We start from the raw sequence: 72,089 nt of genomic DNA on the forward strand, positions 1-72,089 counted from the left end.
TCTTACACCATTTTGAATGCTCCTCTTCTATCTAGCAAGGTCAATGGCCAGAGATTCACAGAAATTGGTAGGGATATTGAACTTCAAAGAAGTTTTCAGCACATCCCCTAATCTTCTTTCACCCAGTAATCACCAATGAAAGCTAGGAATAGAGTGTTGGGAATCTAGTTAGAAAACTTTGTGTCCAACCTAATGTAGTTAACACAGAAACTAGAGCACTGATGCTGAGCACGATAGCAATGCAATGTTGCAACACGCCTTTAAAATAAAATCCACTGGGAGTGGAGATAATATTCAGGACTAAAGGAGAACCATTCAACAGTGACCACTCTCCAGAAGCAAAGTCACCCTTACGTCTGGTCAAACTGCATGATGCAAACAACTTTGTTTGACAAGGTCAAAAGATTCATGAAATTGGTTTGGTGGAAGGAGTCAGCAGGTTGCAGTGGAGGGCTGTTTGAGATTGGAGGCCTGCAACCAGTGGTATGCCACAAAGATCAGCGCTCATTCCACTGTTTTTTGTCATCTATAATAAGCAATCTGAACACCTATGTTTAAATTGCCAGTGAATTCGTACATGACACAAAGATTGGTGATGTAGTTGAAATTGTAGTTACAGTTGTAGTTGAAAGTAGGTTCCTTAAGGTTGTTATAGCCAGGGGTGGTAATGGGGATCAGTTCCCACTACCTATTAAATACTCCCACTGCCGTGCATCTCAAATAGCCTCTAACAAGCAAGTTCAACTTCTGGCTTTCATCTGTGGCTTAGCTGGTAAGCCTCACAGAACAGTTTCTACTGACAGGAGAAGGAGCAAAGGCAGGTTACTGGCACCTTAAAACCAGTCACTTCAGACAAATGGGACTGATCAGCCATGATTGGCAGCTCATCTAGAGGGAGAGTTCTTCTTGAAGCTCCGCTACCTTGCCTCTATACCCACTCAAAGTGAAGACTTTGGGAGTAAACCCAGAGGGAAAATCCGCAGCTGGAGTGCCTAAGGCGTTGAGTTCCATGCTGGCTGGCAACTCCTGTCATGCTGCTGTTGACCAACTGTACGGGTCTCTGCCGTTCCTTTAGATTCATCAGCTGTGTGGAGAGGGGGAGCCTGCTACATGGGCAACAGCTTGCTCTCCATGTCGTACTGTCTGGACTTGTGTACCACATAGACAGATGGGACGCAACATCCATGGTTGACCCTGAACAACGGAGGGCCTCAGTCAAAAGTGAAAAGTTTATCCATGATTACAACGTGATCTAGGTGAACTGGGCAAGTCGACCAAATGATGACAAATGTAATTTAACACTGACAAATACATGGTGTTGCATTTTGGTCAATTAAAATAGGGCAAGCATGGTGGGGCCCTGGAGTGTTACAGAACAACGAGAGCTAGGGGCAAGGTAGACATGGCAGTAAAGGAGGCATTTGACAAGTTTGCCTTCATCAGTTGGGGCGTTGAGCACAGAGTTGGGATGTTAAAAGGCAACTGTATAAGTTGTTAAGAGAGACCAGTGCTGGAAAGAAAATGCAGGAGAGATTCACAAGAATGTTACTGGGACAGGAAAGCTTAAGTTAGAAGGATAGGCTGGGGATATTTTCCCCTCCGGAGAATAGAAGGCTGAGGGTGACTTTAGACGTTATGAAGGGCATAGTCAAGGTGGATGGCCATTCTTACCCAGGGTAGGGAAGTCTAGAAGTAGGGGACTTTGATCTAAGTTGAGGACTTTGATTTAAAAAAATGGGGAGGATAGTGTACATATAGGTTGAACTGCCAGAGGAAGCTGCAGAGACAGGCACAATTATCAGTACTAAATGATATTTGAACAGATATATGGAGATGGTAAAAGATTAGAGCAGGGGTTCCAAACCTGGGATCCAGAGACTCTTTGATTAATGGTAGGGGCAATGGTGTAAAAATGGTTGGGAATCCCTGGGTTAGAGAAATTTGGACTAAATGCAAGCAAGTGAAGCTACCTTAGCTAGAAAAACTTGATCAGCATATAGGAGGTGGACTAAGTCTGTTTGTGCTGAATATTTTTATGCCTCTAACATGTCTGCGCACTTTCAGATTCAGGGCTCCAAGAAATCACTAAAACATACAAGTTCTTATTGTACTCAACCATGCAAATGCATATTACCAGTTTTATCTCTTATCTTGTCTTGATGGTTTTTAAGTTAAGAAATTTTGCCAGTGTTCAGTACATTCTGGCTCTTTAGAGAAGGGAAACAACCATAAAAGTCAGAAGTTAATTTTTGAAGGATTTTACCCTGAAACAAATCCAATTTGAATGCTTCAAACATAACTGCCCCAGTGGCTGGCAATGTCCACGAAGCAGCAGGATTCTTTCCCATTATTCTCTAACTCACTCGGTCCAAGCCAATATCTTAACTTAAAACAAAATCCAGCAAAGAAAATCTCTAAGACCACATGCTGCTGAAATTTCATTTATATTCTAAAGGCAAGAGCTTACTGTATTAAATAACTTTCAGTGTGTCTATTGCATACTGGATGTATTTTTGCATGCAGTTTTTTTGTTGATTCTATTGTGTTTCATTTACATTTACTGTGAACGCCCACAAAAAAATAAATCTCAGGGGTAGTATATGGTGACAAATATGTACTTTAATAAATTTACTTTGAAATGGCCAGTCATGAAATAAAATACACTAATTTATCATTATACCTTAACATCCAGTATTAATAATTATATATTCAGAATTATCCAGTCAAGATAGCACCAGCGTACAATGCTCCCTTGATCAGCACCTTCCAGATAGCAAACAAAATTATCTTTTTTACTTCTCTTGTCTGTTTTTCACCTTAACTGTGCACCTGGGACTGTTAGAGCCTGCAATTTACAGTTTGGAGATTGTTTGAGTGATCCAGCGCTTTGCTGTCTCTGAGAAGATTCCGGGAAGCGAGCGCGCACTTGGTCGGCCTCAATGCGTAGAAACTTCGAGATGGGGCACGAGCTGAGGTTCAACTCCATTTTGCCGTTTGAAACATTCATTAATCACCGATTAAAGCCTCGAGGAAGATTGAGACATTGAGGTGAATGCAAAAGGCGGGTGAGAGTTCAGCACCAACCACCCTCCTTTTGATCGCTGCTGGAGAAGAAATCTGTGAGCAGCCTATCACTGTGTGGCTTGCTGTCTCAGGCAGCTAGGCCTCTACACTCCTGTGGTGTCCCTCTTTCACTGAACGTTGGTGATATCGTAGGATGATATCGTGGTTCTGTGTTTATGGATTGCACTAGTGCATTTATGGACTGTGGAGTTATTCAGACATATGGCTTTTTTTTATTGGCCACTCCTTTTCCAATTTTTGTGTGAGGAGAGAGTGTTGGAGAGTTCTTGTTCAATTACTCTTTTGCATGAGGGGAGGTGTTGCTTTTTGGGGTCAATGTTCCTGTTCCATCGTGTGGGGGAAGGGGAGTGTTGATGATCGGGATGACCTTTTTTTGTACGGGGGCGGTGGGTTTGATATTTTCCTCTAAACAACTTTCATGTTCTTTCCTTGTTTCATGGGTACCTGGAGAATACAAATTTCAGAGTTGTATATGAATACATGCTTTGACAATAAATGAAGCTTTGAACAAGTATAGAAACTAGCACATTGTTTCAAGTCATATTTCCATTCTTTGCACTTTGATTGCGATACAGATGTGTTTGTATTAACTCCATAAACTCATAGAAGTCTTCATTTTGTTTACTAATGTAATAGATTTTTCAAATACTCTGTCACTTATTTTATATCTATTAAGTAGACAAACTATTTATGCTTTAGAGAAAAAAAATTACTCCAGGAAATAAGTAAATTGAGTTATATACTTAAACATATGTGGGCAAAAAAAGTAGAAAAGTTATTTGAGTTATCTGTGACAAAACTCAAATAAGGAGGAAAACCTGTATTAGAAGCAACTTCCTAGGTGTATTCTGCAATAGCCAAAATGTAAAGTTTCTTCTGCAAATCTATTGCTTTAACACATTAGGTTTAGGGTTAGGGTTGTCCCCATGTTATGAACACCCCTGCACAAGCTCCTGTATCAAATTCAAGGGTGGTGCGCATACATTCATTCCTACAAATAAAATAACTAAAAAGTGGAAATTTTTCTATCAGTCATGTGCTTTTCTTCAAAATACAATGGAAGCACGAGTTGAGTGATTTGTGCATTTTCTGACTTACTATTGACTTATGAACATTCATCCGTCTCTCTCTCTCTCAGAATAAACAGTCAACAATTTAGCCAAACCCTTCATCAGGGTTGGAGAGCACAGGGGCAGAAGCTAGAAGTAGTACAGCTGGCAGACAATAGGGGATATGAGTTTTTTTTGGGGGGGAGGGGAAGAAGGGGAGATGAAAAAAGCTGGGAGATGATAGGTGGAGGAATTAAAGTGCTGAAGGAATCTAATAGGAGAGGACAGTGGACTATGGAAGAAAGGGGAATGGAAAAAGTGTGAAAGGGAAAAAATATACCAGAAGTTAGATTGACCTGACATGCCTGACTTTGAGTTCTTCCAACATCTTGCGTTATACAAAAAATGCCCCATGGACATGACTTTAAGGTAAGGGGTGGGAAGTTCAAGGGGGATATTAGAGGAAGGCTTTTTTTACTCAGAGAGTGGTTGGTGCGTGGAATGCACTGCCTGAGTCAGTGGTGGAGGCGGATACACTAGTAAAGTTTAACAGACTACTAGACAGGTATATGGAGGAATTTAAGATGGGGGGGTTATATGGGAGGCAGGGTTTGAGGGTCAGCACAACATTGTGGGCCGAAGGGCCTGTACTGTGCTGTACTGTTCTATGTCATTACAAAGCTGCTTAAACAGCTTTCTCATATTCCCATTGCAATGTGATAGTGGCAGAATTCTACTTGCAAAGCAACAATCACAAATAGGAAAACAGGAACTTTAAATACTGGGGTGAAAAAATACAGGTATATAGTTTTCCTGTCAAATTTGAAGATAGATAATTAATGGCAGATTAAATTTGAATCATCTTGCTCCACTAGTTTACCAAAATGGCATTTAGTTATTTGAATAAAATCCATAATTGTCACATTGCACTCATGCACGTTATATGCCACATGAAAAGTACACTTTTCCTGATTTTTTCCCTCTCATCTCTTCAATGGGTCATCAAACAGGTATCCATTCCTTTACTCATTACACCCATATGTACAAAGGAAAGGTGACAATCATGAGACATCAAGTCTGAGCCCAATCCAGTCCTTTAGCATTCATGCAGGTTTATTCCCAACAGTCCTTGTCTATTTTCCCCATCTCCATTTGATTCCCTTTGTCCAATAGGCTGGTCCTGGACTTATTTCCTGGCATAATTTACATATTACTTTTTAATTATTTATGGTTTTATTACTATTTAATTATTTATGGTACAACTGTAAAGAAAATCAATTTCCCCCAGGATCAATAAAGTATGACTATGACTACTATGACTATTAGTTCCAGCCGACCACGACCAATTTGGAAATCAATCTCAGACCCTGCTGCATTTAAAGAATGTTTACATAGATAATAACCAATGCAAGTCTAATTAGGCAGTAGAGTATAGAATACACTCAAAGGCAAATAAATATTTGGAGCACAACAAAAGGAAATAAAATAACCAATCTTAAAATTCTCTGGCTACCCACTCATCTTTGATCCACCACCAATCCTAGCTCATCCAAGAATCTGTTGGAACCCCTCAACTCCAGCCAGGACTTATTCATCATTTCTTGTTGACAATGAATTTCCAGTCCTGCAATACAATATTGTAAAATCCTACCCTCATTTCCAGACCCTTCTGTGGTCTTGTCCTTTCTTTTCCCAGCATTTCTTTAGTTCTACCACCCTCACATTTACTGGAGCAACCTTGGACTCAATCACTCCAGCACTAGAGGCCATGCTTCAAGCTCTATGGCCACTGAATTTATAATTCTCAAGACTTGAAATTTGTGGCAAAATACTTGTAGTCTCTCTACATGGACCACCTTGGGCTTTATGTTGCATGCAGTTTTTAACTTCACTTCTCCATTACTGTGGAAGGGGTCAAACGAACTGGAAGAACAACAACATCCCATTTTCCATCTGGGAATCTTATAACTCAAATATGCATTTTCTAATTTCAGCTAGAACACACCTCAAATGCTCTCCTCCTACACAGGTCCACCTAGTTCACTTCTGTTCTTTCCCCAGTACTGATGGAGGATCTCAGCTAATAGCAGCTTTTGATTCCACAGATGCTGCTTGACCCAAGGTTTTTCAGTATTTTTGTTTTAGAGTTCCCTTTCTACTACTGATTTAAAACCCTCATAATTGCTACTTTTAAAAGCACAGTGGTTAACCTAACACTTTACAGCACCAGCAATCCAGGTTCAACTCCGATCACTGTCTGTAAGGAGTTTGTACATTCGCCCCACAATCACACGAGTTTTCTGCAGTTCCTCCGGTTTCCAAAGACATACAGTCAGGATTAGCAAGCTGTGGGTGTGCAATGCTGGTACCAGAAATATAGCGACACTTGGAGCTGCCCACACCACATCCTCAGGCTGTATCAGTAATTGACACACACAATACATTTCACCGTTTTAATGAACATTTGGAAAAATAGAGCAAAAAAATAACCCCACCTAATCTTTAGAACCTATAATTTTAAACAAGGTGTCCAAATGTTAATGCGATGGCAAATCTCAAGATATAAAGGTGGTCCTGACAAAGGGTCTCAGCCTGAAACATCGACTGCACCTCTACTTAGAGATGCTGCCTGGCCTGCTGCATTCACCAGCAACTTTGATGTGTGTTGCTTGAATTTCCAGCATCTGCAGAATTCCTGTTGTTTGCCTGAAAAGAAAACAAGACTGTTCTTGTTTAAAGTCTATCTCCCTCCCCCACCCCCAAGGTAGGCTCAAACAGAAATCCTGCAAAATTTTCACAATTAGTCACTTCATTTTATCAGTATTTTTACTTCAGTTTTTTTTAAAAAGTGCGTCCACTATATTGAGTTATCCACATTTCTTTCAAAAAGGCTGTCCACCACAATGGCCTTTTATGCCACTTCTTAAGAATTGATGGCTGCTGTTTAAAATTAACCTGCCTTACTGTCCATCAGCATTATTACTCGGAGACTCAATCTTCCTTCTTGTTATTTAAACTGACAAACCAAGCAGCAAAGTGTGAAGTATTCAAAAGTTGCTCTGGAGCTCGGTGGGTCACCCCTGCTGCATGAAAGATTGCCGCACTCCGCCCGGAGGCAATCAGCAAACACGCCACTCCTGCGGCAGCCAGCAGCTGTTAACAGCTCGCACTGAGATCCATCAGTGGCACAGCTGGGCCGGAGGGAGCTGGCTCCGTGCCTGAGGGGCCTCAATTGGACCCCTGTCTACTTCAATCCTTTCCTGTAGGAACTGCAGCTTTACAGACTTCTGACAGACAGTCATCGATGTCTCATTCGCGGATACAGACCGCTACAAACACAAATTTGTCGGTGATTCACGCAATTCCCGCGTGGTGCCTGCAGCTTTTAAGGTCGGCGCTAGCTTTCTTAATTTGCCATCACTCGTGATGCAGACCACAAGCTTCTAAGGAATTTGCGCAACCGCGATGGAATGTTCGGTGCTTGTTTCTATATATATATATATGACTAACATCTCTTAAAACAATTAGAGCTACTCAATTTCAACCACTACCTGGAAAGTTAATACCTTCTCTCGATGCAACATTAAAACTGTACTGTTTTGTGTCTATACATTTGGTTTGCACTAATCTTTATATTTTACCTTTGCTTGCTGGTTTAAAGTGCACTTACTTTTATAGAAAATACTCGGGTCTCGACAGGATCGTTAAAAGGTGAAAAGTCTCTATTTTTGATCAGTCCCCATCATAATTAACATCCTGTGAAGCTGACAGGAATCTGGCTGCAAACTTAAAAAAAAATACTAGAGAGCAGAACATCTGTTTGTCTTCATTACTCATCCTTAATCAGACTGGTTGTCTTTTTCCTGTTTTCAGGAACTCCCACTTTTAAATAGCTTATCATTTCGCAGTGAAATCGTGACACGTTTGAGATCTTGAATCCCAGATGAATATACCAGTGCTAATAAAAGTGGTAAATCCAAAGTTAGAATGGATTCTTTGGGTGGAACAGAACCAGACAAAATCGGTTGGATGTATTAAAATGCTTAACAGGCATTAAATGGATGACTTCCACTATTTTTAATACCAAAACGAAAAAAATGGCATTTAATGCACTGTGCCAGGCAATCATTAGACGTTGATACTTTTTTGATGAGTGGAAATGGTGTAGCCTCAATTGCTTCACATTCAATACCTCACAAAATTAGATTTAATTGTTACTATCTCCAGTTCAGTCATGAATTCAGGAAGTTAGTTATTATTAGCAAGACTGCACACATTATGAAAAGAGACCTAACTAAGCCTGCCTAAATTACACAAGGATGAGTGGTGCTGGTCTCTTGTTGGTAAATTCCAGTCTCTCCCATTCCATCAAAATTCAACAATTCTATCTTTACATCATTGTGGAATCACATTTGCCAAAGGGAAGGCAATAGGTTAAGGAGACAGATTACCCATCAATATTTCAAGCGATACAAAAAGCATCAGCCTGTCTGTCACACCCACAGCAACATTAGAATTCAATGCAAATGTTTAAAAGTGGCAGAGCATTTTAAGTATTTTGCTTTACTTTTCATGGTATGTTTCATATATTCTTACATTAAAAACCTGCAGGAGGTGTTTAAGGCAAGGATTCTTTAATGTACTGTTACATGTGCAGCATTATTCAGAAACCCATTACTGGAATAGTTCAGGTCATCAAATTAATTCCTCACATCTGAACCAGGTGAATTCAGACTGTGAAGTGTGTACAGGAGCAGATTGCTGAAAACAGCCCTATGGCAGTAAGATTTGCTCCAATTAACTGCACCAGAAACAGTGAATGAAACACACAGATCACTACACCGTAAATGAGATTAATACAAGAGACTGTATTACAAAATACTAAATATGGTTCTTACTGATCACCTCTGCCCAAGCCAAACAGTGCACATTAGGACCAGCAAGTAATAAGTCCAAGGATGTAGTTCTGACCTTGGATGGTAATATAACATCAGCAATATTTATTCAGCTACTCCTACTACAGCTTTCTGATTTTCTTTTCTTTTGAGTTCAATGAATCCCAATGCTCTCTCATAAGATTGTTCGGTAGCTTCACCTACATACTTGCCTAATATTGGATATTTCATTGACTTATTGAACATTTCCCCCCCCCCCATATGTGTGCTGCATTTGTGTGTTTTTCCATAGATTTTAGGTCATGTAATTATTCTGTGATTTAATCAATTTACTTAATCTATGACTAGAAGCAGAATTCTAAGGAATTTAGGGATTAATCAAATTTTGTCATTTGTAACTACAAAGGATTGTAAACAGAATAACATGGACTGGCAAAATACACCTAAGCTTGAATTAAACTATTTTATGGATTGTAAACTTTTGCATTATCAGGGCTATAAATATTGGGGCAACGTCCTTGTCCCTGGCAAAATCAATTTGAACTAATATTCAAATATTAAATTCACTATGTGAACTCAATTTTGTACTTTTTACTGACTGTAGATGACGATTTGCTTAAGACCAGAAGGCCATCAGACATTGGTGAAGAATTTAAAACTCAAAGTAAGTTTATTATCAAAGTACCCCATATATAGCACTAAGATTCACTTTGGAAGATGTTGGAGTTGATTATTAAGAATAAAATCTCAGGGTACTTGGAGGCACATAATAAAATAGGCCTAGTCATCATGATTTCCTCAAGGAAAAATCTTACCTGACAATCAGTTGGAATTTTTTCAAGAAATAACAAGCTGGATAGGCAAAGGAGAATCAGTTGAGTTGATATTGTGTAGTTGGATTTTCCGAAGGCCTTTAATTTTTCACAGCTCAAGCTGTAAAAACCTGAGGTATACGCATAACCGAGCACACTTATTTTTAATTGCTAGGAACCTTCAGATTATTCTAGTGGTGTTTAGTATTGTGTCTTTCTGGACATTTGCATAAATATTTCTGTGTAGGCCTAATTGTTTAAAGCTATTGCTTAGTGACTTTGGGATGATACCAGTTGTAGATGACAATGTATACCCTGTTTATGTTCCATAGTCTTTCAATTTCCTCTTTTAATTCAGCACTGAAAAGGCTGGGAATATCAATAACTGTGGTGCTTCTCTTCCTGACGAACTTAACGTATTCTACGCAAGATTCAAACAAAAGAGGAGCGTCCCGCTCCCTCCGGATGAACTGGACCTGGTGGCATCGAGATTCATCGTCACCGAGGAGGACATTAGATGGGCCTTCCTGAAGATAAATCCAAGGAAGGTGACGGACCCAGATGGCGTCCCAGGACGGGTTCTCCAGGCCTGTGCAAGCGAGCTAGCTGGAATGTTTGCTGACATCTTCAACTGCTCCTTGCTTCAGTCTAAGATACCATCGTGTTTTAAGAAGGCAACAATAATTCCAGTGCCGAAGAAGAGCAAGGTGGCTTGCCTGAATGACTATCGACCTGTGGCTCCGACATCAATTGCTATGAAGTGCTTCGAGCGATTGGTTATGGCACACATCAACCACAGCCTACCGGTCAAACTCGACGCTTTGCAATTCGCCTACCGGAGCAACAGGTCAAAGGTAGATGCCATCTCTCTGGCCCTACATTCCTCCTTAGAACACCTGGAGAATAAAAACACATACGTAAAGCTCCTTTTCATTGACTACATCTCTGCCTTTAATATCATCATTCCAAATAAACTGATCCCTAAGCTCCGGAACCTGGGCCTTAGCACTCAGATCTGCAGTTGGATCTTCAGCTTCCTCACAGACAGAACCCAGGCTGTAAAAATAAGGGAAAAGCTCTCCTCTACAATCACTCTGAGCACCAGTGCCCAACAAGGCTGTGTACTCAGCCCCCTGCTGTACTCACTGTACACCCATGATTGTGTAGCCAAGTTTCCATCGAACTCAATATTTAAGTTTGCTGATGACACAACAATTGTAGGCCGTATCTCGGGTAATGATGAGTTTGAGTACAGAGAGGAAATTAACAACCTGGTGGCATAGTGCGAAGACAATAACCTTTCCCTCAACATCAGCAAGACGAAGGAATTGGTTGTTGACTTCAGAAGGAGTAGCGGACCGCACGACCCAATTTACATCGGTGCTGCGCAAGAGGAACAGGTCAAAAGCTTTAAGTTCCTCGGGGTCAATATCACAAATGACCTGACTTGGTCCAACTAAGCAAAGTCCACTGCCAAGAAGGCCCACCAGCGCCTTTACTTCCTGAGAAAACTAAAGAAATTTGACCTGTCCCCTAAAACCCTCACTAATTTTATAGATGCACCATAGAAAACATTCTTCGAGGGTGCATCACAACCTGGTATGGAAGTTGTCCAAGACTGGAAGAAGCTGCAGAAGATCGTGAACACAGCGCAGCACATCACACAAACCAATCTTCCATCCTTGGACTCAGTTTACACCACACGCTGTTGGAGCAGTGCTGCCAGGATAATCAAGGACACGACCCACCCAGCCAACACACTTTTCGTCCCTCTTCCCTCCGGGAGAAGGCTCAGGAGCTTGAAGACTCATATGGCCAGATTTGGAAACGGCTTCTTTCCAACTGTGATAAGACTGCTGAACAGATCCTGACCCGGATCTGGGCCGTACCCTCCAAATATCTGGACCTGCCTCTCGGTCTTTTTGCACTACCTTACTTTCCATTTTTCTATTTTCTATTTATGATTTATAATTTAAATTTTTAATATTTACTAATTTTAACTATTCTTAATATCTTGAATATTTAATATTTGTAATCCAGGGAGTGTGAAGCGTAGAATCAAATATCGCTGTCATGATTGTACGTTCTAGTATCAATTGTTTGGCGTCAATAAAGTATAAAGTATCTATTAAGTAAGTTGTTCTTGCTTGTTTATCCTGCAATATTATGTCCAGATGGTTATTATGAATTGTCCTGTCTGTAGTAATGGATCAATTATTATATCGTTTGTAGGACTCTGCCTCTAAAACTGGATCAGGCTTGTATCTACAGTAATGTATGGTATCTTTTATGAGTTTGTATTTTAAAGCAAGATTTTGGTGAACGATGTTTGCCACTTGATTGTGCCTGTGTAAGTAATCAGATTGAGTTAAACTGCTGCAGGATCCTGTAATGTGTTGGATTATTTTGGGTTTCTCTTGGCACTTTCTGCATTTATTGGTCTCTTATTATGTATTTTTTATATGTTTTTTGTTAACCATCTAGTTCTGTATTTTCACAAGGAACCCTTCTGATTCTGGAATAGGTCTCCAACTCTGAGCCAGGTGTTCAGTGCTTCATTGTTGACGTCAGGTCTGCTCAAGTCATGGGGATGTCTTCCATTTGTTAACTTTTACTTCTGTGGTAATAATTTCTTTAGTTTTCTGTGTTGTCCTTTCATTTAAGTTCCGTGGTGTCTACTTCTTATCAGAATTGCAAATGCTCCTGTGGAGTGCTGAATCCTGTTTTCCTTGATGTAAATATATTCTTAGAAGTTTTATCTGACTGTTGTGTAATTTTTTAATGTTTTTTATTCCTCTTCCTCCTTTTGTCCTAGGTAGCACTAATCTTACTGCGTTGGAGTATAAACCATAGAAACATAGAAAACCTACAGCACAATACAGGCCCTTTGGCCCACAAAGCTGTGCCGAATATGTCCTTAACTGAAAAATTACCCAGGGTTACCCATGGCCCTCTATTTTTCTGAGCTTCATATACCTGTCCAAGTGTCTCTTAAAAGACCTTATCGTATCCGCCTCCACCACCGTCGCTGGCAGCCCATTCCACACACTCACCACTCTCTGCGTAAAAAAAACCTTACCCCTGATATCTCCTCTGTACCTACTTCCAAGCACCTTAAAACTATGCCCTCTTATGCCAGCCATTTCAGCCCTAGGGAAAATGCCTCTGACTATCCACACGTTCAATGCCTCTCATCATCTTATACACCTCTATCAGGTCACCGCTCATCCTCCGTCGGTCCAAGGAGAAAAGGCCGAGATCACTCAACCTATTCTCATAAGGTATGCTCCCCAATCCAGGCAACATCCTTGTAAATCTCCTCTGCACCCTTTCTATGGTTTCCACATCCTTCCTATAGTGAGGGGACCAGAACTGAGCACGGTACTCCAAGTGGGGTCTGACCAGGGTCCTATATAGCTGCAACATTACCTCTCAGCTCCTAAACTCAATCTCACGATTGATGAAGGCCAATGCACCGTATGCTTTCTTAACCACAGAGTCAACCTGCGCAGCAGCCTTGAGTGTCCTATGGACTCGGACCCCAAGATCCCTCTGATCCTCTATATTGCCAAGGGTCTTACCATTAATACTATATTCTGTCATCATATTTGCCAGACCAAAGTGAACCACTTCACACTTATCTGGGTTGAACTCCATCTGCCACTTCTCAGCCCATTTCTTCATCCTATCAATGTCCCGTTGTAACCTCTGACAGCCCTCGACACTACCCATAACACCTCCAACCTTTGTGTCATCAGCAAATTTATTAACCCATCCTTCCACTTCCTCATCCAGGTCATTTATAAAAATCACAAAGAGTAGGGGTCCAAGAACAGATTCCTAAGGTACACCACTGGTGACCAACCTCCATGCAGAATATGACCCGTCTACAACCACTCTTTGCCTTCTGTGGGCAAGCTAGTTCTGGATCCACAAAGCAATTTCCCCTTGGATCCCATGCCTCCTTACTTTCTCAATAAGCCTTACATGGGGTACCTTGTCAAATGCCTTGCTGAAATCCATGTACACTACATCTACAGCTCTACCATCATCAATGTGTTTAGTCACATCCTCAAAAACTTCAATCAGACTCGTAAGGCATGACCTGCCTTTCACAAAGCCATGCTGACTATTCCCAATCATATTATGCCTCTCCACATGTTCATTAATCCTGCCTCTCAGGATCTTCGCCATCCACTTACCAACCACTGAAGTAAGACTCACTGGTCTATAATTTCTTGGGCTTTCTCTACTCCCTTTCTTGAATAATGGAACAACATCCACAACCCTTCTTTCCTCCAGAACCTCTTCCGTCCCCACTGATGATGCAAAGATCATCGCCAGAGGCTCAGCAATCTCCTCCCTCACCTCTCACAGTAGCCTGGGGTATATCTCGTCCAGTCCTGGTGACTTATCTAACTTGATGCTTTGCAAAAGCTCTTGCACATCCTCTTTCTTAATATCTACATTCTCAAGCTTTTCAGTCCACTGTCGTTCATCCCTACAATCACCAAGATCCTTTTCTGTAGTGAATACTGAAGCAAAGTACTCATTAAGTACCTCTGCTGTCTCCTTCAGTTCCATATACACTTTTTCACTGTCACACCTGAACGGTCATAGTGTTTTATTATTTTTATCGTTTTTTTTTCTTAGCTCAAACTGTAAAACCTGAGATACAGGAGTAGCCAAACACACTCATTTTTCAATTGCTAGGAATTTTTGGACTATTCTAGTGGTGTTTATGAGGCTTTTTGAAGATCTACATTGATATCGCTGTGTAGCCCTACTTGTTTAATTCTATTGCGTAGTGCCTTTGGGATGATACCAGTTGTAGGTATGAGTATTGGGAGAATATGTACCCTGTTCATGTTCCATAGTCTTTCAATTTCCTCTTTTAATTAGCATATTCAATTCAGCATATTTCTGGTGTTTTTCATTTATTGATGATTATTATTCACTTATAATGATTTCTTTGTACAGTTTGTTGTAATTTGCACATTGATTATTTGTCCTGTTGGGTGTGGTCTTTCATACATTCTACTATTTCTTGTATCTTCTGTGAATGCCAGTGTAGCCCCCCCCCCCGCCCCTGGCCACCCTCAGGGTCGCTCGGCTCGCTGTCGTCTAGGGAAACAGCCTTGGCCCTGCCAAACTGGATAATAGTTTGTTTGGATGCTGTGTGAGGTACCCCACCCCGCCCAAATAACAGACAATGCACCAGATGCAATTAAATGATATACAGTTTATAGATATTACTGGAACTTTATGATTAAGAGAGAATAAAATATGAAAGGAAAATAAAAGGCGCCACACTTATCAAAGTTCAATCTCTTCGTGCACAAAACAGTTGGAGCTCAAGGACCTTCTTCTTCACCCTGCGACCCCTCGGACCACCTTGACCGGCCGCCTGGGACCAACAACGGTGCTCGACCAGCGCTCCACACGAGTTCGTCTCCGTCTCCTCACTGAACGCCCTCCTCGGGGTCCGACCCCGTTAGCGGACATCACAGCACCTCGTCCATTCTCTGTCTCGCTCTCCCGCCTTCTGCCCCAAAACCCCGCGCATACAGTATCTTCAAATACACCAAAAACATAACAACTATCCCAATTGGTTAATAGTGCCCTCTTATCACCCTCTAAATCAAAACAAGCTGCTAGCGCAAACTTTCTCAGCGTTTAACACAACAAAGCCGCATTCCCCACATTAACATAACAAAGACGCCATTTTAATTAGTCTCCGCAGTAACATAAAAGTCGAAACCCCCTTACACCAGTAAGAAAATGAATATCAGGATTGTATATGGTGACATATATGTACTTTAATAATACATTTACTGTGAACTTTGATTTTTGAACTATACATCTTTCTTAGTGCTGAGACACCACCTATCCAGAATACAAAACACAAAGCAATTATTTGAATATACCAATGGTATTCAAAGAGAACTTTATATTATGGTATGTTAAACAATATCTTGACATATGGCTTGAGGTGGTATAATATCATTGATACATTTCAGAATGAAAGTCAGCACCAATAACTATTTTTTAGATTAGATTAGATTAGGAGGACACTCAGTCCTCGTTTATTGTCATTTAGTAATGCATGCATTAGGAAATGATACAATGTTCCCCCCGTATGATATCACAGAAGCACAAGACAGACCAGGACTAAAACTGACAAAAACCAAATAATTATAACATATAGTTACAATAGTGCAAAGTAATACCGTAATTTGGTATCTGTCCCCCACTTTTCCTTCGCTACATCAACGACTGCATTGGCACTGCTTCCTGCACGCATGCTGAACTCGTTGACTTCATTAACTTTGCCTCCAACTTTCACCCTGCCCTCAAGTTTACCTGGTCCATTTCCGACACCTCCTTCCCCTTTCTAGATCTTTCTGTCTCTATCTCTGGAGACAGCTTATCTACCGATGTCTACTATAAGCCTACTGACTCTCACAGCTATCTGGACTATTCTTCTTCTCACCCTGTCTCTTGCAAAAATGCCATCCCTTTCTCGCAATTCCTCCATCTCCGCTGCATCTGCTCCCAGAATGAGGCTTTTCATTTCAGGACGAGGGAGATGTCCTCCTTTTTTAAAGAAAGGGGCTTCCCTTCCTCCACCATCAACTCTGCTCTCAAACGCATCTCCCCAATTTCACGCACATCTGCTCTCACTCCATCCTCCTGCCACCCCACTAGGAATAGGGTTCCCCTTGTCCTCCCCATCACCCCATCAGCCTCTGAGTCCAACATACTATTCTCCGTAACTTCCGCCACCTCCAACGGGATCCCACCACTAAGCACATCTTTCCCTCCCACCCTCTGCTTTCCGCAGGGATTGCTCCCTATGCGACTCCCTTGTCCATTCGTACCGCCCATCCCTCCCCACTGATCTCCCTCCTGGCACTTATCCTTGTAAGCGGAACAAGTGCGACACATGCCCTTACACTTCCTCCCTTACCACCATTCAGGGCCCCAGACAGTCCTTCCAGGTGAGGGGACACTTCACCTGTGAGTCGGCTGGGGTGATATACTGTGTCCGGTGCTCCCGATGTGGCCTTCTATATATTGGCGAGACCCGACGCAGACTGGGAGATAGTTTTGCTGAACACCTACGCTCTGTCCGCCAGAGAAAGCAGGATCTCTCAGTGGCCACACATTTTAATTCCACGTCCCATTCCCATTATGATATGTCTATCCACGGCCTCCTCTACTGTAAAGATGAAGCCACACTCAGGTTGGAGGAACAACACCTTATATTCCGTCTGGATAGCCTCCAACCTGATGGCATAAACATTGACTTCTCTAACTTACGTTAATGCCCCACCTCCCCCTCGTACCCCATCTGTTATTTATTTATATACACACATTCTTTCTCTCTCTCTCTCCTTTTTCTCCCTCTGTCCCTCTCACTATACCCCTTGCCCATCCTCTGGGTTTTTCCCCCCTCCCCCTTTTCTTTCTCCCTGGGCCTCCTGTCCCACGATCCTCTCATATCCCTTTTGCCAATCAACTGTCCAGCTCTTGGCTCCATCCCTCCCCCTCCTGTCTTCTCCTATCATTTCGGATCTCCCCCTCCCCCTCCCACTTTTAAATCTCTTACTCACTCTTCCTTCAGTTAGTCCTGACGAAGGGTCTCTGCCCGAAACGTCAACTGTACCTCTTCCTAGAGATGCTGCCTGACCTGCTGCGTTCACCAGCAACTTTGATGTGTGTTGCTTCATATCAATACCTTCCACTTGCAAAATCATTCCCTGAAATTAAATGCAGAATTACACTTCATTCTTCTTAAACTGGCTGCATAATGGCTAAAAAGTATTCTGAATTAAATTTAAGAATGTCGTACCCTCCATACCTTTTACACTGGCATATTTAAAGTCTCATAATAACTGCCAAGTGCTTTGACATTTGGCAGAAATATCTGCATAATGTTGCTCTTTTTTCTCTATAGAAATGTTTGGGGGGTCTACAGTGTCTACCCAAAGTATGATTTTTTTCCCCCATTTCTGCTTTTTAACTCTCCCCACATGGTCCTCCCAACGTATGCCCTCCTAAGTTCAAGAGTCCACCAAACATTGCCCATTTCTTTTTCTATACTCTGTCTCATCTGAAAACCCTGCTACCAGGAATATTAAACAGTCTCATTGCACTTTAAGCTGAGATTCCTTAAAAAGCTATAACGTCACACTCTGTGTTCCCAACATATTAGCCATATTTATGACTATCCTTGCATTTGGGTAGAATCAGAAAGAGGTTTATTATCAGAGTGTTGGGTGAATAGTCATGACCATAAGCAAGTGAGTTTAGGACCAGAGGCCACAGCCTTGAGGATGGAAGAACATTACTTTAGAACAGAGATATCTAAATATCTTTAGCCAGAGGGTGACATATCTGTGGAATTCATTGCAAAAGATAACTGTGGGTGCCAAGACAGTGGTTATATTTCAAACCAGAGTTTGATGGGTTCTTGATTAATAAGTGTGTCAAAGGTTATGGGGAGAAGCTGGGAGAATGGACTTGAGATGGATAATAAATCAGCCATGACTGAATAGCAGGACAGTCTGGATGGGCCGAAGGGCCTAATTGCACTCCTGTGTCTTATGGTCTAAAGTGACATTTTATGGTTGAGCACAAAGAAATGACTGGCATCTTGTTGGAGCACATATCACTGCAATGCTGTGAGGTTCTCAGAAACCCTGTAGATACAGGAGTCTGCAGCCTCGGTTACTGCATTCTGAACTTCCTTGGCATCAAGCTAGCTTTGCCTGAGAGCAGCTTGTGTTTTCACAGCAGGCAGTCAGATGCAGTGGAGGTAGTGACATAAGCAACCAATGTAATAACATCAACACTAGATCCAGATGTGTCTGAAAATAATTGGCAACTGTTTCCATAATGGAAAAGATGTGCGAAAGTTCGCACAAAGCTGTATTCTTCTATGTTTCTTGATATTGATGCAAACCTTTAGGTGAACTTCCCAATGCTCTTCGTTTATATTTCATTGTGCATACTCAGCCATCTTCTGACAAGTTTGCACTCAGATCATGCTTGCCTGTTTCCATGCCCCGTAAGAGTGCAGACACACTGTGTTATCCTCTAAATCATGCACGGCTAGCATCTGAACTGATGACAATATAGTTTCCCTTTTTTTCGTCTGAAAACAAATAAAATGTCAAATTTTGGGAATCTGAAAGGGAAACAGAAAATACAGGAAATACTCAATAGGTCAATCAGCATTTGTGTAGAGAGAGAAAAATAGTTTTAATGTAATGTCATTGTCCTGAAAAGTGAACAGTAGTTCTCCCTACAATTCTGCCTGAGCCAGACCAGCTTGAAGAAGTCTCTGAATAACTACCACCAACGTATCACCTGTGGAACCAGAGGAGCCAACAGGCTTGACCATTCTTATACCACCGTTAAGAATGCTTACTGTGCCATCCCTGTCCCATCACCAGGCTTTACTTTGACTCCTGGCGTACAGGAAGAGACTAAAGACTGGAGCATCAATGGTGAGGGCCAAGAAGGGTGGCACGGTTAGCACAATGCTCTGCAGTACCAGTGACCCAGGTTCAATTCCTGCCTCTGCCTGTGAGAAGTTTATCCACTCTCCCCATGACCGCATGGGTTTTCTCCGACAGCCAAAAATGCACTGGATGGTAGGCTAATTGGACATTATATATCGTCCCGTGATTAGGCAGGGATTAAATCTGGGGGTGGCTGGGCAGTGCAGCTTAAAAGGCTGAAAGGACCTATTCAGCTCTGTATCCCAATCAATAAATAAAGATTATGCTTAAAGGAGGCAGAGGAGCACTTGCAGTACTGGATAGTATTTAGGGATTCATCTTCAATTCTGAATGAATACACCACAGTTGTCACTGACTTCAAGAACTATGTGGATGAGTGCGTGCCTTTGAGAACATACCAGGCATGGACAAACCAAAAGCTCTGGATAAACCAGGAAATTCATAATTTGCTGAGGGCTAGATCTGTGGCATTCAAGACCGGTGATCCAGAACTATGCAAGAAGTCCAGGTATGACCAACAGAAGGCTATTTTAAGAGCAAAAACAGCAATTCTGATTAAAGTTAGAGGCAGAATCAGATACATGTCAGCTCTGGCAGTGTTTGCAAGCCATTACCTCCTACAGTGCAAAACCTAACATCATGAATGGCCATGATGCTTCACTCCCAGATGAGCTCAATGCCTTTTATGCACATTTCCAAAGGGAGAATAAAACTACGTCTGTACAAATCCCTGAAGCGTCTGGTAACAAAAGTGATTTCTGTCTCATGGGCTGATGTCAGAATATCTTTGAAGAGGGTGAACCCTCACAAGGCATCAAGCCCTGATGGTGCACCTGGTGGGGCAATGAAAATCTGCGCCAACAAACTGGTGTGAGTGTTCAAGGACATCTTCAATCTTTCACTGCTGCAGTCGAAGATTCCCACCTGCTTCAAAAGGGGTGATAATCATACCAGTACCGAAGAAAAGTAGGGTGAGCTGTCTGAAAGGCTATCGCCCAGTGGCTCTCACATCTTTTGTGATGAAGTGCTTTAAAAGGTTAGCCACGGCCACAATCAATTTCTGCCAAAGCAAGGACCTGGACCTGCTGCAATTTGCCTATCGCCACATTAGGTCGACAGCAGATACAATCTCACTGGCTCTCCAGTCAGCACTGAACAACAGTAATGCCTAAATCAGGCTGCTGTTTATTGTTTACAGCTCAGTGTTCAATACAATCATACCCTCAGTACTAACCAACAAGCTCCAAAACCTGAGCCTCTGTACCTCCCTCTGCAATGAGATACTAGACTTCACTATCAGGAGACCATAGTCAGTGCAGATTGGAAATAACATCTCCTCCTTGCTGGCAATCAACATTGGTACACCTCAAGGGTGTGTGCTTCGCCCACTGCTCTACTCTCTCTACACCCACAACTATGGCCAGGCACAGGTTAAACACACCTATAAAATGTGCCAATGACACAACTACTGTTGGCAGATTTTCAGAAGGTGATGAGGAGGCATACAGGAGTAAGATAGATCAGCTGGTTGAGTGGTGTGACAGCAACAATGTTCCACTCAGTGTCAGTGTGACCAAGGAATTGATTATGGACTTCGGGAAGGGGAAGTCAAGGGAACACATACTAGTCCTCTTCTAGGGATTAGCAGTGGAAAGGGTGAGCAATTTCAACTTCCTGGGTGTCATCGTCTCTGAAGATCTATCCTGGGCCCAACATATTGATACAATTACAAAGAAGACACACCAGTGGCTATATTTCATTTCGAGTTTGAGGAGATTTGGTATGTCACCAAAGACTCGTGCAAATTTCTACAGATGCACTGTGGAGAGCATTCTAACTGGTTGCATCACTGTCTGGTATGGAGGGGGGGCACTGCTCAGGATCAGAAAAAACTGCAGATTGTTGTGAACTCAGCCTGCTGTATCATGAACACCAGCCTCCCCAGGATAGAGGATATCTTCAAAAGGCGATGCCTCAGAAAGGAGGCATCCATCATTAAGCACCCCCATTACATAGGACGTGCCTACTTCTTATTGCTATCATCAAGGAGGAGGTAGAGGAGTCTGAAGACACACACTCATCATGTCAGGCACAGCTTCTTCCCCTCCACCATTAGATTTCTGAATGGGCAATGAACCCATGTAGACTACCTCACAGATCATTTTTCTTTTTTTTGCTCTTTTTTGCACTACTTATTTAATATGTATTTTTATGCTAATTAATAGTTTTTTTTTTAAATTATAAGACCATTAGACCATAATATATAGGAGCAGAATTAAGCCATTTGGTCCATTGGATCTGCTCCACAATTTCACCATGACTGGTCTAATTTTCCTCTCAGCCCCAATCTCCAGCTTTCTCCCCATATCCCTTTATGCCCCGACCGATCAAGAATCTATCAACCTCTGCCTTAAATATTTATAAAGACTTGGCCTCCACAGCCACCTGTAGCAAAGAATTCCACTGATTCACCACTCTGTGGCTAAAGAAATTCCTCCTCATCTCTGTTCTAAAAGGATGCCCCTCCATTCTGAGGCTGTGTCCTCTGGTCTGAGAGTCTCCCACCGTACGAAACATCCTCTGCACATCCACACTATCAAGGCTTTCACTGTTTGATAGGTTTCAAATGAGGTCACCCCTCATTCTTCTGAATTCCAGTGAATACAGGCCCAGAGCCATCAAACACTTATAATGTATTGCAATGCACTGCTGCTGCAAAACAACACATCTCACAACATATGCCAGTGATGTTAAATCTGCTTCTGATTCTGATTATGTGCAGCATTTCTGGCTTTGTTTACAGAATTATTCTTGTTATGTTCCTGAGCTCCCTGAGCTTGTGGCATTTCCTGAGGATTTGACACAAGTAACTGTATAAGGATATGGTTATTGATGAGGGAAAGTTAGGAAACAATGAACTGCCCACTTACACTACATACCATGTATAAATGATGGGGCATGAGTTGTTGGGGAACTTGGATACAAAGAGGGGCATGAGATATGAAAAATCGTGCACTGACTACAATTTCAGTCATGGCTTCACCAATGGTCACCAAGTAATGTCTCCAATCAACACACTTAAAAGTTGCAGGTGAACACAGCAGGCCAGGCAGCATCTATAGGAAGAGGAACAGTCGACGTTTCGGGCCGAGACCCTTCGTCTGGACTAGCTGAAAGAAGAACTAGAGGTACAGTCGACGTTTCGGGCTGAGACCCTTCGTCTGGACAACTGAAAGAAGAGCTAGTATCTAGCTCTTCTTTCAGTTAGTCCTGATGAAGGGTCTCGGCCCAAAACGTCGACCGTACCTCTTCCTACAGATGCTGCCTGGCCTGCTGCGTTCACCTGCAACTTTTAAGTGTGTTGTTTGAAATTCCAGCATCTGCAGATTTCCTCGTGTCTGCATTTTTAAAATGTCTCCAATCATCCCTTTTGTGGGCTTAGGATGTGTAAGTGTACGTGGTCCCTTCAGTTTGTATGTGACTCTTCAGCTGTTCTCCAACTTGTCCTATATTAAGTCAGGAAAACTCTCGGTGAGTGCCAAGATGATGTAATTTTTGTGGTTGAAAAGTTGGCAGGGTGTACAATGTGTGATTGTGCTTCTGCCAGGACTAAGTGGAATGGTATGCTGATCAAATGAATGCTCGTTAAGCTCTGATAGCAGGCGGTTGATGTGGGTGTGGTGAACTGAGCAGTCTCATGCTGTGGTGCAGTTGACCAGACTCTTACATTTGAAGATGCATTCTCTAATCTTAGAGTTCTTCTGTGTCGCACTTTGTCAAAGGCCTTCTGAAAATCCAAGTACAACATCCACCGATTCTTTTGTCTAGCCTCTTGTTATTTCTTAAAAAAATTCCAACAGATTTATCAGGCAAGATTTTCTCTTAAGGAAACCATGCTGACTATGGCCTACTTTATCATGTGCCACCAAGTACTCCAAAACCACATCCTTAATAGTCGACTCCAACATCTTCCCAACCACTGAGGTCAGATCAACTAGCCTATAATTTCCTTTCACGAGGAGATCTGCAGATGCTGGAAATTCAAGCAGCCTCCAACCTGATGACATGAACATTGATTCCACTAACCTCCATTAATGCCCCTCCTCCCCTTCTTACCTATCCCTTATTTATTTATTCATTCATTCGTTCATTTATTTATTTATTATTTCCCTTTTTTTTCTTCTCTCTTTTTTCTCTCTCTATCCCTCTCACAATAGCTCCTTGCCTGCGCTCCATCTTCCTTTGGCGCTCCCCTCCCCCTTTCTTTCTTCCTAGGCTTCCCGTCCCATGATCCTCTCCCTTCTCCAGCCTTGTATCCCTTTTGCCAATCAACTTTCCAGCTCTTAGTTTCATCCCTCCCCCTCCTGTCTTCTCCTATCTTTTTGGATCTCCCCCTTTCCCTCCCACTTTCAAATCTCTTACTATCTCTTCTTTCAGTTAGTCCTGACAAAGGGTCTCGGCCCGACACATCGACTGTACTTCTTCCTATAGATGCTGCCTGGCCTGCTGCATTCCACCAGCATTTTGTGTGTATTGCTATAATTTCCTTTCTTCTGTCTCTCCCTTCTTGAAGAGTGGAGTCCTCTGGAACCATGCCAGAATGTATTTATTCTTGAAAGATCATTACTAATGCCTCTACAGTCTCTTCAGCTACCTCTTTCAGAACCCCAAAGTGTAGCCCATCTGGTCTAGATGATTTATCTACCTTCAGACCTTTCAGTTTCCCAAGCATCTTCTCCCTAGTAATGGCAACTTCACACACTTATGACTGCTGACACTCTTGAACTTCTAGCATACTGCTAGTGTCTTCCACAGTGAAGCCTGATAAAAAATCCTTATTCAGTTCATCTGCCGTTTCCTTGTCCCCCATTAATACTACTGCAGCACCATTTTCCAGTGGTCTGATATCTACTCTCGCTTCTCTTTTACACTTCATATAAATGAAGACACTTTTGGTATCTTCTTTAATATTATTGGCTAGCTTACTTCATATTCCTTCTTTTCCTTCTTTATAAAGTTTTTGGTTGCTTTCTGCTGGTTTTTAAAAGCTTCCCTATCCTCTACCTTCCCACTTATTTTTGCTCTATTCTATACCCTCTCTTTGGCTTTTATGTTGGCCTTGACTTCTCTTGTCAGCCATGGTTGTTTCTTCTTCTTCGGGTTTTGCATCTTCTGAATTTCTCACAGAAATTCTAGCAATTGCTGCTCTGCCATCATCATTGCTATTGTTCCCTTCCAATTAATTTTGGCCAGCTCCTCTCTCATGTCTCTGTAATTCCCTTTAGTCAATTACAATAATGATACATCTGACTTTAGCTTCTCCTCAAATTGCTGGGTGAGCTCTATCATATTAAGATCACTCATCCCTAAGGGTCCCTTTACCTTAAGCTCTCTGATCAATTCTGGTTCATTGCACAATACCCAATCCATAATAGCTGAGCCCCTAGGGAACTCAACCATGAGCCGCTCTAAAAAGCCATTTCATAGGCATTCTACAAACTCTCCCTCTTGGAATCCAGCACTTTCTTTTCTAGTTTGGGTTTTTTTTAGTTTTTCTTCCGTTTATCTTTTACCATGTTCAATTATATTTAGAGTTGGGGAGATCTAACATACTTGTACTATCAGCAATTTTATATTTGCAGATGATAGCTATTAACAATGTAATCCCATTCTCTGTTTATCAATATTATTGTTACGTTTATAATTTTGAAAATTAATAAAAAGACTGGAAAAAAGAAAAAGAAAAGGGATACAGAACTAACCTGATTTTCCCAATTAATCTGCATATTGAAATCCCACATAATTATCATAGCATTATCCTTTTGACATGCATTTTCTATCTCCCCTTCTAATTTGTAGACCACATCTGTTTGCAAGTCTGTATATAACTCCCATCAGGGTCTTTTTACCCTTGCAGTTTCTTGGCTCTAGCCACAATGTTTCTACACCTTCCAATCCTATGTCACCTCTTTCCAAAGATCTGATTTCATTTTTTACCAACAGACCCACCCCAGCCGACTTGGCTACCTTCCTGTCCTTTCCATACAATGTGCATCATTGGATGTTAAGCTCCCAAATGTAATCTTCACTGAAAGCCACAATTCAGTGATCTCCACAGTATCATACATGCCAATCTGTAACTGTGCTACAAGTTCATCCATCTTACTCTGTATAATGCATGTATTTCAAATATAACACCTGCAGTCCTGTATTCATCACCCTTTTCAGTTTTTCTCCTTTCACATTGCAATTCATCCCATTCACTGCAATTTTCTCTATCATCAGCGTCTCTTTGCTAGCAGTCTCACTACACACTACCTCTGTTTGGAAACCAACTACCCCTTGCTCAGCTCTATTACTCTCGTTCTCACCACCCTGCCAAATTATTTAAACCACCCCTTCCTACCCCCCAAACATCTCTAGCAATTCTGGCCACAAGGAAATTGGTCCTCCGCCGGTTCAGGTGTAAGCCACACCCTTTTGTACAGGCCATTAAAAGCTTCTAAACACCAAGGATGGTAGAATTCACCACCAATGAAATGATTAAAATAGTAAATTTTGAACAATGAAGGGAACACCATTGACGTGAAGATGAATCTACATCTACCTGGTGCCTATTCATTTCTAGTGAAGGTCTCAAATTGTTTTCATATGAAATTGATTATTTTTTAAAATCTTCTTTTGGTATATAAGAAAACAAAAGTCTATTTTTATATTATACAAGTTAAAACCTCATACAATGCATACCGATAAATCACTGCCATGATTGGGTTGAAGGAATGAAGTTTGGGTAGCATTGCAAGAGAACTCCATATTCTTTAAATTTGATCACATTATTTTCAGCACCATTTGAACAGAAGGGAAGACTTCAATTTAACAATTAATCAAAGGATGGTACGAATGATATTTATCTTTATCAGTTGCACAAATCAATGACAACAAATTACTGTCTTCTTTCACAAAACCTCCTGGTTTTCTTTTCCATTGACTTCGTTCAGGAGCAGGGGTTCCCAACTTTTATTTAATGCCATGTACCAATATCATAAAGCAAGGGTCCACGGACCCCAGGTTGGGAACCCCTGTTTTGGGGGGACGTGTCTAAATTGACAGTTTTAATCTTGGGAATTGAATGGGTTTCTTTTGGCCTGGTTCCTATCCATCAACTGTAGAACAGAATTGAATTGAGTGGAAAGCATGAAGGGACCCCACCCAACTTCTTCCATTTAAATTAGAAGAAATACAAATTAGGCATGACTAGTTTTCAAATCAACTGTGATTAGGTGCAATTAAATACAGGTCCAGGATGTTTACCCTATAATCTTGTGATCTGAACACAGGACTTCCACCAACCGGGCCTGTTGACAGAAAAACAAGGAATGATCCTTTTAGATCAGCCCAATTGAACTTTACACAGGTCTGAATGAAAATTTAAATTTTATCTGTGTCTTATCTTTTAAGCAAATGTTACATACAGTGCTTGGTGTTGAATGCTCCCCACAAGTACATTACTCATCAATCTAGATAAAAATAGATCTGCTTGTTAATCAGAGAAGTAATATGTTTTTATGCCAGACTTTGGGGAAATCATCTATAAACTGTCAAGCTGTAGATGTCAGGATTTATTTTGGTGAAAGGATGTATACAGGCTTTATTAGGCAAATTTTTGATCTGATTGCTGAATACCATAACTTAACCTGATTGCTGATGTTTAGGTTTTGCACTGACTTCATGATCAGATGCTGACTGTGTCACTTCACTGACAGGGTGGAGCATTCCTGAAGCGGTGGCGGCTGTAGACACTGTGGGTGAGGGCGCACAGCTTCTTAGTCCTACTGGAGGAGGTCCAGTGGTTACAGTGAGGAAAGGATTACAACCTGCCTTTTTATTGCTCCTGACCCTCATCTTCCAGCAACTGGTGCTGATCTCCCCAGTCTCAACACCTCTTCAGATTCCTTATCCAATACTTAAAAGCTAATGACAAAACATTTTATAGTCAAATATTTTTCTGTTTTGTTTCCTATAAGGTGTTAAGTATGGTGATGTAATGCAGCAGTTAATTTTTACATGTCTACTGAGAATTTCCAGAATATATCCTGATTCACATCAACAATAATGAACCCTTAACTATCAGGCTCTTGAACCAGAGAAGATAACTTCACTCAACTTCACTTGCCCCATCATTGAACTGTTCCTAAGATCCATGAACTTACTTTCAAGGACTCTTCATCTCATGTTCTCAATATTTATTGCTTATTTATTAATTGTAATTGTTTCTCTTTTCTTTGTATTTGCGCAGGTTGTTGTCTTGTGCACATTGGTTGTTTGTCCATCCTGTTGGGTGTGGTCTTTCATTGATTCTATTATGCTTCTTGGATTTACTAGTATGCCCATAAGAAAATGAATCTCAGGATTGTTTACGGTGACATTTATATACTTTGATAATAAGTTTACTTTGAACTTTGAAGAACTGAATATAATTATTATGCTTTATAACTCCAGAAACTAATCAAAAGAAAAACCCTGAGATGCGTGTCAACTTCATTTTTACTTATTTTTTTCTCCTGTTGTATTTGCAGTTTGTTGTCTTTTGCACATCGGCATCAGATGTGATCTGGTGGTATCAGAAACGATCTGGCTAGCGTGGATTGGGACAGGCTGTTTTCTGGCAAAGGTATTTGGTAAGTGGGAGGCCTTCAAAAGTGAAATTTCGAGAGTGGATGTGCCTGTCAGAATAAAAGGTAAAGGTAAAAGTGTAGGGAACCTTGGTTTTCAAGAGATGTTGAGGCCCTGGTTAAGAAAAAAGAAGAGGTACATAGCAGGTATAAGCAAGTAGGAACAAATGAGGTGCTTATGGAGTACAGGAAATGCAAGAGATCACTTAAGAAAGAAATCAGGAGGTTGCTAAAAGAAGGCATGAAGTTACCCTAGGGTGAAAGAGAATCCTAAGGGAATTTACAGATATATTAAGAGCAAAAGAATTGCTAGGTACAAAATTGGTCCTCTGAAAGATCAAAATGTGTAGCCAAAACAGATAGGGGAAGATGTTAAATAATTTGTTTGCAACTGTATTTATTTGGGATTCAGACACAAAGTCTACAGAAGTGAGGCAAAGTGGCATCGACTTCATGGACCATATACTGACTACAGAGGGTGGAGGTGTTTGCTGTACTGGGGCAAATCAGGATGGATAAATCCCCAGGGCTGACAAGATGTTCTCTGGGACCCTACAGGAGGCAAGTACAGAAACTGCCAGGGCCCTAGTAGGAATATTTAAATCATCCTTCATGGGAGGTACCAAAGAGTTGGAGGATAGCCAATGTTGTTCTGCTGTTTAGGAGAGACTCTAAGCAAGCTAGGAAATTATGGGCCAGTGAATCTGACATCAGTAGTGGAAATGTTATTGGAAGGTTATCTAAGGGACCAGATACTTGTCTTTAGTCCTCAGCTGCTTCAATCCAAAATCAATGTACCTCCCTGCTCCCAAATTTATGCTATCTCTCTTCCATTCTCTCTCTGTTTCTCTTTTATGTTTATTATGATAGAGAGGAGAGCCATCAAGTCCATGCCAGCTCCCAGCAAAGTAGTCCCATCACTCCCAACCCTTCTCAAATTTCCCTTTACACCCCATAACTTATTTTCTTGTCCATGCTGATCTCTAGGAGTTATTTACAGTTCTCAATTAACCTGAAAACAGAAGAGAACACAGATGCTAAAATCTGCAACAACAACAACAAAAGAATGCTTGAAGAACTCAGAAGGTCAGGTAGCACCCATGAAGACAAGAGGTGTAAGTCAACATTTCAGGTCAAGACCTTACATGAGGATTGAGAGGGAAGAGGAAAGATTGCCAGTACATACCAGTGTGAGGGAGGTGGGTAATCCGAGGAACCGGATGGGGAAGGAATGATGTGTAGATGGAATTAGGTGAGGAGTGGGGTTGGTTAGGATGGTGAGGTGAACAAAGGAAAAAGAAAACTAGGAGAATGGATTAGTGTGTGTGGTTATCCAACACTGGAAATTTCAAAGTTCTTAACATTGCTACTCAAGCAAAAGTACAGATGTTGGCCTTCCCTTTTGCATTTGGTCCCTTCATTAGTTTTGCTTTATGACCTTGTTGCATCTTCCATGGGACCTCAATAACAGTGAGTGATCATCTTTGTCACTTTTCTTGTGATGGCAAGACCCTGTAGGACATGTTTACGGCCATCCAGAAGAAAGGAGTTGAAGTTGGTACACTCCATCAGAATGCCAAGAGTGGTTTGGCATGGCATCCAAGATAGAGTTGGTGCCCTCTCTGCAGAAGACAAGCCTTATTGTGTTTGACTGCAGACTGCTGCAACATTCATGGACTCAGGGTCTTGGAATATATTATTTTCTCGTGTGGTTGTATTTTACTGATATCTTGCATGTGCTTGCTATCTTATATGTGTTATGTGCACCTTGTGCTGTGTGTGACTGTTGGTACTCTGTTTTGCACCTTAGTCCAGAGTAATGGTATTTCATTGGGCTGTACTCATAGGTATTCATGTATGGTTGAATGATTATTAAACTAGAATTTGAATGATATCATCCACCATCCGGAAAAAAATCAACCTGTTCCATATAAAGGGTTGAGCCTATTTGTATCTATCAAGCTTGCCAGGGTATTTATTATCTCCAGCACCTATCATCGACACAGTTCTACGTGGTTGCCACTTTCAATGAATTATGGATCTGTATTCCCAGATTCCTCTGTTCTAGCATACTCCTCAGTGCCCCACCATTCACCATGTAAATCCTACCCTGGTTTGTCCTCTCAAAATGCAAAGCCTCACACTTGTCTGTATTAAGATTCCATCTGCCATTTTCCAGCGCATTTTCCCAGCTGTTCCAGTTCCCAACACAAGATTTAATAGCCTACCTCGCTGTCCACTATGCTTCCAATCTTGGTATTATCCAAAAATTTGCTGATGCAGTTTACCACATTATCTTCTAGATCATTGATTAATTGACAAAGATCAATGGAATCAGCAGAGATCCCTGCAGCACACTGCTAGTCACAGGCCTCCAGCCAAAGAGGATGGTTGCCACTCATCTATTACCACTCTCTAGCTTCTCCCACAAAGCCAATGTCAAATCCAATTACTACTCATCCTGAATGCCAAGTTACTTAACCTTCTTGAGCAACCTCCTATGTGGGACCTTGTCAAAGGCCTTGCCAAAATTCATGTAGACAATATTCACTGACTTTCTTTCATCGACTTTCCTAGTAACTTCCTCAAAAACTGTATAAGATTTGTGTTTCCTTCTTCCTTAACAATGTTTTATTCATGGAACATTCACCATAGTTTTGTGTTCATTCGAGTCCTTGAGCCTGCTCAGCCAGTTAGTAAGATCTTGACTGATCAGATTGAAACCATGTCCAAAATCCCACTAATTTGCAGTAGCCTTTCATTCCCTATCAACAATACCTCCTTTCTGCTTTAAAAATACTTGAAGATTCTGCTTCCACTATCCTTTGAGGAAGAGAGTTCCAAAGACACTTGAGCTCCGTGAAAAATGTCTTGTCTCTTCTGTCTTAAATGGCCAGCCCTAATGACATCACTAGATTCTCTCCACATGCATCATTTCAAGGACTTTTTCAGGATCTTATATTTTTCAGTCATCATCTCTTACTCATCTAAATTCATTCTAACCTGTCCAACCTTTCCTCATAAGACAACCTGCCCATTCCAGATATCAGATGAGAAGAGCTACTCAGAATTGCTTTTGTAGTATTTACAACATTCTTCAAATAAGGAGCCAAATATTGTACACAATACTTAAGGTACATTCTCAGTAATTTCATTAATAACTGAAGTATAACCTCCCTACTGTTGAATACAAATAATAGCAATAAACAATAACATTCTGTTGACTTCCTGGGTTATTTGCTCTATCTGCATATTTCCCTTAGACAAATAATGCACTAGCACCCCTAGAGTATTCTGCATCTCAGAGCTTTTCAATCATCGCTATTGTATAACATGCTTGCTTTTACACTTTTCCCGCCAAAATTGACAATTTCAGATTCACCTACAGTACATTATATCTTAATTGTCAAATCTTTGCCATTTCACTTGGCCTATCAGTATCCATCAATACCTTTTTTTATGTCTTCTTCACAGTATACTTTCCTATGTCTCTTTGGAAATTATCAGTAAATGTTTTAGACTTTCCCAGAAACTCCGACTGTAGGTTTGATATCATAAAACAATGATGACTGCCAAACAAGGAAGATAAAGAAGCTTTGCTTTACAACATTCAGTTTGGTACCCTTCCAATTATTGCCTTTTGATTTGATTCAAGTGAAGAACTTGTTTCAAGTGAAGAACTTGTTTCAATAAATCTTTATTGTTCAATAAAAAAAGTAAATAAGAAAGGCATATTAGGAAATTTCATCAGCCAGAAATATCATCAAACACCCAAGTTGTTTACAGACACACCACAAATCAAAGCTTAGTGAAACTAAAAGAATCAACAACGAGACTCCTGAGGCAAACGTATCATATCCCTGAGTCAGAAGTTTTTAACACTTCATATCAGATTTGACCAGATACCGAGATTAAGCATTCACTAATGTTCTGAAGCTCGGATATGATGAGTGAGATATTAAGAACAACAATTAACTGTAAGCTAAAGCAAAGGTTATTTTAATGCCTCTAATTGTGCAATAAAACTTATTACTTTACTTTGCTAAATTATAGCTATAGCAATTAGAATTATTTATTTGTGAATAAAAATATTTATTGAAGAAATGTTTAATATTTGGACATCTAAATCTTCCATTTAAATTCAAAAGCTTGTCTAAAAATTGTGCATTTTATTTATAATAGCTATTGATATTTAAATTTAAGTTAAAAATTTTTTTCATTCAATCTTGGCAGCACAACTACATTAAAGTCACATCAGTTGAACATATAAGTCTCAATATTTCTAATAGTTCAGAATACAATTAGATAAAGGTTGCATATAGTCAGAAGATGTCAGAAGAAATTGTGGTGTCACTGTAAACATCCAAGCTGCACTGTTGATCTTAAGGTGCTTTGCTTGGTTTGATTGAGTGAAAACTCTCATTAACAAGATATGAAACAACTGCTGCTGGAAATAGAAGTCATATAATCTTGCTTTTGTGAAATCATCATACCTAGTATAATATGGACTTCAGTCAAGGCCGCTGGCAAAGTGCTGGTTAAGAAAGAGTGAAACACGAATAGTACAAGTAATTCAGCCCATGACTATTTTAGTCATTATTATGAGTTATTAATTTATTATTGTTTGAGATGCAATTTTTTAAAATACATTGTTCAATCATAGTCTCATTCTAAAGCATTTTTAAAATGTTGCCTGAGTTGGATTATCACTTTAATTCACATAAAAACAAAACCAGGAGAAAAAGGCACCCACACGAAAATCTAATAGGCTAACCGATAGTAGGTGTTTTTGTCAAGCAATTTAAAATAAATGGCCTTGTGTCTGACTCCTACCCACATAACTGCCAAAGTGTTGTTAATTATTAGGCATGTTGAGACAATTTGGATAAACATCTCTGCTCCCCTGATGAATATTCTCAAAGGGTTAATCCAGTTAGCCCTAGTGACAGAGGTTGTTTATAGTGATGGTCTGAGCTCATCTGTCATGCTGGAATGATTGGCAGCAGAAATTGGTCTGGACAGTTGTGGCAGAGTGAGTGGGCAGGGAGGAAATCTCCGCAGATGGGCACCCTTGCTGAGGCGAGGAGCCAGAAAGCAGGTAGCAGTCAAAGAAATGTGAATGTGTGACAGTTTGATGGTCCCTGCTGGGGCGGTGAGTGACGGCATGAAAGATCTCCCAGAGACAGGGAATGAAATAATTAATTTAATCTGAACTGTCACTGTAGTTTTCATGTTACTTGCTATTTACATTTTAATTCATTAGTAAATGGACACACCCACACACACTGAATAATGCATGGCGGCTAATCCAAGAGTTGCAGGGCATTTTGGGCAAATCTGACAACATTTTCTTTTCAATCCCTTTTTCCAAGAACCTCTGCTGGTAATGAAACCTCACTTTTATTGTTTAGAACTGCTATAAAAAGTATTCCATCTAAGAAGAAAACACACAAGTGCTGAAGAAACTCAGGCTAGTCTATGGAGAGGAATAATCAGTCAATGTTTTGGGCCAAAGCCCGTCTTCAGGAGTGGAAATAAAGAATGAATAAACCAAAAAAGCATTTTCTCAATGTACCAATTTATTTGAAACACTTTCCTCCCAGACGTTATTCATTTGGCAAAACAATTTAGGCAGCAAGTGTGATAAGTAAAAGTTAAGTCATCTTTGATATTCCTTAGCATGTTCTCCTTTTACGAGAAATAGCAGATGAGGTTGTGAATTTTTGACTGAAGTTCCTCTATGCAAGAGGAATTTAAGCAGGCATACCATTTGCTCCTGAGGTTTTGGTGTTTCTTCATTGAAATATGAAATATTTACATAGAACAATACAGAAAAGGACAAGCCTTATGAACCTTAGGCCTCTGTGTCAAGTCAAACTAGTGTTTCTGGAAAGTATTGGGAGCTAGAGGCAAAAGAAAATAAAATTTAAAAGTAATAGGAAGAATCCACTGATAGACCGGATGGAACCCACTGCCTGAGTGCTGCTTCTGCCCGGAACATTGGGGGGACCCAGCAGCATCACAGCAGCAGTCCGGGAGAAGCACTGGAATCTGCGATAAGATGCTGAACTTTAAATAATTTTAGAGACTGTTTCATGGAAGAGAGCACTACTGTCACTGCGTTTTGGGTTAGCACTAGTTTCACGTCACGGGGATCATCGCGTGCAGGTGCTTCTGGGAAATGGCACGAGGTTGAACAAGAGCTCGGGAACCTTCCGGAGGGTCGCCTGGTTTGAAAATATAACGGTCTATTAGGGAGCGGAGAAGTGCAGGTCAAATCCATCTACAAAGTCCGGAGAGGTAGCCAGTTTTTCACCTAATAGCTTATGACTTATGACTAATGGCTTATGACTAGTGTCTAGTGTCTTATGACTAGTGACTAATGACTAGTGTCTAATGTCTAATGGTTAATGGAACTAATGGAACTATCAAACTGCCGCATTTGTGAAAAATAAAAGGAGGAAAAAGGAAAAGTTGTTTGGTCATTGAGTGGAATCTAGTTAAAAAACCTTTGGGTAAATGCATTCAATCCCTTTCAAGTGGGGAAAGCTGCACATGTTCGAAGAACAAAAAGAAATCTGACTTGACAGTGAGAAAACTGGTTGACGGGGTAACTGGAGGACCAGGAAACAGAAATCTGGGAGCTTTGAGCTGAAACAGCAGGAGCAATAACCTGGAATCCTGTAAAAGGAAGAAAATCAAGTTAAGATAAAACAACATCAAAGCATCACTAAAAAGTTGTACTTACATTCTCACCTGTGAACAGCCTGCAGAGGAAATCAAACATGGCTGGACAAGCTATTGGGAAATCAGTTGAGCAATTCAAGGTAGAGCGAACAACAGCAAAAAGATTATTTTCCTGTCTGGTCAACAGTATTACCAGGACCTATGAAGACATGTCTGAAGAGGAGCTCAGAGTCAGTTTCAATAAACTCACAACAGAAGCCGAGAAAGCCACGGAAGCCGGTGATGATGTGGAGGCCGGATTCATTGCAGAACTGGAGGTGGAGCTGAACACAGAGGAAGTAGCTGTGTTGACTGAACAGCAAAAAGCCGACCTGGCAAAGACAGCAAATGAGTGTGAGTTGAAACTAAAGAAGGTCAGAAGCCTAATCCAGGAGACTCTTTGGACCAACTTTGGAAATGTTAAATTGTTCACAGCACTACAGCAGCAGAGGATGAATGTAAAAACGTCACTGCTGTACAACCCGATGGCAACCAGGAGGCGTATGACTTCGTGCTTAACCACCCGCAAGGACTGGTAAAGACAACGAAGGAGGTGCATGGTCGGGGGAAACGATGGATCCCACCAGGGGATCAGAAGGACCTTCAGAGTCACCTAAAGGGGCTCGAACTCCACATCCCTGTTGGTTTCCAAGAAGGCCCACTTCATACAGGCAAGGAGAAAGGAGAATGCTGAAAGACTAACATCGACGGCGTTGGGCTTTTCCTCCAATTTTCTCACGCCAGCCATCAGACTGAAACCAACGGCCCTTCCCAAGTTTACTGGCAGCAAACGTGATTTTCACAGGTGGAGAAAGGACTGGGAAGCACTCCAGAGGCAGGGAGAGCCGACCGGTTCAAGAGAGGTGAAAAAGGTTCAACTACTGGACAGTCTTGACGACAAAATCAGAAGATACCTTCGCCTCACTACTTATAACACTGCAGATGACATCTTCCGTGTTCTAGAAAACCGCTGTGGAAATCAAACGTGCATCGCTATTGAAATAGTGGAAGAGTTACAGAAAATGTCAGCTGTCAGAAATCATCAGTCACAGAAAATAGTGGAATTAATTCAAGCTGTGGAGAAGGTACTTCAAGACTTGAGTGACCTTGGAGACTCGAGTACTATCAAAAATCCGCTGGTGACAAAATCAGTTGAAAGTAAACTTCCAGAAACTCTCAAAAAGGAATAGCTGGTCTATGTCACTGACAGGAAAAGTGCTGAGACACCAGATAATCAGTTTGACAGTCTCTTGGAATTCCTTAAAGGGCAAGAGAGCATATATGAGCAGCTCGAGCAACTAAGGGAGGAAGAGCCAAGTGGAAGAGAAACCAGGGCTGAGCCAAGACATGCCAGAACCAAGTCTACCAAGTCAGGCGACGACCATGCAGGGTATGTAGTCTGCGGTGATGGAAAGCACAAAAGGAAGCTCTGCTTTTGCAAACAGTTTCGAGTGCTAAAGCTACCAGAGAAAAAGGCTGCAGTAAGAAAGTTGGGGGCATGCAAGAGGTGTCTCGAGGTTCATGATGACAGTTCATACTGCAAACCCGCCTATCTGTGTAAAAACCAAGACTGCAAGAATGAGCATCATTACAATCTGTGCCCCAATGCTGAAATAAAGAAAAGCAGTGCAGGTCTGAAAAAGAGCAGATTTGGTCCAGGGGAAGATAAAGGCAGGAAGAAATATACAGAGGATCAAGAGGAGTTCTTCAGCAAACTTTCACAAGAATTGGCCAAACAATGTCGCGATGTATTTTCAAACACTGCATCCAGAGCCTTCAGCACTGTGAAAGGTAAACCGGGCCTTCTGGTGGAAAGTGGATTGCAAGAGCTGCCAGTGATTATGATGCTTCTCGAGGTCACAGCTAAAGCTGGACAAAAAATCGGGATGTTAATTGAATTGGCTTCAGACACCAATTATTACCCACAAGGCTGCAAGAAGTGAGGAAATCACTCTCGTTGTCCATGGAGTTGGGGGGATGAAGATTCAGGTGGAGACAAAGTGGTACCTTCTAAAAATCAGAGTAAGCACTCCCAAGGGCACTCTCAAATCACACCAATTGGTTTGTTGGGCTAGACAGCATTGCAAATGTCCACAAATATGTGACACCGAAGCAACTGCAGAAGTTCTTCCCAGACATACCGCTTGATGAACTTGCGAGACCCAGAGAAATAAATTTACTCATAAGCCATAGAGAAGGTCAGCTAGCGCCTCAGAGAACCAGAGCTGTTGGAGATCTCGTGCTGTGGGACGGACCACAGGGGAAGACGGTCGGAGGAACACATCCTGATCTCTTTGAGGAGCTGTCTGTGTCGGCCCACATGTCCAAGACACATTTTGCAAGGTCAATGAGAGCGGCTGCTGTAAGTACGAGGAGCTCACTAGCAGAGTCCCAGAGCAACTTCCACCAAACAAACAGGATGGCATCAAGCTCCAGGACTCAGGTACTTCAAGCACCGACCAGAACTTCCTAGAGTGGTGGACGTGGGATAGTATTGGTGCAGCATGGCGAGCCAAAATGTGGGGGTTGCCACTGCGGAAACTGCCAGCCGGGCGGCAAAGGAATGACCCTTGCTGAGGAGAGGGAACTTGAAGTTGTAAGAAGAGGCCTCACCTATGTCACAGGTGACCGCCACTGCAAGGATCCACATTGGCATGCCAGATATCCTTGGTTAGAAGATCCAGCTTCCTTGCCAAACTATAAAAGAACAGTCGAGGCTACATTTCTCAGGACAGAAAAGCAACTAGCCAAAGAACCCGAGTGGAGAGCTGCCTATGCTGCTCAAGTACATGACATGGTCGATCGAAGGGCTGCAATGAAATTGTCCAAAGACATGGTCATCAACTGGAATGGGTCAGTCTGGTATGTGAGTCACCTTATCGCTCCGAACCCGCACTCTGTCACGACCCCAGTGAGGGTTGTGTGGATTTGCAATTAAAAGTTCAGAGGCGTGAGCTTGAACGACCTGCTAATGAAAGGTCCAGATGTCCTCAACCAGATTAGCACTGTCCTACTCAGATTCAGGGGTGGAGTATATGCTGTTCTGGGTGACATAAAAAAGATGTACAATTCGGTTTGGTTGGAAGACCGAGAAGTGCACCTGCATAGATCCCTCTGGCAAGACTCCAAGGACGAAGAGCTGGGGGTATATGCAATCACAAGCGTGAACATCGAAGATAAACCAGCAGGGTGCATTGTGCAGCTAGCAATACATGAAACTGCTAACCTCCCTCCTTTCACCCACCTCAAAGAGGAGCGGCAGGTGCTCCAACACGACAGCTATGTTGATGACATTCTCACATCCCTCAACAACCTTGACCAGCTGAAATCCATCACAGCAAATGTGGAGCAGATCCTGAAGGCCGGAGGTTTCGAGCTCAAGCCTTGGGTCTTTTCTGGGCAAAGTGGGAGGAAAGAGTGCAATGACAAGCTGGAGAAGTCCAAAGCAGAAACCATGGTCTTGCCAAACCAAATGCGCGTTGATGACAACAAGGCACTTGGCCTGGGCTGCACAGTAAAGGAGGACAAGCTCCACGTCATGATTGCAATCAATTTTTCGAAGAGAAAGGAAAAAATGAGACTTGGCCAAGACCTTCTACAAGAGCAAATCAGAGACCAGACGCCAAACCCCCTGACTCGAAGAGAACTGCTCAGTCAAGTATCAGGGCTGTATGATCCAGTTGGCCTAGTAACTCCTGCTAAGCAGAAGGGAGCTATTCTGGTACGAAGGGCATTCCAAGAGGCAAAGGGCAAAAGGTGTCCAGTCAAAGACACATGGGACATAGCACTCTCAGATGGCCTCAGGGAATTAAGCTCTTCGAGGAGTACGTTCAACTTGGCAAGGTAAAGTTCACCAGGGCACTGACTCCCCCATGCTTCACTGAGGAACCCTGGGCAATCATGTTCTCTGATGGAAGCGAGCGCGCCTATGGAGCAGCGATGTACCTAAGGTGGAACTCGGACCAGGGCTCAATCGTGAGGCTGGTGGAATCGAAAGCCAAATTAACTCCCTTGGATCTCAAAGGTGATGCTGTCAAAGCAGGGATGTGTGGAGCAGTGTTTGCCTCATGCCTGAGAAAGTACTTTGAGCTGTATAGCCGAATCCTAGTTGGGAGGTGGTATCATTTCATTGATAGTCAAACAGTCCTTGGTGCAGTACAGCGAGAAAGCTATGGCTATCAAACATTCTTTGCAAATAGGATCGGAGAGATTCAAAACAGCACAGGGATCCAGGACTGGCGGTGGATTCCTGGTCCACAAAATATTGCTGATGTAATCACCAGAGGAGCCAGCCCCCAAGACCTGGATGAAGACTCAAAGTGGCAAAATGGGCCAAAGATTTTGAGTTTGCCAGTGAATGAGTGGCCAATGAAATCAGCCAAAGAACTAGCAGCCACTGCCAGGGAAAGCATCAACAAGTTGCAAAAGAAGGCAGTTGTTGCTGCTTTGACAAGGGCCAAGGCAAAGAAACAAGAACCTGCACAAAAGCAGTACCAGATCAAAGTAGAACAATGGAGACCGCCTGCAGCGTCAGTCATCCGAAGCCTTGTGGACATCAAGTGGTTCAGTGTTCTAACTCGACTAGTCAAAACAGTTGCATGGATCTGGAGAACAGCAAAAAAGTTCAATGGACAAAATCAAGCCATGGACAGTCCAAAGTGGGAGGCAGTTTCTTTGGCAGAAGTCATCTCAGTAAGGGAATGAGAAGATGCTCTAAGAGACATTTTTATAGTAGCACAAGAGGGCGCAACCTTCCCAAGCACCACTACAGACAGGCTGGTAGTCTACAAAAACCAAGACTCTGGGCCGTTGGTTTGCGGTGGCCGAGTGCAAATCTTCAAAGAAGATCAAGTTGGTGTCCCCATCTTGCCCTATGATGCCTGGGTGTCCACACTGTTAACTCGGGAGGCCCACAATGAGAGTCATGATGGAGTGGCTGGAACCTTGCTGAAGATGAGAAGAAAGGGTTGGGTCATAAGGGGAAGGAAAATTGCCCAAAAAGTTGTCGATGGCTGCATGCTCTGCAGGAAGACAAAAGCAAGGAATTATTAACAAGTAATGGGTGACTTGCCACCGGAAAGAACTGGACCTCCTGCACCATTCCAGTTCACAATGGTGGACCTCTTCGGACCCTACCAAGTAAAAGATGTCATCAAGAAAAGAGTAACACTGAAAGTCTGAGGAGTGGTCTTTTGCTGCATGGCCAGCAGAGCCATCCACACAGAGTTGGTAAGCACCCTATCAACCGAAGGATTCCTGATGGCCTATCAAAGGTTCACAGCAGTCAGGGGACATCCAAGAAAGATCTGGTCAGATCCAGGCACCAATTTCATTGGAGCAAAACCAGTCTTGGAGGAGCTGTACAAATTCTTGGATGGCCTGAACGAAGCAGCAAAAAATGGAACGAAGTGGATGTGGAAAATCCATCCTCCTGATTCTCCACACAGGAATGGTACTGCAGAAGCCGCTGTACGCATTGTAAAGAGAGCACTCTAGAGTCTTGGGGAGGAGTGTGGGCTCAGACAGCGAGTTCCAGACAACTCTTCACATAGCAGCCAACCTTGCCAATGAGCACCCAATTGACGCCAGGGTACAGAGCCAGGAAGACTGTATTCAGTATGTCACACCCAACACTCTTCTACTGGGTCGAGTATCTCAAAGCAGGGATTTCAAAACCTTTGACTTTTCCAGCTACCCCTACAAAAGACTCCGAGCAATGCAGTCAGAGGTGACCAAGTTCTGGAGGTGCTGGAGCCAACTCGCTGGTCCTAACTTGTTTGTCAGGAGTAAGTGGCATACTGCATGGAGAAACGTCACTGTTGGGGACATCGTCTGGTTAAGCAACCAAAATGCACTGAGAGGACATTTCAAGCTTGGCAGAGTCGTCAATACTAATCCAGACAGCAAAGGCATCGAAAGGGATGTCAACATCAGGATCTTCCCGAGCTAGAGTGTTCCTGTGACTAAAGCTCTGAAAGTAACAATAAGGCATCCAATCTCTGATGGGGAAAAAAGACAGAATCCAAGCCACAATCCTTCACAGGGACGTCAGGCGGCTGGTTGTCTTACTACCTGCAGAGGAACAGATGGAAAGTCAAGTCAACAATACATCGTAAGAACACGAACTGGGACCACCAAGTTTGCCTTTGAAGCTGGTGATCTCCCCAGTGTTTCCATTGGAAGATCGAGTGGGAGGTGTCAAGTCAAACTAGAGTTTCTAGAAAGTATTGGGAGCTAGAGGCAAAAGAAAATAAAATTTAAAAGTAATAGCAAGAATCCACTGATAGACCAGTTGGAACGCACTGCCTGAGTGCTGCTTCTGCCCGGAACATTGGGGGGACCCAGCAGCATCACAGCGGCAGTCCGGGAGCAGCGTTGGATGCTGAACTTTAAATAACTTTAGAGACTGTTTCATGGAAGAGAGCACTGCTGTCACTGCGTTTTGGGTTAACAGTTAGCAGTTTTGGGTTAGATGATCCCTGTGATCACGTCACAGGGATCATCGCGCGCAGGCGCTTCTGGGAAATGGCGCGAGGATTAAGAAGAGCTCGGGAACCTTCGGAAAGGGTCTCCTGGTTTGAAAATATAACGGTCTATTAGGGAGCGGAGAGGTGCAGGTGGAATCCGTCTACAAAGTCCGGAGAGGTAGCCTGTTTTTCACCTAATAACTTATGACTTATGCCTAATGGCTTATGACTATTGTCTAGTGTCTTATGACTAGTGACTAATGACTAGTGTCTAATGACTAATGTTTAATGGTTAATGGAACTAATGGAACTATCAAACTGCCGCACTTGCGAGAAATAAAAGGAAGAAAAAGGAAAACTTGTTTGGTCATTGAGTGGAATCTAGTTAAAAAACCTTTGGGTAGATGCATTCAATCCCTTTCAAGTGGGGAAGCTGCACATATTCAAAGAAGAAAAAGAAATCCGACTTGACACTGTGAGTCTGACATCAGTTGTGTTAAGGTTATTGGAAGTACTCTAAGGGACCTGATATATAAGTATTTGGATAGACATGGACTGATTAAGGATAGTCAGCACGGCTTCATGCATGGTAGGTCATGTTTAACCAATCTTACAGAGCTTTTTAAAGAAGGTACCAAGAAAGTGGATGTTTTCTACATGGTAGTAAGGCCTTTGACAAGGTCCCACATGGGAGACTGGTCAAGAAGGTTCAGTCACTTGGCATTCAGGATGAGGTAGCAAATTGGATTAGACATTGGCTTTGTGGGAGAAGCCAGAGAGTGGTAATCAAGGGTTGTCTTTCTGACTGGAGGCCTGTGACTAGTGGTGTGCCACAGGGATCGGTGTTGGTTCCTTTGCTGCTTGTCATCTATATCAGTGATCTGGATGATAATGTGGTTAACCGGATCAGCCATCTTGCGGATGGCACCAAGATTGGAAGTGTAGTGGACAGTGAGAAAGGCTGTCATGGCCTGCAGAGGGATCTGCATCAACTGGGAAAATGGGCTGAAGAATGGCAAATAGAAGTTTATGCAGACAAATGAAAGGTTTTTGCACTTCAGTAGGACCAACCAGGGTAGGTCTTACACAGTGAATGGTAGAGCACTGAGGAATGTGGTCGAACAAAGGGATCTGGGATACAGGCCCATAATTCGTTGAAAGTGGCACCACAGGTAGATAGGGTTGTAAAGAATGCTTTTGGCACATTGGCCTTCATAAATTAATATATTGAGTACAGGAGATGGGATGTTATGTTGAAGTTGTATGAGACGTTGGTGAGGCCTAATTTTGAGTATTGCGTACAGTTTCAGTCACCTACCTACAGGAGCAATGTCAACAAGTTTGAAAGAGAAAAGAGAAAATTCACAAGAATGTTGCTGGGTCTGGAGGACCTGAGTTATAAGGAAAGATTGAACAGGCTAGGACAGTATTCTTTAGAACATAGAAGATTGAGAGGAGAACTGATAGAGGTATACAAAATTATGAGGGGTATAGATAGGGTAAATGCAAGCAGTCTTTGTTCCACTGAGGTTGAGTGGGTCATGGGTTAAGGCTGAAAGGTGAGAAGTTTGAGGGGAACATGAGGGGAAGCTTGTTCACTCAGCGGGTCATGAGAGTGTAGAATGAAGTGCCAGCGCAAGTAGTGCATGTGAACTCAATTTCAACATTTACGAGAAGTTTGGATAGGTACATAGATAGTAGAGATATGGAAGGCAATGGTTCCAGTGCAGGTCAATGGGAGTAGGCAGTTTAAATGGTTTCACCATGAAGTAGATTGTCCAAAGGGCCCATTTCTGTATAAATAGTCTATGAACAGACCCACATTGATTTAATTAGTTGTACCAAAATGACTTAACCAATGACTCCTACATAATCTAATTCATTTTTCCCACATGTTGACCATATCCTTCCCCCCTCTGCATATTCATGTGTCTATCTAAGAGTCTCTTCAATGCTACTATGCTGTCTGCCTCTACTACCACCCGGGCAGTGCGTCCCAGACCTCCACCACTCCCTGTTTTTAAAAAAAACACTTGACTCGTACTTCTCTTCGGTACTTCCATGTCTCGCTGTAAATCCATGCTCTGTCGTACTGGACGTTTAAATCATGGAGAAAATATGGTGGCTGGCTACTTTATTTATGCCTCACATAATTTTATAAACTTTTATTGAATCTCCCCTCAGTCTCTGCTGCTCTAAGTGATGCAAAGGATGTTCACTTCCATCACTCATAACATGTGACATGACAGCACCTATACCATAAGGCAAGGTATCACAGTTAAGTTTCACTGGACAATATGTGTGAGTAGTGTCTGATAGTACCGTTCCCGTTGTCTTTTGGAAAGCCACCTCAAATTGTTTTGTCCATTGTCATTTCTTCTGGATCTACGTAGTGAGTTCAAGGAATGGAGCACAGTAGACAGGTTCGGCAGGAACCTGTGATTGTAATTGACACATCCTAAGAAGTGCCATTACTGTGACGTATCCTTCGGCCTTGGGATATCCACCACTGCTTGAATTTTCTCAGCACACTTGTGTAATACTCAGGCATAATGGGGAGTCCACAGTAAGTGATGCTTGGTTTAAAGAATTCACATATACTGCATCGTGCTCTGTTGTGTTCTTTATACGTACCACGGGTTACTAAGTACAAACCATATTCTGGAGGAATAAGAACTAGAACTTTTATTTACAACAGCAAACAGCAACCACCTTTCTTACAGCCATGCTTTCTAGATCATTCTGTCATTTCTGCAAATGCTCAGAACTCTGTCCAATCACATTCTTACACATGACACGTGATATCACCACATATTCCTTACCTTAAAAAGAAAAACAATTAGCAACATTAAACAAATGCATAATTTAACATGTCTCTATCAGTCTCTCTGGGGGTTTACGAACACAAGTAGACCTTCTAAGTGGTTCACACAGTTCTTGTGTTTCATTGTTATTTTCATGTTTTGTCTGGGGTGGATGGGGTGTTTGGGGTGTATGGGTGTATGGGTGTCAGGGAGGGGTAGCACCTCTAGTGGAGGAGCACATCGCGTCCTTTTCAAGGCAGTTAGTCCAGCTTTGGTCCCCACTTGGCACTCAGCTCTCACCTGTGGCTCCCCATAGCTGTTTGCATGCGACAGCGTCCACACCCCAGGCAACGGCTTCAACAAGCCGTCTATTATTTTATATTTTCATTTGATTTAATTTATTATAACTCCCTTAATCTCTGATCATAATCCATACTCTCCAAACCAGGCAGTATCCTGGTAAATCTCCTCTGTACCCTTTCCAGTGCTTCCACATCCTTCCTACAGTGAGGTGACCAGAACTGGAAACAGTACTCCAAGTGTGGCCTAACCAGAGTTTTATAGAGCTGCATCATTACATCGCGACTCTTAAGCTCTTATCCTTCGACTTATGAAAGCTAACACCCCATAAGCTTTCTTAACTACCCTATCCACCTGTGAAGCAACTTCCAAGGATCTGTGGACATGTACCCCGAGATCCCTCTGCTCCTCCACACTACCAAGTATCCTGCCATTTACTTTGTACTCTGCCTTGGAGTTTGTCCTTCCAAAGTGTACCACCTCACACTTCTCTGTGTTGAACTCCATCTGCCACTTCTCAGCCCACTTCTGCATCCTATCAATGTCTCTCTGAAATCTTTGACAATCCTCTACACTATCTACAACACCACCAACATTTGTGTCTTCTGCAAACTTGCCAATCCACCCTTCTACTCCCACAGCCAGGTCATTAATAAAAATCACGAAAAGTAGATTTCCCAGAACAGATCCTTGTGGGACACCACTAGTCACAATCCTCCAATCTGAATGTACTCCCTCCACCACCACGCTCTGCCTTCTGCAGGCAAGCTAATTCTGAATCCACCTGGCTAAACTTCCCTGGATCCCATGCCTTCTGACTTTCTGAATAAGCCTACCGTGTGGAACCTTGTCAAATGCCTTACTGAAATCCATATAGATCACATCCACTGCACTACCCTCATCTATATGCCTGGTCACCTCCTCAAAGAACTCTATCAGGCTTGTTAGACATGATCTGCCCTTCACAAAGCCATGCTGACTGTCCCTGATCAGACCATGATTCTCTAAATGCCCATAGATCCTATCTCTAAGAATCTTTTCCAACAGCTTTCCCACCACAGGTGTAAGGCTCACTGGTCTATAATTACCCGGACTGTCCCTACTACCTTTTTTGAACAAGAGGACAACATTCACCTCCCTCCAATCCTCCGGTACCATTCCTGTGGACAACGAGGACGTAAAGATCCTAGCCAGTGGCTCAGCAATCTCTTCCCTCGCCTCGTGGAGCAGCCTGGGGAATATTCCGTCAGGCCTTGGGGACTTATCTGTCCTAATGTATTTTAACAACTCCAACACCTCCTCTCCCTGAATATCAACATGCTCCAGAACATCAACCTCACTCATATTGTCCTCAACATCATCAAGTTCCCTCTCATTGGTGGATACCGAAGAGAAGTATTCATTGAAGACCTTGCTCACTTCCACAGCCTCCAGGCACATCTTCCCACCTTTATCTCTAATTGGTCCTACCTTCAGTCCTGTCATCCTTTTTTCCTTCACATAATTGAAGAATGCCTTGGGGTTTTCCTTTACCTTACTTGCCAAGGCCTTCTCATGCCCCCTTCTTGCTCTTCTCAGCCCCTTCTTAAGCTCCTTTCTTACTTCTCTATATTCCTCAATAGACCCATCTGATCCTTGCTTCCTAAACCTCATGTATGCTGCCTTCTCCCACCTGACTTAGATTTTCCACCTCACTTGTCACCCATGGTTCCTTCACCCTACCATTCTTTATCTTCCTCACCAGGACAAATTTATCTCTAACATCCTGCAAGAGATCACTAAACATTGACCACATGTCCATAGTACATTTCCCTGCAAAAACATCATCCCAATTCACACCCGCAACTTCTAGCCTTATAGCCTCATAATTTGCCCTTCCCCAATTAAAAATTTTCCTGTCCTCTCTGATTCTATCCTTTTCCATGATAATGCTAAAGGCCATGGAGCGGTGGTCGCTGTCCTCCAGATGCTCACCCGTTACCTAGTACTAGATCTAGTATGGCATTCCCCCTAGTCGGCCTGTCCACATACTGTGACAGGAATCTGTCTTGGACACACTTAACAAACTCTGCCCCATCTAAACCCTTGGAACTAATCAGGTGCCAATCAATATTAGGGAAGTTGAAGTCACCCATGATAACAACCCTGTTATTTTTGCACCTTTCCAAAATCTGCCTCCCAATCTGCTCCTCTGTATCTCTGCTGCTACCAGGGGGCCTATAGAATACCCCCAATAGAGGAACTGCTCCCTTCCTGTTCCTGTCTTCCACCCATACTGACTCAAAAGAGGATCCTGCTACATTACTCACCCTTTCTGTAGCTGTAATAGTATCCCTGACCAGTAATGCCACCCCTCCTCCCCTTTTTCCGCCTTCTCTATCCTGAAATCCAGGAATATTGGGAATCCATTCCTGCCCTGGTGCCAGCCAAGTCTCTGTAATGGCCACTACCTCATAATTCCATGTATGTATCCAAGCTCTCAGTTCATCACCTTTGTTCCTGATGCTTCTTGCATTGAGGTACACACACTTCAGCCCTTCTACCTTACTATCTTTACACCGTTTATTCTGCTTCTCTTTCCTCAAAGTCTCTCTATATGTTAGATCTGGCTTTACTCCATGCACTTCTTTCACTGCTCTATCGCTCCAGGTCCCATCCCCCTTGCAAATTAGTTTTAAACCCTCCCGAACCATGCTAGCAAACCTACCTGCAAGGATATTGCTCCCCCACGAGTTCAGGTGCAACCCATCCAATCTGTACAGGTCCCACCTTCCCCAGAAGAGATCCCAATGATCTAAAAATCTAAAACCCTGCTCCCTGCACGAACTCCTGAACCACACATTCAACTGCCATCTCCTCCAATTCTTACCATCACTGTCACGTAGCACTGGCAGCAATCCTGAGAACGTCACCCTTGAGGTCCTGTTCTTCAGCCTTCTGCCTAGTTCCCGAAACTCACACTTCAGGACCTCATCCCTCTTCCTGGCCTATGTCGTTGGTCCCTACATGTATCAAGACTTCTGGTTGCTTTCCCTCTCGTACCAGGATGTCATGCACCCGGTCAGAGACATCCCGGACCCTGGCACCCGGGAGGCAACAAACCATGTGGGTGTCCTTCTCACATCCACAAAATCTCCTGTCTGCTCCCCTGACTATAGAGTCTCCAATGACGACAGCTCTCCTCTTCTTCGTCCCACCTTTCTGCACCACCGGGTCAGACGCAGTGCCGGAGGCCCTGCCACCGTAGCTCACACCTGGTCAGTCGTCCAAAGAAAAAATACAAGCCAGTTAAACCACGTGAGAGTAGCCGATGGGTCTCAAACCATCGGTGAGATAGGGAGTTGCCTATCCCAGCATGTGAAGACAGACACCGGCGGATTGAGCGAACTGACCAATGGAAGGACCAACGGTCAAGAAGGCGGTCTCTGCAAGTGTCATGGAACATGTAGAGCAGGACAAGACACTGAAGACGTCCTGGTCATCCACTGCGCCTCGTCCCATCTCCAGCCGTCTCGACTCTGTTTTGCCACTGGATCCAGATGGGAATTGGGAAGAGGGAGTGAGGCTGATGCTGCGCTACTCTCCTTCATTGAAATCCAAATCACGCGCTAGTCTCGAAACCATCATAATGGTGTCGAGGTCCTCATCAACGTCGACGATGGATGAACACATGTTTTGTTTGGTCTGCATTAGTTAACTGAAACTCTGAAGTTGGCTCTTTCTTGAGGTCTTCACGATTTCTTCTTAACACTGCTCCTTCTTCTGTTTGGACCATGTATGATCTGGGTTGTACTTCTTCAAGTACTGTAGTTTCCTTCATCCATTCCACTTCTATTTGTAATGAAATACATATCTTCTTTTCTTCATCTAATTCATTCATTAACCGTGTAATCTCTTTTTTATGCTGAGACTTCATAATTTCAGTAAAACTTCTCAATTCCTTCACTTGTGCTTTCACTTCTTCAACTGGATCACTATCCAGGACTAAGACTCCTTTCACCAAATTCAGTCTCTCACAGGCAGGTAAACCCAGTATTAACTGTACATTCTTTGGCACGACCACAAATGAAAGTGTGTGCACAATATTTTTATGTGATGCTTTGGCCACACATGTTCCTTTAACTGAAATGTCTGCACTTGAATACCCAATCACTTTTATATTTGTCTGATGTAACTTTGGTCTTGGCTTTAAACTCAGATTCTGCAAGAATATTTACTTGTGCTCCAGTATCAAGTTTAAACAGAATATTGTTTTGGTTCACTTGCAATGGCATAGTCCAGTCATTCTTACTTTATTTGTTTTCACAAACCACATCTATATAAAACTCCTCAAGTTCATTTTCAAGCACTGCATTTACTTGTTTTATTTTATTTCTACTTCTGCAACAGTGTGAAAAATGATTACTCTTACCACAGTCGTTGCACATTTTCCCATATGCTGGATACTGTTTTTGTCGGTGCTGCCACCCACAGCGATCACATGACGTCTTGCTCTCTGTCGATTTTGTTGTCGCTTCATTATTTTTCCTAATATGTTCACCCTCAGCGTGTACATTGCAGTTCTCAATAAAAAGCTCTTTAGCCTGTGACATTACAGTTTCCAAAGCTTTGCAAAGCATCAAAGCTTTTTCCAGTTCTAAGTTCTGCTCTCTCAACAGTCTTTCTCTCAGGCCATTATCCAAATTGCCACAAACAATTCCGTCTTTAATGAGAGAGTCTGAGAGCTCTGCAAACTCACATGTCTTACTGCGGTTTCTCAACTCCGTAACAAATTGATCAATCGTTTGACCAAATCTCTGCTGACATTTGAAAAATTTGTACCATTCATACTTCACATTGTGCTTCGGTATACAAAATGCGTCAAATTTGTCCATTATTGCTTTTAGATTCAAATTATCTCCATTTTCAAAGGTATAATGATTATATACCTAAATTGTGTCATCACTTATTACGTGGAGTAGAATGGCAGCTTTCGTTTTTCCCATTTTTCATCAGCTCTGATCGCCAATAAATCAATTTCAAAATGCTGTTTAACTTTTTAACAGTTTGCAGCTATGTTTGTCTGGAAACATAGGAAATTAGAAATGTGTGCAATAAAGGAACAGCAGTTATAATGGGTGACTTCAATCTACATGCAGATTGGGTGAACCAAATTGGCAAAGGTGCTGAGGAAGAGGATTTCTTGGAATGTATGCGGGATGGTTTTTTGAACCAACATGTCGAGGAACCAACTAGAGAGCAGGCTATTCTAGACTGGGTTTTGAGCAATGAGGAAGGGTTAATTAGCAATCTTGACGTGAGAGGCCCCTTGGGTAAGAGTGACCATAATATAGTGGAATTCTTCATTAAGATGGAGAGTGACATAGTTAATTCAAAAGCAAAGGTTCTGAACTTAAAGAGGGGTAACTTTGAAGGTATGAGACGTGAATTAGCTAAGATAGACTGGCAAATGACACTTAAAGGATTGACGGTGGATATGCAATGGCAAGCATTTAAGGATTGTATGGATGAACTACAACAATTGTTCATCCCAGTTTGGCAAAAGAATAAATCAAGGAAGGTAGTGCACCCGTGGCTGACAAGAGAAATTAGGGATAGTATCAATTCCAAAGAAGAAGCATACAAATTAGCCAGAAAAAGTGGCTCACCTGAGGACTGGGAGAAATTCAGAGCTCAGCAGAGGAGGGCAAAAGACTTAATTAGGAAGGGGAAAAAAGATTATGAGAGAAAACTGGTAGGGAACATAAAAACTGACTGTAAAAGCTTTTATAGATATGTAAAAAGGAAAAGACTGATAAAGACAAATGTAGGTCCCCTACAGACAGAAACAGGTGAATTGATTATGCGGAGCAAGGACATGGCAGACCAATTGAATAATTACTTTGGTTCTGTCTTCACTAAGGAGGACATAAATAATCTTCCAGAAATAATAGGGGACAGAGGGTCCAGTGAGATGGAGGAACTGAGCGAAATACATGTTAGTAGGGAAGTGGTGTTAGGTAAATTGAAGGGATTAAAGGCAGATAAATCCTCAGGGCCAGATGGTCTGCATCCCAGAGTGCTTAAGGAAGTAGCCCAAGAAATAGTGGATGCATTAGTGATAACTTTTCAAAACTCGTTAGATTCTGGACTAGTTCCTGAGGATTGGAGGGTGGCTAATGTAACCCCACTTTTTAAAAAAGGAGGGAGAGAGAAACCGGGGAATTATAGACCGGTTAGCCTAACATCGGTGGTGGGGAAACTGCTGGAGTTAGTTATCAAAGATGTGATAACAGCACATTTGGAAAGCGGTGAAATCATCGGACAAAGTCAGCATGGATTTGTGAAAGGAAAATCATGTCTGACGAATCTGATAGAATTTTTTGAGGATGTAACTAGTAGAGTGGATAGGGGAGAACCAGTGGATGTGGTATATTTGGATTTTCAAAAGGCTTTTGACAGGGTCCCACACAGGAGATTAGTGTGCAAACTTAAAGCACACGGTATTGGGGGTAAGGTATTGATGTGGATAGAGAATTGGTTAGCAGACAGAAAGCAAAGAATGGGAATAAACAGGACCTTTTCAGAATGGCAGGCAGTGACTAGTGGGGTACCGCAAGGCTCAGTGCTGGGACCCCAGTTGTTTACAATATATATTAATGACTTGGATGAGGAAATTAAATGCAGCATCTCCAAGTTTGCGGATGACACGAAACTGGGCGGCAGTGTTAGCTGTGAGGAGGATGCTAAGAGGATGCAGGGTGACTTGGATAGGTTGGGTGAGTGGGCAAATTCATGGCAGATGCAATTTAATGTGGATAAATGTGAAGTTATCCACTTTGGTGGCAAGAATAGGAAAACAGATTATTATCTGAATGGTGGCCGATTAGGAAAAGGGGAGATGCAACGAGACCTGGGTGTCATTATACACCAGTCATTGAAAGTGGGCATGCAGGTACAGCAGGCAGTGAAAAAGGCAAATGGTATGCTGGCATTCATAGCAAGCGGATTCGAGTACAGGAGCAGGGAGGTACTACTGCAGTTGTACAAGGCCTTGGTGAGACCACACCTGGAGTATTGTGTGCAGTTTTGGTCCCCTAATCTGAGGAAAGACATCCTTGCCATAGAGGGAGTACAAAGAAGGTTCACCAGATTGATTCCTGGGATGGCAGGACTTTCATATGATGAAAGACTGGATCAACTAGGCTTATGCTCGTTGGAATTTAGAAGATTGAGGGAGGATCTGATTGAAACGTATAAAATCCTAAAGGGATTGGACAGGCTAGATGCAGGAAGATTGTTCCCGATGTTGGGGAAGTCCAGAACGAGGGGTCACAGTTTGAGGATAAAGGGGAAGCCTTTTAGGACCGAGATTAGGAAAAACTTCTGCACACAGAGAGTGGTGAATCTGTGGAATTTTCTGCCACAGGAAACAGTGGAGGCCAGTTCATTGGCTATATTTAAGAGGGAGTTAGATATGGCCCTTGTGGCTACGGGGATCAGGGGGTATGGAGGGAAGGCTGGTGCAGGGTTCTGAGTTGGATGATCAGCCATGATCATAATAAATGGCGGTGCAGGCTCGAAGGGCCGAATGGCCTACTCCTGCACCTATTTTCTATGTTTCTATGTTTCTATGTTTCCAGTCAGCTGAAGCGTCAATGGGGGTTGTAAAACTTCCATTTTTAAAGCTGTTAGCAAACAACTAAGAACAAACCATATTCTGGAAGAATAAGAACTAGAACTTTTATTTACAACAGCAAACAGCAACCACGTTTCTTACAGCCATGCTTTCTAGATCATTCTGTCAGCAATGTAGGTGTGGATTCCCCTTCAGAAATAAGCCTATTAGGGTGATAAACCACTTTGTTAGTGTTTATGGTGAGTAACATTCTGGACTTTTCTTGCATCTCCATCTGTAGGTAGGCCCGACGACACTTTGCTGAAACGTTTCCCTGAAGAAAGGTTTGCAAAGATATCCTTTGTCCTGGGCAGTGAGTGGTGATCTACTTTCAGTACTGGGTTGATGAAGACCTTAAAAATCACTGCAGATTCTGATAGACTGATCCTTCTTTGCTACTGGGATAACTGCCATTGCCCATGGGCTCCAGTCAACCTTGGAAAGAATTCCCTCATTCTCTAGCTCACAGGTTACTTTGTCACATATGGTATAAAGAACTAAAGGGCTTTGTAAAGCTTGGGTATGCATTTTCATTTAACATTATTTTACCCTTGATATGTTTTAAATTTTCTAATGCCATCCTTGAATACTGCTGTGGTATCATCCAGTACCTTTCTTAATTTGTTTTTGGTTGACTCTTTTGCAGGGGATGTGGCATGCAAATTGTGAATGGATCTCCAATCAAGTTGTAGTTGTTTCAGCCAATCATGGCTCAACAATGTTGACCCTTCTGTTTTTATCACATACAAGCCCAATGTGACTCGTTGCTTATTGTATTTCACTGTTATGAATGTCATTACCACAAGAGTTACTTTTTCTCCAGTATATGTCCTTAGTTGAGTATCTGCAGGTTTCAGTTCATTATCTTGAAATGCCGTGGACTCATTTTGTGGAATGACTGAAACAGCTGGGCCAGTGTCCAATTCCATTTTAATTAATTTGCTGTTCACTTCGGGTGTAAACTGTATTTCTTTTCTCCTGTACTTTTCACATTGTAAATCTTAAGACCATGCAGTCATGTATCACCCTCATCATTATCAAATTTTTCATCAAAAGCATGCAGATTAGTGCTATTTTTGAAAATGCAACCTGACTTTAGTAATTCATCTTTTTATCTTTTTCTCTTCCCTGCACATGCCACTTATAATTGCCTGCCATCATGCTCTTTGTACAGTATGTGTCCTACTGTGTTGCATTTGCTGCAAGTTTCACCTTTAAACCTGCATTGGTCTGGTGTATGTTAGCCCCTACCACAATGGTAACAGAATTAGTTGGGCTGTGCAGGTTTCTGTTTAGATGTTGCAATTTGTTCACATTCACTTTTGTTCTTTTGTCTCACTCACCAAACCCATGGATCTGCTTCCTTGTAACAAGCCTCCGCTCAGGAATCAAGATAATCCCAATTTCCATTGAGCTGTAAAATTCCAACAGTGCTTGTGTTGGAGCATAAAAGAGAATGAGCCGAACACTAAAAGATTTCCGTAAGTCTGTACCAGCAAAACAAAACTGCATTCCAACATGAATCTTTTTGGGAAGTACCTGCAGGCAAAGGTACACATCAGTGATGAAATTCACCAGCACAACCAATGCATCACCAGTGTATTTAGCCATCTGAAGTGATAGTGTGTTTGAAAATCAAGCCATCATATGTGGGCAGTTGTGATCTCTATCCTTCGGTACACTTCTGAAACATGCATTTGCTACAGCAGGTACCCAAGTGCACAGGATAGTTGTCAACAATCCTCTAAATTCATTGGCAGCATAAGCCAACTAATGCTAACATCTTCTCCTAGTCCATGCCCCTAGTACTGAGGCCCTAATCATACTTAGCTGGCTCTGTTGAGTAGATCATATCATTTCTGTGCACAATACCAAACCAGACAATCTAACACAAGCTCTGTCAAAGGAAGCAGTTTTAACAGGTGGATAGTGGAAGCAATTCAGGGGTGTTTTCAAAGTCTCCTTAAGCAGGTATAACATCCATTGGAATCCCTGTCCCACAACACTCAAAATGGGGAAGGGGTATTCCAGATGGCACTGAGAACGTGGAGTCCATGCACAGGAAGCACTCAGAAACCTCCTGTCACTCGTGAGGTGGTACCAGCTTCCAAACTTACAATACACCCTTTCAAACCCATCTGTGACAGAACTTGCATTTCCCCTTTTGGCCTTATTAGTCATTTCATAAACCACAGCCTAAAGTGGAAATATGTCCTTCTTAACTTTCATTGTCTAAAAAGAAGGCATGCAATATAAATTTGGAATGGAAATTAATGATAATAAAGCACTGGTTGAAATAAGTTTCTGAGCTGTGACAGATTGGAAAAGGAAATAGGAAATATCATATGGAGTCGTATTATTAAAATACTAAGCAGTTCTCTTGCCTGCAGTATCTGGAGACAGGGCCAGCGTCCTGTTGGCCGAAAGCTGGTTCCAAGAGAAAAAATCTATGACAAAAAATTCCTGTTTGAGTGTCGAATTTCCCTGCATTCTTATCCTGCAGGCAGTAGGTTATGGTATGCAATGGAGATTAGAATCAGATACATTCTGTATCAATTAGAACAACACATGGCTAAATACACTAATTTACAAGCCAGGACAAATTTAGATAGCACTTCTGTTGTAGCAGGATCATATAGTAGCAAAACTAAAGGAAAACGCCTCCACCCAGCTGCATGCTGTAAATTCACTCCAACACAAACAATGTCAAGATTAGGCTGAAAAGATCTGGCTGCTCCATGTGTTAAATGATGATTGGAAGCACTGACTCACGTTATCCTGACTGAGAAATATTGATTTCTAATGCTTACCTGTGTCTGAGATTCACATGAAAATGTTATATACAATGAACTAGAACGGTATATTTCTATAAAATAAAATCATACATGATGACCTGCTACAAGGGTTTATCTATAACAGTTTATTTATGTGAATTGTATTCCAAAGCCAACATACTCTATTTGAATGGTTGCTGCGGCAGTCTTGGATCCATTTTATTTCCTTTCCAAAGCACTGCATGTCCCATCAATCGTTCTGCACTTGTCTTTGGTAAGTGGAATCAGCTTGGGAATCTGAAGGATTCACGGTGGGGGTGATTCATCAATTGATATTTCAACTGGGGTGCCAAGCTTGGCTCAGGATGAAGTAACATAGTCAGCAGATTGAGAAAAACCATTCCAGAACTGTATGTCTTTTGGCGGGTTTGCATTAAATATAAAACACCTTTACACACTTTGTTGCATTGTTCTAAGGATCTGTAGGTGGTTCAACTAAAGGGATCAAGAATGTGTGGAAAGGGGTAGGAAAATAAAGTTGAGGACAAATCCAGCCACGATCCTACTAAAGAGTACAGCAAGCCTATTTCTACTGCTATTTCTTATGTGCTACCCTTTTTGAGGTTCCTGATGGATTTTCTCTTTACTCTCCCTGCTAGAGCAAAACCACAATTTTCCTTTTAGCATTGGAACATTTTGTCTTGTAGATCCCACCATGGAGGCATCATCAATACATTCCCAGATCACAATCCAGTGCCCAACTACACTTACCCGATATCGATCAAGGGACTTGTTTCCCAGGCCGCCTTTAGGTTGGAGTTTGATGGCAAGTAATCCTTTGGTGGTGTAATGCTGAGGCTCTAGAAGACTTTGACAAGTGACAAAACTGTGTTCGGCTCTATACAGGAAGCATGGTGACACTTGTGGGCTGCCCCCAGCACATTTTTGCACTCTGTTGGTTGTTGATGCAAATGACACATTTCACGCTATGTTTTGATATCTTGATGTACACGTGACAAATAAGGCTAATCATTACATTGTTTCATGGGCTTAATTGATTTTGACATGTTGCAAATGTTTCTGACAATCTGAGACATCTAAGATAAAAATAAAGGTGTGTCTTAATGAATAATTTTGAAGCTAAAACAGCCAAGATCACATTAAATCACTTATAAAATATAAAACTAAAGTAATAAGAAAATATTCCATACATAACCTTTTGCCTCCTTATCTGCAATTTGGAACTCCTCACTGAAATTAAACAAGATCCAGTGATGCAGTGTAATGACATTGAGTGACCTGCCACATTGTGGGTTTATGGCAGGTCTGTGTTTGTCTTGGACTGACTTCCATTTGCATGTATAAACACTGATGGCAGATGGAACAATATGGCTCATTAATCCTTCACCCAAAAATATGGGTTGAGTTTGTGGAGAAACAGTGAGGCAAGCTGAACTCTTTCCCCTCTTCCCCCTTTGTCCCTATCCTCTCCCCTCCTGATCTACCTGGACCCATTATTTAGTCTCCGTGTCCCTCCTTCACCATCTCTATCTGCCCATCACCCACACATTCCTTTTAACTGATTTTCTTCCTCTCATTACCTTCTCACCTTATCCCATGCTCCACCTTCCACTCCTATCAGATTCCAACATCTTCAGCCTTTAGTCACTTCCACTAATCACCTCCCAGCTTCTGGCACCATTTCCACTCTCGCCTCCCCATCCCGGTCACCTGCATCCACCTATCACCTGCCAGCTCTTGCTTCACCCCTTCCCTCCTTTTTATACTCTCTATCTTTCTTTTAGTCCCAATGAAGGGTCTCAACCCAAAAATGTAGACTATCCATTTCCCTCCATAAATTCTGCCTGACCTGTTGTCTTCCTTCAGTATTTTCTGCGTTGCAAGCAGAACTGTGCCTGAAGAGCAGATTCTGTACTTTATCTTCCATCTGACCCCTTCTCCATTACCTCTGAGGCAATACAGAACAGGAGTTAGTCCCCAGTCTGTAATGTCTAAATGTTAAAGGAAAGGAAAGTAATGCCACCAATTGATCATAATAACCTCAAGTTAGAGAAAGGCTATTATCAATGAATTATAGAAATTTATAGCAGAGAAGTGACATTCAGCCCATTGCATCCAGGTAAGTCAAACATAGGGCTTTATAGGTTATCATTGCTTATTATCATATCTATAGTTAATGGCTCTTCAAGGACTCATACAAGTATATTTTAAATATAATGGGGGATTTCTTCCATCATTCCTCCAGCAGTTAGCTCTGGGTGCCATTACTTTTCAAAGAAAATCAAAGAATTTTACAGCACAGAAACCCTTCCTTCAGCCCAATGCATCCATGCTGAACAAGTTGTCTCTCTTATCTAGTTTTGTTTGCCTGCTTTTGGCCCATATCCTTCTAAATCTTTCCTATTACTGAACTTGTCCAAGTATTTTTAAAATGTATTTGTACCTTCCTCTATCACTTTCTCTAACAGCTCATTCCAGATACCCATGACCCTCTCTGTGAAAAGCCTACATTTCAGATTTACTTTAAATCTTTCTTCTCTCACCTTAAACCGATGCCTTCCAGTTTTAGACTCCCCTACCTTAAAACAAAGACTGTGATCACGTACCTTTTCAACATCCCTCATGATTTTATTAACCTCTAAAAGGTCACCTCTTGGCCTCCTTCAAACCGCTGAAAATGGTCCTAGCCCATCCAATCTTTCCTTATGCTGTAACTCAAGCCTCCAGTCCCGGTATTAACTTTTTTGAATCTTTTCTGTAGATGTTCCTAAGTTATCAGTCTGTCAGAACCTCCAGCTGAACTCTGTCTCTTTGTGTGTGTCCCCCTAGCTGTCATTCTGTGTTTTTGTATTGCCATGTTCTCTTGTTTGTTTTCATGCCCCATGTGCTCCTGTCCCCACCCCTGCTCTACTCCGGCCCCGGTATTACTGATTAATCCACCCTCACCTGTTTCCCATTATTAGCTGTATTGCTGCCACCTGTGTCTCATTGTGCTTCGCCTATCGTCTGCCTCTCTGTTTATTGATCAGCGTATTTCAGTCCTGTGTTTTCACCTGTTTGTTGCTAGATTGTGCCAGTGAGTTTTCCTGATCCTAATGTTTGGATTTCTCTGGATGTTTTGATCTCTGCCTGAACTTCGATGCTGACTTTGTTTGCCCTTCTGGATTTGTTACTCAATAAATATCACTGTGTGCACAGGACTTGGTCTGCGATTGGGTCCCTGCTCCAGCTCCCTGACATTAAAACCTGGCCAGAATGGATCCAGCACACACTGGTTGTCTGAGAGCTGTCCTGGAACAACAGGGAGTGATGCTGGGAAGACACCAGAACCAGCTGGAGTCTGCGTTCAGGGCAGCAGAGCTGCTTTCTGCCAATGTAGCCGACCTTGGGGCCCAGAATCAGTCACTCCAGCGGTCCCAGAGCACCCATCAAAATTCTGTGCCTGCATCTTCCGCCCCGCCCTCCGCGTCCTCGCATGCTCCTCCTGTCCAAGAGCCCCGTCTGCCTCCTCCAGAAAATTACTCAGGTGAGCCCGGTACCTGATGCTCTTTTCTTTCCCAATGCACCCTCATTTTTGAATTACAGCCAACAACATTTCCGACTGAACGAGCCAAAGTAGCCTACTTCATCACCCAACTGTCTGGTCGGTGGACAGAACGGGAAACGGCCATCTGGGAGGCAGGCTTACCCTTCTGCATCAGTTTTCAGTTATTTTCTGAGGAGGTGAGAAAAGTGTTTGATTGCTCCAAACATGGAAGAGAGGCTGCCTGTGAAATGCTGCACGTATGCCAGGGGTGCAGATCTGTGTCAGATTACACCATAGAGATCCGGACCCTAGCCACCTCCAGCAGCTGGAACTTGGAGGCACAGTACGACACCTTCCTGAATGGCCTCTCTGAAGACATCAAAGATGAGCTGGTCACCCAGGACCTTCTTGCCACCTTTGAAGCCTTGGTGGATTTGGCCATCCATATTGATGTTCGCCTTCAGCAGCACCACAGAGGGAGGGGTTCCAGAGGGTCCCTGGGGGCACTGAGTTAGTTCAAGCTCCTCATCAGTCTACCCGCCCTGCCATCAGCCCCAATTTGCAACTCCCGTTACAGAACCCAGTAGGACGAGGAGTACTGGTGAGTGTGACCCCCGTCCTGCCCTCCTTGACACAACTCACTCTCATACCTGCTTCTCTGGAGTGGGGCATCCAATGGGAGCAGTCTCCATCTTGGTCGATTCTGGTGTGGAGGGGTGTTTTATCAATTCCAGCTTGGCTGCCCAGTGGAGGTTACCCATGTCTGCTCTCCAGTCACCATTGATGACCAACACCTTGAACGGTCAGAGACTGGCTAACATCACCCATGTCATGACCCCAGTGAGTCTCAGTTTATCCGGCAACCATCATGAACCGTTAATTCTTTATGTTATAGACTCTCCTCAAGCTCCCATTGTCCTGGGCCATCCCTGGTTAGTTAAACACAACCCCCACACTGAGCCGGTTGCAAGATTGTAGACTGGAGCCCATTCTGTCACTCCCATGGCCTCCGCCATGCTCAGACCAGATTGGAGACAAGGCCAGATCCCCCCCAAGGAATTTCCGGACCTTAGTGCCATCCCTCCTGAATACATGGACCTCAAGGCTGTGTTCAGCAAGTACTGGGCCACTTCCTTGCTGCCTCATCGTCCATATGACTGCGTCATTGACCTCTTGCCTGGTACATCTCCCCCAAGGGGCCGCCTGTACTCCCTGTCTGAACCTGAAACAGAAGCCATGAGTAAGTACATTCAAGAGTCTCTAGCTGCAGGCATCATTCAGTCATCTTACTCCCCTGCTGGTGCCAGTTTTTTTTCTTCCTTGGAAAGAAAAGGACGGCTCCTTGTGTCCATGCATTGATTACTGGGGCCTGAATGAAGTCACTGTTAAGAACCATTACCCTCTTCCGCTCATGACCTCGGCATTTGAACTACTACAAGGAGTTTCAGTTTTCACTAGGCCTGATCTCTGTAATGCCTACCATCTTGTCCACATCCGTGAAGGGGACGTGTGGAAGACGGCCTTCAATACCATCTCAGGCCATTACGAGTATCTGGTCATGCCATTCAGTCTCACCAATGCACCTGCCGTCTTCCAAGCCCTGGTAAATGATGTTCTTAGGGACATGCTGAACCAATTTGTTTTTGTGTATCTTGACAACATTTTGATTTTTTTTATAAGTCCCTTGCTGAACATACAGGTCACGTCCGCAGAGTTCTCCAGTGCCTTCTGGAGAACCAGCTCTTTGTGAAGGCTGAGAAATGTGAGTTTCATTACGATACAGTCTCTTTCTTGAGGTATGTCATTTCAGGCGGTTCCATTCAGATGGACCAACAGAAGGTCAAGGTAGTGGTCAAATGGCCCAACCTTTGACTTGTCGGGAGTTGCAATCTTCTTGGGCTTTGCTAAGTCTTTCGCCACTTCATCAGAAATTACAGTTCACTGTCTGCACCACTCACTGCTCTTACCTCATCTGCTGTCAGATTCTCCTGGTCCCCTGCTGCTGAAAAAGCATTCTCTGACCTGAAGGAACGTTTCACCTCTGCCCCCATCCTGATTCAACCGGACACTGATTGGCAGGTCATTGTGGAGGTGGATGCGACTGACGTTGGTGTAGAAACCGTTCTCTCTCGGTGCTCTGCCAAGGATGAGAAGGTACACCCCTGCGCCACCTTCTCTCACCGCCTCAGTCCTACGGAGCAGAATTACGATATCGGAAACCAGGAGCTGCTGGCTGTGAAGCTGGCTCTGGAGGAGTGGAGGCATTGGCTGGAGGGAGCCAAGGTACCATTCTTAGTCTGGACTGATCACAAGAATCTGGAATATATCTGTACTGCCAAGCATCTCAATTCCTGTCAAGCTCGTTGGTCCCTGTTTTTCTCAAGATTCAATTTTACTCTGTCTTTCCATCCCGGTTCCAAGAATGAAAAACCTGTCCTAAAGATTTCCCTCCTCTGAGACCCCTGATGCCATCCTCCCTGCTCACTGTACCGTGGGTGCAGCGCAGTGGGACATTGAATACATTGTGCAAGCTGCTCAACAGAGCGAGGCAGCCCCTATCAATGCCCCACTAACCATGTTTATGTTCCCAGCTCTGTCCACTCACAGGTATTGCAGTGGGGTCATTCTTCCCGGTTATCCTGTCACCCTGGAACCAAGCGTACTCAGGCCTTCATCAGTCGGCGGTTCTGGTGGCCCTCCATGGGAGATGACATCCACAACTTCGTTCCAGCCTGCTGGGTCTGTGCTCAAGGCAAGAATTCTAGCCGGTCTCCCACTGGTCTGTTACAATCTCTGTCTATCCCCAAGAGAACCTGGTCCCACGTTGCCCTGGACTTTGTCACCAGTCTTCCCTCATCAGATGATAATACTGTACCACCATTTTCACAGTAGCTGATCACTTCTCCAAGTCTGTACACTTCGTTCCTTTACCTAAACTCCCCTCTGCCAAAGAAACAGCCAAATTACTAATACTACATGTTTTCAAATTAGACTGTTTACCTGTAGATGTGTCAGACAAGGGCTCTCAATTCACATCCAACTTCTGGAGAACATTCTGTGATCTTCTGGGTGCCTCTGAGTCTGTCTTCAGGATTCCATCCACAGACCAATGGCCAGACCGAGTGGGCCAACCAACAGCTATAGACAGTATTGCGGTGTCTGGTCTCCCAGAACCCCTCCTCGTGGAGTCAGCACCTACACTGGGCCGAGTACGCCATAAACTCTCATCTGTCCTCATCCACCGGTCTGTCCCACTCCCAGTGCTGCCTTGGCTACCAGCCCCCATTGTTTCCTGCCCAGAAGGAAGAGGTTGGTGTTCCATCTGCCGAGGCATTCATCCGCTGTGGTCAGCGGACGTGGAGGCACACTCGCTCTACCCTTCTCTGTGCCTCAGCTAGGATCAAGTGGCAACTGACCACCATTGTTCCAAGGCCCCATGTTACTGCCAGGGACAGCATGTGTGGCTTTCAACCCATGACCTGCCCATCAAGGTGGAATCCCGCAAGCTTGCCCCCCGCCCCCCCAACTTCATCGGCCCCTTTCCCATTGCTGAAGTCATCAGCCCTGCTGCCGTCCATCTCGCACTCCCCTCCACTCTCCGCTGCATTCTTCCTACCTTCCATGTGTCCCATGTCAAGCCTTTCATGAGTCATCCCCTGTCTCCTGTCCCCAACCCCCCCCATGGCTCATCGATGGGTCAGAGGCTTTCACGGTGTGTCCACTGCTGGACGTTCGTCACCGGGGCCATGGTCTCCAGTACCTTCTGGACTGGGAGGGCTACGGTTCTGAGGAGAGGTGCTGGGTCCCTGCCCATAACATCCTGGACCCCTCTCTCATCAGGGACTTTCATCGCCAGCGCCCAGCTCCACCTGCCGTGACGCCAGGAGGCAACCATTGATGGGGGAGGGGGTTACTGTCAGTACCTCCAGCTGAACCGTCTCTTTGAGTGTGTCCCCCTAGCTGTCATTCTCTGTTTTTGTATTGCCATGTTCTCTTGTTTGTTTTCACGCCCCATCTGCTCTTGTCCCTGTCCCTGCTCTACTCCGGCCCCTGAAACGCTCACCTGTTTCCCATTTTTGGCTGTATTGCTGCAGTCTGTGTCTCATTGTGCTCCACCTATCTTCTGCCTCTCTGTTTATTGATCAGTGTATTCCAGTCCTGTGTTTCCACCTGTTTGTTGCCAGACTGTGCCAATGGGTTTTCCTGATTCTGATGTTTGGATTTCTCTGGATGTTTTGATCTCTGTCTGAACTTTGATGCCAACTTTGTTTGCACCTCTGGATTTGTTACTTAATAAATATCACAGTGTGCACAGTACTTGGTCTGCGATTGGGTCTCTGTTCCAGCGGCCTGACACAGCTTCTCTGTTAAAGGAAATGCTTTCTGTTCACCGTGTGCAGGCTTTTCACCATTTTGTACAGGTCAATCTTCTTTTTTTCAAGAAAAACAACTATTGGCATAGTCACTCTTTTTTCACCTCTAGAATTCCTTAGTAATATAAAAGAGAAATTGCTACAAATATTCAGCAAATTGGGCAGCTTCTGTAGAAAGGAAAATAGTTTCAACCTATACTAAATTGCTTTGCCATTGATGAACTACTTTGAAGGTTTGGTCACTACTGTAAAGTCAAAATGCACAGAGTGAGATTTCATAAATATTAGCTACTTTGGTGATGATGATCAGGAATAAACAATTACCTGGGCTCTGGGGATAACTCTGCTGTTTATTTCTAAATGTGATGGGATCCTTCAGAATAACAAAATAGCCAGAGCCTCAGCTTAATGATTTATCTGAAAGTCATGATTTCAGCAATGCTTTTTTTAATCAACAATGGACTGTTGTATCAGCTTAGACATTTGTGCATGAATCGCTGAACTGCAAAGTGAGTCAGAAGCTTCCAACCCTTTTAAACATTAATACCCATGAAGCCCCAGTAAAAGCACAATTTTTGTATATATTGTTATTTACTAAAGCAGGTCATTTGGGTATCTACAGAGCACCCCAGACATGTTTACCACTAATAGTAAAATTAGCATAGGCATGTTCCCCTGGGCTAGCTCTGGAACAATTTCTCAGGCCAATCTCTTCCTAATTCTAAAAACCAACATTGTCTTTTACTTTCACTGGTTTCTTGGGTGCAAGTACTCTACAGACCATGGAAGCTTATGCTACGCCAAAAGAAATTTTTCAGAAATTCTACCAGCAGTGCTTCTGGAGTTGGGGAGCTCTTTTAAGGTCTGGTCATTAGGCTGCTCTATGCCATGAACCAAAGAACAGAGTATGTACAGAGTAACACACACAAAAGGTGTTGTTCCTCCACCCTGCGGGTGGCCTCATCGTGGCAGAAGAGAAGGCCATGGACCAACATGTCAGAATGGGAATGGGGATAGGAATTAAAATGCTTGGCCATCGGGAAATTCTGCTTACAGCAGATGGTGAGGTGCTCAACAAAGTGGTCCCCCAATTTACATTGGGCCTTACCAATGTAGAGGAGGCCACATTGAGGTGCACCAGATACAACAGATGACCCCAACAGATTCACAGATGAAGTGTTGCCTCAGCTGGAAGGACCGTTTGGAGCCCTGATGGAGGTGAGGGAGGAGGTGAATAGGAAGGTGTAGCACTTTGGCCATTTGCAGGGATAAGTGCTGGGAAGGATGAATGGACAAGGGAATCACGTAGGGAGCAATCTTTGCAGAAAGCTGGGGAGTGGGGAGGAGTAAAGATGTCTTTGGTGACTAGATCACTTTGGAGATGGTGGAAGTTGTAGAGAATGATACTTTGGATGCAGCGGCTCATGGAGTGAGAGGACAGGACAAGAGGAACTCTGTCCTGTGAAGGCTGCAGGAAGATGGTGTGAACACAGATGTCTGGGAAATGGGGGTGCTGTGGGTGAAGGCAGAATCAATGGTGGAGGAAGGGAAGCCCTGTTTCTTTGAAGAAAGAGGACATCTCTGATGTCCTGGAAAGGAAAGTGTATGTACAGTGTAACATAGTCAGCTAAAATTCATGACTCTGTATATTCCGCATGATGAGAAGGATCCTGTCCTCGGTGTTTCAATGAAGGCAGATATAGGCTGTCAGACTGGCTGCCATTTTCCCATAGAACATCGGTTTACCAATTAAAGGGAACATTGTCCAAATGTCTTTAAAATACTACACATATCCCTGCGTCTAACACTTCTGACGTGTTGTTCCAGACACTCATCAACTATCATGTGAAAAATCTTGCCCTTCACTATCTTAGAGAATTTTATGCAAGGCTTAGCCCTCCAATGTCTAATTGCAGCAGGATCTTAGATGGCAGTCCTATCCCACAAGGCCTTTGCTCTGGCTGTACCAAGCATTAACATGTCCCTCAGCAGGTGTTCCTGTACCCTGGCATATGCCAGTTAGCAGCATTCCCTTGTGGGCATCTTGTCCCACCAAAAGACAACAAGTTTTTGATTAAGTGTGTATTTCTATGATATTCTAGCACTTCTTGATGTCTGCCTTGGTAAGCAAATCTGAGAACAGCCTGTAGATCTGAGTCCTCTGTTACAGAACGACTCAGGCTGAGCCCTTTCCAGACCTTTGCGAATGCACAGTACAAGGAGGTGAGTAATTGTCCGAATCTCATCGCAGCCTTTGCTGAGTGCAACATGCATTGCAAAACATACAGGAAGGATTTAATGGTATTAGTTGGTAAGCTCTATCAGTGAGGCATTCTGTCAGATAGTTTTTATTCTTAGCTCTGGGAACCATCCTACAGCATCCATTGAGCCATCTCCTGCAATGCTGTAGGGCATTCAGTGCTGACCACTTCCTGCTGGACAGGCTGAAAGGTGTGGTCCTGAAAGTACTTTTTCTCAGAGTACTGGTAGTCGGCCAATGTCCAAAAGAATGCACAAAGCCAGGGACAGGTAAAATCTCAGCACATAGTGACTCTTGGTACCTGCGTTTGTTTGGTTTATGCACAGATAGCCTCTAGGATGAGGACAATGTTGGATGCACTTTTCCCTCTTTTTCTGAGCACATAGCCTGTCAGACATGTTTCATCTCGGAACTCCAGATGAAATGGAAGATAGCTCCAGTTGATTGCCATGGCAGGTGAGTAGGGTATGGGCCATACTTGTGGCAAGTACAGCAGTAATAGAGCTCCTTGCTGCTGATGATCAGGTTCAAACCCTTCATCAAGAAGGGGTGCCACTTCCACAGTCATGACTTTTCTTTAACCTTGCCTATCTGCTTCATCCACTTTTTACTATAATCCTCGGCCCTTCCAAACCAGATCCCTGGCAGCTTCCGGTAGTCAGACTTGTCAGTGATGGGGCAGTAGATCAGTTGTGTCATTTGCTGAAGAGCATGACCTCACTCTTCCTGCAGTTGACTCTGGTCTCTAAGGCCAGTTCACACTGCCTGTGTATACTAACCTGGATCTGAGTGGAAAACAGTGACATTGCCCACGCATGGGAACAGGAGAACTCCCAACAAACAAAGTAAAGCATCTTCACAACAAAGAAATACAAGTGAATCAACTCGTCTTTACAACCATAATTAGCCCAAACAGCAGTATCCCTGTTGACATACCACTTAGTCTCAAATGAGAAGTAAATTATCATGCCAAAGTTCCAGCTTGTAAGTCTACGCCTTTCATGCAAGAGTAATTCATCATGTTCTGTCCGGACAATGTGCACATTTATCATGCCATTCAAGTTGAACATTTTTAATGCAGTAGGGAGGATTCCATAAGAACATGCTACAGCTCGGCTTACCCACTAAACTGGTATCTGATTAAACATGAAATTGAAAGGTTTAGAAGACAGCATCTGGAATCCATGAGTTGTGACATATTGAACTAATAGGTCCTATATTCCTCAGAACTGTGTATGAACTCACCGTGTTGCAACACATAGCTTAATACTTCATAAAACTGCTTAGCTATGAACTCTGTCTATACTCAGGGCTGCCTGAGTAAAGCAGCCAGCATAATCAAAGATCCCACACACCACAGATATTCTCTCTTCTCCCCTTCCCATCAGGCAGAAAATACAAAATCCTGGAAATAATAACCTCCAGCTTCAAAGACAGCTTCTATTCTGCTGTTATTAGACTCTTGAACGGACCTTTTGTATGATAAAATGGATTATTGGCCTTACAATCTACCTTGTAATAATCTCGCACTTTATCATTTACTGCACCGTATTTTCTCTGTAGCTGTTACACTTTATTCTGCATTGATATTATTTTACCTTAGAACATAGAATAGTACAGCACAGTACAGGCCCTTTGGCCCACATTGTTGTGCTGACCCTCAAACCCTCCCATATAAGCCCCCACCTTAAATTCCTCCATATACCTGTCTAGTAGTCTTTTAAATTTCACTAGTGTATCTGCCTCCACCACTGATTCACGCAGTGTATTCCACACACCAACCACTCTCTGAGTAAAAAACCTTCCTCTAATATTCCCCTTGAACTTCCCACCCCTTACCTTAAAGCCATGTCCCCTTGTATTGAGCAGTGGTGCCCTGGGGAAGAGGTGTTGGCTATCCACTCTATCTATTCCTCTTATTATCTTGTACACCTCTATCATGTCTCCTCTCATCCTCCTTCTCTCCAAAGAGTAAAGCCCTAGCTCCCTTAATCTCTGATCATAATCCATACTCCCTAAACCAGGCAGCATCCTGGTAAATCTCCTCTGTACCCTTTCCAATGCTTCCACTTCCTTCCTATAGTGAGGCAACCAGAAATGGACACAGTACTCCAAGTGTAACCTAACCAGTGTTTTATAGAGCTGCATCATTCCCTCGCGACTCTTAAACTCTATCCCTCAACTTATGAAAGCTAACACCCCATAAGCTTTCTTAACTACCCTTTCTACCTGTGAGGTAACTTTCAGGGATCTGTGTACATGTACCCCCAGATCCTTCTGCTCCTCCACACTACCAAGTATCCTGCCATTTACTTTGTACTCTGCCTTAGAGTTTGTCCTTCCAAAATGTACCACCTCACACTTCTCCAGGTTGAACTCCATCTGCCACTTCTCAGCCCACTTCTGCATCCTATCAATGTCTCTCTGCAATCTTCAACAATCCTCTACGCTATCTACAACACCACCAACCTTTGTGTCATCTACAAACTTGCCAACCCACCCTTCTACCCCCACAGCCAGGTCGTTAATAAAAATCACGAAAAGTCGAGGTCCCAGAACAGATTCTTGTGGGACACCATTCGTCACAACCCCCCAATCTGAATGTACTCCCTCCACCATGACTCTCTGTCTTCTACAGGCAAGCCAATTCTGAATCCACCTGGCCAAACTTCCCTGGATCCCATGCCTTCTAACTTTCTGAATAAGCCTACCGTGTGGAACCTTGTCAAATGCCTTACTAAAATCCATATAGATCACATCCACTGCGCTACCCTCATCTATATGCCTGGTCACCTCCTCAAAGAACTCTATCAGGCTTGTTAGACACGATCTGCCCTTCACAAAGCCATGCTGACTGTCCCTGATCAGACCATGATTCTCTAAATGCCCATAGACCTTATCTCTAAGAATCTTTTCCAACAGCTTTCCCACCACAGACGTAAGGCTCACTGGTCTATAATTACCCGGACCATCCCTACTAACTTTTTGAATAAGGGGACAACATTCGCCTCCCTCCAATCCTTCAGTACCATTCCCGTAGAAAACAAGGACATAAAGATCCTAGCCAGAGGCTCAGCAATCTCTTCCCTTGCCTCGTGGAGCAGCCTGGGGAATATTCTGTCAGGCCCCAGGGACTTATCCGTCCTAATGCATTTTAATAACTCCAACACCTCCTCTCCCTTAATATCAACATGCTCCAGAACATCAACCTCACTCATATTGTCCTCACCATCATCAAGTTCCCTCTCATTGGTGAATATCGAAGAGAAGTATTCATTGAGGACCTCGCTCACGTCCACAGCCTCCAGGCACATCTTCCCACCTTTATCTCTAATTGGTCCTACCTTCACTCCTGTCATCCTTTTGTTCTTCACATAATTGAAGAATGCCTTGAGGTTTTCCTTTACCCTTCTCATGCCCCCTTCTTGCTCTTCTCAGCCCCCTCTTAAGCTCCTTTCTTGCTACCCTGTATTCCTCAATAGACCCATCTGATCCTTGCTTCCTAAACCTCATGTATGCTGCCTTCTTCCACCTGACTAGATTTTCTACCTCACTTGTCACCCATGGTTCCTTCACCCGACCATTCTTTATCTTCCTCACTGGGACAAATTTATCCCTAACATCCTGCAAGAGATCTCTAAACATCAACCACATGTCCATCATATATTTCCCTGCAAAACATCATCCCAATTCACACTCACAAGTTCTAGCCTTATAGCCTCATAATTTGCCTTTCCCTAAGTAAAAATTTTCCTGTCCTCTTTGATTCTATCCTTTTCCATGATAATGCTAAAGGCCAGGGAGCGGTGGTCACTGTCCCCCAGATGCTCACCGACTGAGAGATCTGTGACATGACCCGGTTCATTACCAAGTACTAGATCTAGTATGTCATTCCCCCTAGTCAGCCTGTCCACATACTGTGACAGGAATCCGTCCTAAACACACTTAACAAACTCTGCCCCGTCTAAACCCTTGGAACTAATCAGGTGCCAAACAATATTAGGGAAGTTAAAGTCACCCATGATAACAACCCTGTCATTTATGCAACTTTGCAAAATCTGCCTCCCAATCTGCTCCTGGTATCTCTGCTGCTACCAGGGGGCCTATAGAATACCCCCAATAGAGTAACTGCTCCCTTGCTGTTCCTGACTTCCACCCATACTGACTCAAAAGAGGATCCTGCTACATTACCCACCCTTTCTGTAGCTAGAATAGTATCCCTTGATCTACCTCAATGCACCTTGTAATGATTGGATCTGTAGGACAAGCTTTACAGTATAATTCTGAAATGCTGCAGTTGGTGGTGGTAATTGGGAATGGAAGGTTGAATTGAAATAGGAAGACACCCAAAGATTCCTGCCTTTTGCAGCATACAGAGTGGAGGGACTGCTCTGTCAAGCGATGCGGATTAAGGATTTATTGAGCACCTTTGCCCCTTCCACCCAGCGCCTCTCAGCTTCTTACTTCATCCCCTTTCCCTCACCCACCCATCTGCCTCCTCACTTGGTTTTCATTACCACCTGCCAGGTTTTACTCCTCCTCCCATCACCTTCTTGTTCTTGCTTCTTGCAGTCCCGATGAAGAGCCTCAGTCTAAAACGTCAACTATTTATTCTCTTCCATAGATGCTACTTAGCTTGCTGAGTTTCTCCACCATTTTGTGTGTGTTGTACTGTTAATGACGTTTGGTCTTGGGACCACTCAGCCTGTAACTCCAACCTATGTGCCCTCCACAGAACTTGTGGGTCAGGGGTTGCAGGCCTGGGTCATACACAGATATGTGTGGACAGAAGTCTCAGACACTGTTGACCCCAAGTATACCCCAGCAAAGACAGGTCTTTCAATAAAGAGAGGAACTAAAGCACTGAAGAGGGATGATAATGTTGTCTAGATTCTCCTAAACTCAATTTATTCATTTTCTTTTAACTAAATGTTGTACTGCTGCTTTTAAGCAGCTCATTGCATTGAATTAGATGAAGACATTATTATTTTTCTAAGGGGCTGTGCTTTCCATTGGCAATATTTAGTTAATGTCTGTATACTTGACTCCTTGAATGTCAAATACAGTTTATTTGTTTTGGACGATTTGGAAAGTTTCTGCACAATGAGGTCTCTGCCCATAACTTGCAGCAAAATTAATACAAAATTAATCTTTACATACTTTGCCCAATTATAACAACAGTATAACAGAAACAATACTAAACTTTGCTTTCGTGTCAGCTGGGAAACAGCTACACAACAACTGCTGAGCAAACTAATGAAGTCAGGAAATTATCCTTACGGCTACATGGTTGAAAGACATATTCAAATCTGACATAATATTTGTTTTTTAGAACAAATGATGCTTGCTCTTGAATTGATATTATCAAATTGCATTTACTCAGTTAATGATTAAATACTTCGTTTTGAAATGTTTTTAAAGCTATATTTTTTTCCATATTTCTCAGTCTTGGCATCTTTATCCTCCTTCATTCAGAATATACATTAATCATCTTGGGTGACCTGATAGGTACAATGCGCAAACACTTCCTAATTAGGAAACCCGAGTTCTGCAGTCTGGAAAGGCATTTATTGTTTACTGTAGAAGGCATATTTATCCACTTCACTTGGGTGGTCCGGGGAAATGAGGGAATGCTAATTTGGAAAAAAAGCGAGGTGGTGGTAGAGAGACATGAGAGGGGAAATCCCTTCCTTCATGAGCCAAGTGAATTCCCATGGGAATTTACCAAGGCAAGGAATGTCATGAACAGGTTCTCTCCTGACCTGGAGATTTGGCCTCAGTCTGTGGAGTGTAGGAGAAAAATAATAACTGCATTCTTTTTTTTCTCTCTGTGAGGTAAGATAACCCGAGCAAGCCCGAACTCCTGGAGTGTAAAGAGGTCAACACACAACACCAGCTTCATACCTGGGAAACAAGCTGCAGAGCTATCGATCTGTTTCTGTGAGCCACACCACCCTACAGCTTGACTAAAAACACACTAAGCAACTCAGGTTAGTGACTGGATGATTCTCATGTCACACAGCACTGGGAGCAGGATCTGGGAGAAAGGTTGTGAATTGTAAGGTCAGGCAACATCAAATAGAGTTTCTACTTTACATTTCATGTCCTTGATGTATTCTAAGTGTTTGGTCTAATGCCAGATACTTGCAAAGTACTCAAGGAACTTTTAGCAGAGTTGGCTTTACAATCATTAGTGTGTTGTATATATCCAGCAAGATTTAAAGCATTGTATTGTAATGTTGGTTTGAGTATATTGTAATAATATACCTCTACTGATGCTGTATATACAATAAGAACTCGTGATCTATCTATATTGTCCCCCACTATTTGAAAAGTGTGTCTTTGTTTGCAAAAGGAAGTTGTAACTTTATTATAGTTGGGAATTGGATTGGTCAGAATTTCCCATTAGCCCCTAGATGAATGTTTCCTCACAAACAATGGAAGGATTAACTGATAATTCATCATATTACTCCTTGTGGGATGTTGTTGGTATAGGGTGACAGATGCATTGGGCTAAGCTACATTAATTATCGTGGCACCAGGGCATAGCAGTTAGAATAATGCTGTTACGGAGCCAGCAATCCAGGTTCAATTCTGCCACTGTCAGCAAGAAGCTTGTTTGTTCTTCCTGTGACCAAGCGGGTTTCCTCCGGCTGCTCTGGTTTCCTCCCACGTTCCAAGGATGTATGAGTTAGTAGGATAATTGGTTACCTGGGTGTGACTGGGAGGTGTGGGATCATTGGGCTGGAAGGGCTGGTTACTGAACTGTATCTCTAAATAACAAAGAATTTCAATGCTTTGTGTAGGGGTGCTTTGCAACTTTTAAATATGTTAGGTGTTACGCAAATGGTACCATATACATTGATTTCCATTTATCCGTCAAGTTGGTAACATAGAGCATAGAAGATAGAACAGTACAGGCCCTTTAGCCCATGATGTTGTGTCGACCTTCTAACCTACTCTAAGATCAATCTATTCCTTCCCTCCTGCATAGCCTTCCATTTTTCTGTCATCCATGTGTCCATCTAAGAATCTCTAAAATATCCCCAATGAATCTGCCTTCACTATCACCTTTGGTAGCATGCTCCATGCACCCGCCACTCCGTTAAAACAAACAACTTCTCCAATCACCTTAAAAT

General features: G+C 42.9%; 1 long non-coding RNA gene across 1 annotated transcript; it reads left to right on the forward strand.

Moving 5' to 3' along the window:
- The first annotated feature begins 6,629 nt into the window (after positions 1-6,629).
- Positions 6,630-54,892, forward strand: LOC134344774 (uncharacterized). The gene is made up of 4 exons (XR_010017518.1): positions 6,630-7,523; positions 9,633-9,692; positions 27,947-28,048; positions 52,643-54,892. It is a non-coding gene; the product is annotated as an uncharacterized LOC134344774 (long non-coding RNA).
- Positions 54,893-72,089: the final 17,197 nt, after the last annotated feature.

This window comes from Mobula hypostoma, chromosome 4 (assembly GCF_963921235.1).
Source record: "Mobula hypostoma chromosome 4, sMobHyp1.1, whole genome shotgun sequence".
NCBI classification, from domain to species: Eukaryota; Metazoa; Chordata; class Chondrichthyes; order Myliobatiformes; family Myliobatidae; genus Mobula; species Mobula hypostoma.